The sequence below is a fragment of the Ambystoma mexicanum genome, unplaced genomic scaffold (genome assembly GCF_040938575.1).
Source record: "Ambystoma mexicanum isolate Mex_15411 unplaced genomic scaffold, UKY_AmexF1_1 Mex_scaf68, whole genome shotgun sequence".
Taxonomy (NCBI): Eukaryota; Metazoa; Chordata; class Amphibia; order Caudata; family Ambystomatidae; genus Ambystoma; species Ambystoma mexicanum.
Genome location: NW_027182486.1, coordinates 839,599 through 911,687, shown reverse-complemented (window position 1 = coordinate 911,687; position 72,089 = coordinate 839,599).

Here is a 72,089-nt window from a genome sequence, read left to right as displayed (position 1 = left end):
GATTGAATACATATGAAATTGTCCTATTCGCACCACACATCCAAATTATGAGTTGTAGCGCTTTGAATCCTGCAGAATTAATGCCACTGCCCAAGGAAGAAATAGGTGAGAATGAACCTCTCCATGATTGTTTAATGGTTACTGAGGAAGAAACAAAAGGAAGAATTGATTTAACAGATACCCCATAAAAAGAGCCAGATGGAGAACTGTTTTGTGACGGCTCCTGTTTCAAATTACATGATGGCACATCAACTGCTGCCTATGCTATTACGACTCAAAAAAGTATTGTAGAGAGTAAAAGAATCCCCTACAACTTCGCACAAGCAGCAGAGATAATAGAGTTAACCAGAGCTTGTGAAATTTCTGAAAATCTGAGTGTAAACATATATACTGGCAGCCAATACGCCTTTGGGGTGGTACATAACTTTGGCCGACTCTGAGCTGAAAGGGGTTTCTTGACATCACATGAAATCAGAATTCAACATGGGCCTTTGATTGTACGATTGCTGTCTGCACTTACGTGTCCGAAGCGCCTAGCCATAGTGAAATGCGAGGTGCATAAAAAAGTAGCATGTAAAGTAGGAGAGGGAAATGCATTTGCAGACAGGATTGCGAAGCAAGCTGCCACTGATTTGAATACCAAAATGTTGACCGTACAGTCAGAGGAAGTGCCCTGCATGATAGAGAATGGAATTGCTACTGTTAAAGAGATGCAGGCAGAAGCTACTGCTCATTAAATACAAGAATGGGCTGAAGGCATCTGCAGAATTAGATCTAGAAGGTTGCTGGGTGGACAAGAAGAGTAGAAATTGGATGCTGCCCAACTCTTTTATAACCGCTATGGTCACAATGGCCCACAGTCCCACACACATTTGTGCGAAAAAGATAGTCCAGCATTTAGCCACAGTATGGCAGAACACACACATAAAGAAAAATGCAGAAAGACTGGTACAGAATTGCATTACATGTCTGCAAAACAATGTGGGGAAGGGGACAGCGTCTCCAACAGGTAGTTTTGGCCCTCTCTATATGCCATTTGAGGTAATCCATTTTGATTTCATAGAGATGGAAAGGTGTCAAAATTTGAAATGCATTTTAGCGGTTGTGTGTGCATTCAGTAAGAGGGTGGAAGCATATCCATTAAAGGATTGTACGGAGATGAGCACTGCCAAAGTGATGTTGAAGGAATACTTCTCGCGGTTTGGCCTGACCCGGGTCATATGGTCAGACAATGGCCCGCATTTTGTGGGCGCAGTGGTACTACAGATTTGCGAAGGTCTACAGATTGACAAACGATTCCATTGCGCCACACATCCCATGAGTGCCGGTCTTATTGAGCGCCAAAACGGCATATTGAAAGCCAAAATCAGCAAAATCTGTGCGGGGAACAAGTTGCGCTGGATAGACGCATTGCCGCTAGCGTTGCTGTGCATGCGCACATCTGTGCAGGAAAGGACTGGGCTCTCCCCGTACGAGATCCTGATGGGAAGGCCGGTGAATGTTTGGTGTGCACCGCAGCCGAGGTGATTGAGGGAAGTTGAGTATCCTGTGCTCAGTACCTATTGGAACCTGTTAATACAGAAATTGCGTTTGATTCATCAGCATGTGCAGGAGGCTCTTCCCATCAGATCTACTGGTCCGGGGCATTCACTGGAACATTTTGAAAGAAAATCATCGCTTGCACCTAGGTGGCGTGGACCCTATCAAATCCTTCTGGCAACACAGACTGCAATCCGTGTGGATGGGAGAAAGGCGTGGATACATGCAACGCATGCTAAGAAGGCCCCATCGCCACTGAAAAAAGTGCCTGATGGAGACGACCAAAGAGAGACAGCGGCCCCAGAAACGAAAGAAATTGTTGCCAGCTCTTTGCCACAAAATATGTCAGATCCTGAAACGAAGCCTGAAAAGATTGCTATAAAGGAAAAAGGGCAAAAAATGCCCCAATGTTGTCCAGCATAACCTGCATCAATGCTGGCTGACACGAGGCCTGTATCATCACTTTGGCGCCCATCATCTTTCATTGCACCGCAGGCTAACACTGAGTCTCGAAGTGCACCACCGGCACTATTCATCGATCACACAGTACCAGGAGCAAGGCGGTATAATTTACGGCCTCGGAAGAAGGAATGATCAAATCTTCATTTTTATTGATCTTTGTTGCCTCTGTTTCCCAATACGGATGAAGTGGGAATTGGAGGCCTAGGGGAGAGCGGCGTGAGGGTTGTGCAAATCGGACAGCTCAAGAACGCGGCTCCCTAGTGCTAAAAAAAAGAAAATCCATGTGTAGATCACCCCTCACGGATAAGAGGGGCTCATATGGTACAAAGGCAATTGATAACTGCTCTGGAGTTCTTTGAGCAATGTGCAGAAGCCCAGAAAACTTACCCAACATATAGCAATCTAGGCTGCTGAGAACTGGCAGACAATCTGTTTACATTGCCAAACTTATTAACATTCGAACAAGTGCAACAAGAAGAGATATTCACGATGAGCATTGTTGGAGAAGAAGGACCGCGAGAGAAAGAAGAAAATGCCTACTCCAGCTTTTGCCCCCTCCTGCACCACTGCTGATAATGAGTTAACTGTAGAGACTGGAAGGTTACAAAAAAATATTGCCGAAAAAATTGTATGCTGATCCTAACAATAGTCATGTGTGTTATGAGTATATTAGCCCCGATAATGACAGTACTGGTATTATGGTACTTAGAAGAAATACAAACATTAGAAGTGTTCTTGCCTGTTAGAAATATTTCCACCACTGAAAGCCCGGTCCATGTGATTACTTACACTTTGTCCCCAATGGAAGAGAGACACAGGGAAGGATATGGAAATAACACATTACTGCTTATAATGAACATGACACACTCAATTTTGAGAAAAAATTATTGTTGGGTGTGTGCTCACTTGCCACATCATGGTGGTAAGGGAATAGATTGGTATGTGCAGCCACTGCCATTAAGTTCTGCATGCTACGCGTCTTTAAGTGCATTGTATTATGGGAAATGGAACAAAAGTGAAACGCGTCAATTAGATTGAACAAAGATGAATGAATTTGAGGAAATAATTATGAAACCTGTAGGTTGCTCCATATTTCATAAAGCATGATTGATAACGCCAGTGGCTATGCCACGAGATAGATTATTTGTGCCATATAAATCTTCTGTAATCACGTTTCATATGAACCTAGAAGGAAATTAAAGATACAGTGCCCCCCTCCTATACAGTAAACTACAGTCCTCACTCTGTTCCCTTTTGCTTAAAGAAGGAGGGCTCCTATTCAGTGGGGACATTCACTAAATGTATGAATATAGCGTTCCTTGACAGAAAGGAAGACCAGTGTATGTAGGTGACCCTGTCTATTTCATATGTGGAGAAAAAGCTTATCCCTGGTTACCTAGAAACTGGGGAGATACTTGTTATTTGGGGCTTCTGTTCCCGGGTGTGTTTCTTTCAAAAACAGCAGATATAGCCAAATTGTCCAGATCAAGGCCACAGCGAGATGAGGAAGGAGGATTGATCGTGGAAGACATAGCAAAATCATTTATACCATTTTAGGGCCAAGCAATAAACTCTTATAACAGAAGGCAACTGTCCAGGATATTAGAGAAAACAATAAATGGAAAAACAGATATATTATACAACATGACGTTAGAGGAAAAAGGGATTAGATTGATGACACTCCAAAATAGGATGGCTCTTAATGTAATTTTGGTTGATCGTGGGGGAGTTTGTAAAATCATGGGATCAGCATGTTGCGTATTCGTAAGTGACTCCTCCCCTACGATTTTCGAAGCGATAAGAAAGTTGCTCGTTTTGAGCTCTGACCTCCACCCCCCAGTAGGGAGTTGGGAATTGAACATAAGCTCCTGGTTTTGGGAGGTATTACGCTCATGGGGATGGAAATTAGTTGCAATCCTAGTAGCAGTGCTTGGGATATTTATGACATGTTGTTGTTGCATACGCTGCATACCTATAATCTGCACTGAAATAAGTGAGGAGTGCGTACAGATAGTAACAAAAGAAAACACTACCAAGTCGGATACTCAAATGAATCATGAAATGAAGACAGTAAAATAATTCATGTCAATCAATATTGATGATAACGAGGAGGAAACTAGTAGTATGCAAAGTTCGGAATCAGATACTTGGTCGGAAGGGGATGCAATGTATGGATGAGGCGTTTGGCATACGGCCAAAAGGAGGGTTTGTCAGTCCAGAAAAAATACTCTTCAATAACAGAGGCAATGTATTTTGTTGGCCGAAGACCAACCACCTCATATGTCAGTATTAGTAAATGCAGACTCACAAACATGACCAAAGTGCGGCCATTTTGATGGGATTAGAATTCGCCATTTTGTCTGATTTTCGCTTCTTGCTTCCTGTTCAAACTGTTTTGCTGTAAGCTTATTCTATTCCGCTATTTCATTGTTACTCATGCATAGAGCAAGGCCACGAGATACATGTTGAAACACAATGCGGGCAATCCCGACAGCAATGCCCGGTCCCCTCCCTCACAAGTCCTTGGAAGTGAGCAACAAGGCATTTAATCATTACGCAGGTGCCAGTTAGTCTCGCAGATGTGGCAGAAATGGTAGAAAACAAACAATTAATGGCTTGAATTATGCTCTATTTTACGGCCCCCATTCACTGAGCCCTGTAGAGCCCTGTAGAGCCCTGGAGAGCAAGTTGACCCCTAGGACAGGAATAGAACATAGAAGATAGCGAGGCCTGGAATGTGTCTCTCCCCTGCACGCAGCTTGCTTGAAAGAACAGGAACGGGGTGTTCTCTAAAACAAAGAATCATGTCTGTGAGTCCGCAAAATTGCAAACTGTTGCTAAATGAATGTTCAAAGGTGTCATATTCGTCACAATTGTCAATCATCGAATCCATTCCAAAAGAAATACATTATGAGCGGTTTTGAATATGTCATTACTGATAGCAAGATGTTCGCTTTGTATATGTATAACTGTTGTAAAAATTCTCACTCTCTTGCGTCCCTCGGGTTCTGGAGACACACGTTGCGGGGCGTGAGACCCAGTTGGCCAACTGAGACTATTTGCTTTGCAATAAACCCTAGCTTGTGGGAATAAACCCTCGTGTCTGGCGTATCAGTTTGTGTGTGGTGATTGTGCCTTGTTTCCATACGCGAGGGTCCCCTAGGGGCCCCATCACTCTCTCAGACCGCAAAGTTTGGTAAAGATTCATTAATAAATAGAGAAGTTATTAAGAAAACACTTTAGGGACAGGGATGTGAAGGTGAGAACTCAACGCAGCAAAACCCCTGAAATTCAGCTAAAGTCAGCTTACCTTCGAGCCTTCTGTTGCGCAGCCTGTGACCACAATGATGACATCACAGATGACATCACTGGTGACATCACTAACTGCATCATCTAAAGCACCATCTATGACATTGTGGATGGCATCATTGGTGTCATCACTGGTGACATATATGGCATCAATGATTATTTAAAAATGGCATCAGACCTAAGATCACTCACGGTATTTGCCCATATTTAGACTACACTTAGGTTTCTACATATGTGATATGTGATAAAGCCACCAAAGGGCGATGTTGACACCATCAGGCCTTTAAAACCGGCCTACTGAGCCAGTCTGTGGCAAAGCCTGCGAAGACAAAGGGCGCAGTGTTGAGCGCCGCATGTCCGCCGGTTACCCTGCCCGATCGATGCTCGCCACGACTACACCATGCTATCATATGCTAAAACATTGACGCCATTGGGCCTTTAAAAACGGCTTACTAAACACTATGTGGCAAAGCCCACGAAGGCCAAGGGCGCAGTGTTGAGCGCCGCAGGTCTGCAGGTTACACTGCCCTATCAACGCTCCTAACGACTACGTCACGAATCATATGCCATGACGTTGATGCCATCAGGACTTTAAAACTGGCCTATTGAACCCTCTGTGGGAAAGCCTGCCAAGGCGATGGCCAGTGGCGCGTGTTGAGCGCTGCAGGTCCGCAGGTTACACTGCCGATCGACGCTCACCACGACTATGCCACACTATCCTATGCCAAAACGTTGATGCCATCAGGCTTTTTAAACCGGCCTACTAAACACTCTGTGGCAAAGCCCGCGAAGGCCAAGGGCGCAGTGTTGAGCGCCACAGGTCTGCAGGTTACATTGCTCGATCAACGCTCGCTACGGCTTTTACACGAATCATACGCCATGACGTTGATGCCATCAGGCCTTTAAAACTGCCCTACTGACCCCTCTGTGGGAAAGCCTGCGAAGGCCAAGGGCGGATGTTGAGATTTGCAGGTCCGTAGGTTACACTGCCCGATCGACGCTCGCCAAGACTACGCCACACTATCCTATGCCAAAATGTTGATGCCATCAGGCCTTTAAAACCAGCCAACTGAACCCTATGTGGCAAAGCCTGCGAAGGCCAAGGGTGTGTTGTTGAGTGCTGCAGATCGTCTGCAGTTTACGCTACCCGATCGGCGCTCACTATGACTACGCCACGTTATCGTAGACCATGATGTTGACACCATCAGGCCTTTAAAACTGGCCTACTGAACCCTCTGTGGTAAAGCCTGTGAAGGTCAAGAGTGCAGTATTGAGTGCCGCAGGTATTTGGCGACAAAGGGGTGCGGCGCAGAATGCAAGTACGCAACGCAGTCGTCAACCGGAGAGTGAGTATGTGACATATTTGTCGACCATCAGCGACCGAAAGTTAAGGAAGGTGCAGGAAGTAGGTGCAGCCACTTCTGCTCCCTACTAAAATATCCGCCCTTTGCACGTACTTCCCATAATCCTGTTGACATGACTTACTCTGACTTCCGCAAACCTTAGGCTCACCCCTAGCGGTTGGACATACTTTGTGTTTATGTGCATCTCCTGTTCTTCTACTGTGTTACTGATGATCTGTGTTGCTGTTGGTCTAGGTCCCCTCTAGTGTGTTACTGTTGATCTGTGAATCTGTGACTTATTGGCTCTCTCCATCCCCTAGGTCCCTGTCCCCTGTGGTTACTGTTGTACTGTTGTGTGCCACCTGTCTGTTCCCTGTTGCGACCCCTAGTGTGACCCCTCCCATCACCCCCCTCTCTGTTGTACTTCCTGTGTTTCGGCATGGGGCTGTGCGTCTCTCCTTTCTCTTCTCACTCCCTCCTCCTCCTCATCTCCTCGCATCCTCCATGGTACTTTCTGTTTCTCCCATCTTCTCTAACTGCTACTCTATCTCCTATCCCTCTCACTAAGTCTGGAAGGAAGAAGTTCAAGAGGGACATCCTGGTATCCAAACCAGGCCTCCCTATCACTGATACCTACATCAGTGCTTCCTCCAGACAGACTCTCATATGGTCTCTGCTGTCTCTCATATCTCTTCCTCTCCAATTAACGGTGGCACACGGTCCTCCAAGGTCATCATTAATGTCTATCTGAATGGCAACGTCTTGGTCCAGGGCCCTCAGCGCCATCTCTGCCTGTTTGGTAGGTGTCTCCCACATCTTATCAACTTCCTTTCTTCTCCTGCTACTCCTAATAGCACCTCTCTGGCTCCACTGCCACTCCTTGCTTCCTCCTCTGCCCACTCTCAGGCCCCTCTTCCACTATCTACATGCCACCTGGGCAGAGCAGATTGCCATCTTCCTCTCAGAGTGGGCTGATCCCTCCTCTTCTCTCCTTGCCTCTACCTCTCAACTTTTCCTCCCTGGAGACCTCAACATCCACCTGGGTGCTTCTAACCCAGCCCCTGGTCTTTTCTGCAAACTCTACAACATGCTCTCTCTCTCTACTCTGCCCTCTGGTCCGACTCACTCTGCCGGACATACTTTGGATGTTCTCGTCTCCTCAGACATCCTCCTTGCGAACCCTCTCACCACTCATCTCTCTTGGACTGACCCCTTCTCTACTCTCACCTGAAACCCTCTATACCTCAGGCAAAGCCCCCCCACTGCCCAAGCACTGTCACTTATCTTTTTGGTCATTCAGCCCATGAAGCATGTTTCAGTGGATGCCTTTGCCTCTACCTTCTCTGCTCCTCCCACTCCTGCGGCTGAATCACATTCTGACACATCCCCCTCTAATCTGCATCTTTCTATCTCCAACACTCTGGACATCCTTGCCCCTGTCATGAGAATCCGGCTGCAGCCTACCTCCAAGTGCAAGTCTTGGTGTGACTCCGACCTTGTCGTCCTGAAACGCAAGTGCAGGGTGATTGAGAGGAAGTGGAGGGCCTCAGGCGAATCCTCTGACAAACTAGCCTGCCGCCTGCTCCAAAGGTAATACAGACTCTCTGTCCTGTCCAAGAAGGGAGCCAACATTCAAGCCTGCATCTCTGTGGCCTCTAACAACACAGCCAAACTCTTTAAAATCTGCAACGAACTGGCCAATCCTTCTGCAGTCTCTACCACTCCTGTTCCCTCCCAGTCCCTCTTTATGGCTCTGGCCTCTCACTTCACCACTAAACCTCAGGACATTCTGTCCTCTATCTCCTCTTCCTCTCTCGGCCCCCCTTTGGCCAACTCTCCCACTCTTCCTCCTTTCTCCTTGTTCTCTCTGACTACACCTGATGAGGTTTCTAGACATCTGATCTATGAAAGTGTTGTCCAAACAGGTGCTCCCCTGCTCCTCCACAACCATCAAGGACCATATTGACACCCTTGCTCCAGCCTTGGCCAATTTCTGTAATCACTCTTTTACCACTGGAACCTTCCCCTCTCTCCTCGTGCAACCCCTTCTCAAGTAGCCTTCTGCCGATCCTACCTGTCCGGTAAACTATCGCCTGATCTCTATCACCCCTTTCATGGGCAAACTCCTGGTAAACGCTATCAGAGCCGCCCTAATCCTCCCTCAAAACCACCACATCTCTGAATCCAGAACTAACCTACAGTGGCTACCTGTCAAGCAGAAAATCTCAATGAAAGCACTTGCCCTCACGCACAAATGCTTGGCTAACAAGGCCCCCCTTTACCTCTGCAGTCGGCTGTCCCGCCACTTGTCTACCCGACCTCTAAGAACTGCCCAGACCCATTGTCCATCGGTCCCTAGGTTCAAACTCCAAAAAGCGGGGGCACAAGTTTCCCTATCTTAGCTTCCAAGTTGTGGAATGCCCTCCCTGTTACTATCAGATCTGAAGACTCATTTAACACATTCATGTCCAAAACGAAATCATGTCTCTTCAACCAGTACTAATACATGCTCTGCACACTTTAGTCTTACATACACTGGCCCATTGATCCTGCCTATTATATATTGTACATTCCTGTCGTTATGTCTCATGTCAAAATTTGTTTTGTAATTTATGTATATAGAAATGCTCGCTTATTTTCCTTGTTTATAGTTTTATATATGTATATATGCTCTGTATGTAACCTTGCACAAGTTGCGCCCTGTTGCCTCCGGTCCTGATGGTGCGCGTTACAAATAAAACAAATACAAATACAAAATACGAATTAAGCTGGCCATCACCCAGCTTACTCTCCACACTTAGGGGGTAATTCATAGAATTCAGCGCACAAGTGGCGCACGCGGCTGGTGCACAGTGTGCGCGTGCGAATCCCTGCGCCAGCCGCGTGCGCTAAAATACATTTCCACGCACAGCGTATTCATGGATTCCAGCCACCAAAACCAGCCGTGGCGCACAGTGGCGCAGCGACCCTGCAGCAGCGCCAGTTACGCCTCCAAGAACGCCTCTCGCGCAGGGAAAAGCCATCAAAATCCCCAACCCAGCGCAAAGGGCAGCAGCAAACGCAGAGCTGGGAGCGTGTATTCCAGGGGTGTGCGGGTGTTTCCATACGCGATTGGCCTGGGTACGTGTATTTCAGGGGTGCGCGAGAAAGTCAACACGCGATTGGCCTGGGTACGTGGATTTCAGGGGTGCGCGAGAAAGTCTACACGCGATTGGCCTGGGTACATGGATTTCAGGGGTACGCGAGAAAGTCTACAAGCGATTGGCCTGGGTACGTGGATTCTAGGGGTGCGCGAGAAAGTGTCCACGTGATTGGCCTCGGTACGTGGATTCCAGGGGTGCGCGAGAAAGTCTCCACACGATTGGCCTGGGTACGTGGATTTCAGGGGTGCGCGAGAAAGTCTAGACGCGATTGGCCTGGGTACGTGGATTTCAGGGGTGCGCGAGAAAGTCTACACGCGATTGGCCTGGGTACGTGGATTTCAGGGGTGCGCGAGAAAGTCTACACGCGATTGGCCTGGGTACGTGGTTTTCAGGGGTGCGCGGGTAGTTCCACACGCGATCGGGCCTGGGGGAGCGGGGTGCGTGGATTTCAGGGGCTCGCGGGTGGTTCCACACGCGAAAGGGCCTGTGCGAGTGGGGTAGTGTATTACGTGGGTGTGCGGGAAGTTCAAGACGTGAATTGGCAGTGTGGGTCCTCCCAGGTCTCCACTCTACCCCCTCCACGACCTCTGAAGGCAGCCCACACCACAGGGGACTACCCTGCACCCCTGGTCATGTCCCGCAGGCAGCCCATCCACCATGGCCATGCCCCCCAGCCAAGCCACATGTCCCCTTGCACCCCCACCCCCCAGCACTGTGGGGCACCTGCCAGCAGGCCCCCACCCATGTCCAACTCATGTCTCCCACCACCCCCACCCCCCAGCAGTGCAGGGGCAGCCTCCACCAGGCCCCCACCCATGTCTCCCACCACCCCCACCCCCCAGTCACCAGGGGCAGCCTCCAAAAGGCCCCCACCCATGTCTCCCACCACCCCCACCCCCCAGTCACCAGGGGCAGCCTTCACCAGGCCCCCACCCATGTCTCCCAACACCCCCACCCCCCAGTCACCAGGGGCAGCCTCCACCAGGCCCCCACCCATGTCTCCCACCACCCCCGCCCCCCAGTCACCAGGGGCAGCCTCCACCAGGCCCCCACCCATGTCTCCCACCACCCCCACCCCCCAGTCACCAGGGGCAGCCTCCACAAGGCCCCCACCCATGTCTCCCACCACCCCCACCCCCCAGTCACCAGGGGCAGCCTCCACCAGGCCCCCACCCATGTCTCCCACCACCCCCGCCCCCCAGTCACCAGGGGCAGCCTCCGCCAGGCCCCCACCCATGTCTCCCACCACCCCCACCCCCAGTCACCAGGGGCAGCCTCCACAAGGCCCCCACCCATGTCTCCCACCACCCCCACCCCACCAGTCACCAGGGGCAGCCTCCACAAGGCCCCCACCCATGTCTCCCACCACCCCCACCCCCCAGTCACCAGGGGCAGCCTCCACCAGGCCCCCACCCATGTCTCCCACCACCCCCACCCCCCCAGTCACCAGGGGCAGCCTCCACCAGGCCCCCACCGATGTCTCCCACCACCCCCACCCCCCAGTCACCAGGGGCAGCCTCCACCAGGCCCCCACCCATGTCTCCCACCACCCCCACCCCCCAGTCACCAGGGGCAGCCTCCACAAGGCCCCAACCCATGTCTCCCAGCACCCCCACCCCCCCAGTCACCAGGGGCAGCCTCCACAAGGCCCCCACCCATGTCTCCCACCACCCCCACCCCCCTGCACTGTGGGGCACCTGCCAGCAGGCCCCCACCCATGTCCAACTCATGTCTCCCACCAGCCCCACCCCCCAGCAGTGCAGGGGCAGCCTCCACAAGGACCCCACCCATGTCTCCCACCACCCCCACCACCCAGCACTGTGGGGCACCTGCCAGCAGGCCCCCACCCATGTCCAACCCATGTCTCCCACCCCCCCGACCCCCCAGCAGTGCAGGGGCAGCCTCCACCAGGCCCCCACCCATGTCTCCCACCACCCCCACCCCCCCAGTCACCAGGGGCAGCCTCCACAAGGCCCCCACCCATGTCTCCCACCACCCCCACCCCCCAGTCACCAGGGGCAGCCTCCACCAGGCCCCCACCCATGTCTCCCACCACCCCCACCCCCCCAGTCACCAGGTGCAGCCTCCACCAAGCCCCCACCCATGTCTCCCACCACCCCCACCCCCCCAGTCACCAGGGGCAGCCTCCACCAGGCCCCCACCCATGTCCAACCCATGTCTCCCAGCACCCCCACCCCCCAGTCACCAGGGGCAGCCTCCACCAGGCCACCATCCATGTCTCCCACCACCCCCACCCCCAGTCACCAGGGGCAGCCTCCACAAGGCCCCCACCCATGTCTCCCAGCACCCCCACCCCCCCAGTCACCAGGGGCAGCCTCCACAAGGCCCCCACCCATGTCTCCCACCACCCCCACCCCCCAGCACTGTGGGGCACCTGCCAGCAGGCCCCCACCCATGTCCAACTCATGTCTCCCACCACCCCCACCCCCCAGTCACCAGGGGCAGCCTCCACCAGGCCCCCACCCATGTCTCCCACCACCCCCACCCCCCAGTCACCAGGGGCAGCCTCCACCAGGCCCCCACCCATGTCTCCCAGCACCCCCACCCCCCCAGTCACCAGGGGCAGCCTCCACAAGGCCCCCACCCATGTCTCCCACCACCCCCACCCCCCAGCACTGTGGGGCACCTGCCAGCAGGCCCCCACCCATGTCCAACTCATGTCTCCCACCACCCCCACCCCCCAGCAGTGCAGGGGCAGCCTCCACCAGGCCCCCACCCATGTCTCCCACCACCCCCACCCCCCAGTCACTAGGGGCAGCCTCCACAAGGCCCCCACCCATGTCTCCCACCACCCCCACCCCCCAGCACTGTGGGGCACCTGCCAGCAGGCCCCCACCCATGTCCAACTCATGTCTCCCACCACCCCCACCCCCCAGCAGTGCAGGGGCAGCTTCCACCAGGCCCCCACCCATGTCTCCCACCACCCCCACCCCCCAGTCACCAGGGGCAGCCTCCACAAGGCCCCCACCCATGTCTCCCACCACCCCCACCCCCCAGCACTGTGGGGCACCTGCCAGCAGGCCCCCACCCATGTCCAACCCATGTCTCCCACCACCCCCACCCCCCAGCAGTGCAGGGGCAGCCTCCACCAGGCCCCCACCCATGTCTCCCACCACCTCTACCCCCCCAGTCACCAGGGGCAGCCTCCACAAGGCCCCCACCCATGTTTATCACCACCCCCACCCCCCAGTCACCAGGGGCAGCCTCCACCAGGCCCCCACCCATGTCTCCCACCACCCCCACCCCCCCAGTCACCAGGGGCAGCCTCCACCAGGCCCCCACCCATGTCTTCCACCACCCCCACCCCCCAGTCACCAGGGGCAGCCTCCACAAGGCCCCCACCCATGTCTCCCACCACCCCCACCCCCCAGTCACCAGGGGCAGCCTCCACCAGGCCCCCACCCATGTCTCCCACCACCCCCACCCCCCCAGTCACCAGGGGCAGCCTCCACCAGGCCCCCACCCATGTCTCCCACCACCCCCACCCCCCAGCACTGTGGGGCACCTGCCAGCAGGCCCCCACCCATGTCCAACCCATGTCTCCCACCACCCCCACCCCCCAGCAGTGCAGGGGCAGCCTCCACCAGGCCCCCAGCCATGTCTCCCACCACCCCCACCCCCCAGCCACCAGGGGCAGCCCCCACCAGGCCCCATGTGCGCCTCAGTGGCGGCCTCCTCCTCCTCTGTGGAAACCACCAACCTGGATGGCTCCTCGCCGTCTACCGCCGTAGCAGGCCCCTGTGGGGGCTCACCCACCCCTTCCGCTGCAGCCGTGGGGGCATCCCCGCCGCCTTGCTCCAGAGCGCCGTCTCCACCCTCTCCTTCACTAGCCGCTGCGTGGAGGGAGACATAGAACACAAGCATCAGGGTACTGTACAATGGTGCCCTAGACAGGAAGCAATAGCAGTTGAGTGCCACTGTCAAAGTACACTTCCATCATGTCACACCACAACACATGTGTCAGTCCAGGCAAAACACACACAGTGACAGTCATGCTGCGTGCCATGGACATTTCTATGCATGTCCAATGGACTCACGAATCATACAATGTAATGGGACTCACATGCATCATGGGTCATGCCTATAACATGCACACACTTCACCTCAGTCACATCCATCTGGCCCCGTACACCCCAATCACAGTGCATACAGGGATGACTAGGCTGCATCAGTGAATCAGTACATTGTCACAGACATGTATCATGCATCCATGGCACTCACAAGTCACAGACACGCAGGTCAGGCACACAGACATGGATACCACATATGTATCTGGCATCAGCACCCATCCCTCGCCCTCACCCATGTCCAGGAACAGAGACTGCCATGCTGTCATGTGTGCAATCTGCACAGGGCTCCCCATGTCGCATTCAAACACATGCAACAACCATGCGGTTCACACATTACAGGTTGCACATGCATTACCATGATGTCCCTGCACACATACATGCGTACATGGCCTATGTCACACATGCAGGCAAGTATCAGACAACCAGCACACTGCAACATGCCCTGTCTCACACAGCAATGCTTGGCAACTTACCGCTCAACTCCAGACGGGTCTCCCTCTCAAGGACCTGGCCGTGGAGCGCTGGGTGTGGGTGTTCCAGGACCCTCAACTGGATGGAACTCATGCGGCCCCGGCCCCCCTCCACGAGGCGCCGGGCCTTCATGAGGGTCCTGGACCTCAAGTCCTCCCAGCGCTTCTTGACCTTCTGGATGGTGCGGGTTGCCACCCCCTCCGCGTTGATGGCAACCACACAGTCGGCCCAGATCCTCTCCCGTCCTTCCCTGTTGGCGCGGGATAATCCGAAGAGGGCATCATACTGCCCCAGGACTTGCTCCACCAGGACACCAACTTCGGTGGCAGTGAAGCTGGTGCCCCTCTGCCCCTCTGGCCGGGGGTTGCCACTGGTGTCAGATGTGGATGTGCCCGACATGGCAACCCCAGAGGCAGGAGTGGGTGGGCAACTGGGTCCTGGGGCTGGGCTGTGGAGCGATGTTATTTGAGTCGGGAGTCTTCTGTACCAGCAGGGGTGGACACAGCAACTGGACCCCTGCAGATGGCTGATGTGCAGGCACCAAATGGCAGGGCACGGTGGCAGCAGGCAGGCAGGCAGGCAGCAGCAGATGGCACGTGGGAGGCTGCTTGGGGCACTGGGGGCCAGTGAATTGGCCTTCTGGGCAGGAGCGTGGTCTTCCGTGTGTTTTCGCGTGGCCAGCTTGATACGGAGTGATTAGGCACGTGAAAAATCTGCACGCAGCGTGTAAATCGACGAAAGGCCCTTAGCGCGTAAGCGCGTCTGCACGCATACGCATTTTCATTGGACAGAAGGCCCCTCGAGCGCAAGCGCCCCTGTGACGTGACGCATACAGATGTGCATGGGCATTACAGCGCGCGTGAAAAAATGCACGTCCGCGTGTAATGCGCGTAAGCGCGCGTGAAAAACTGCACGTCCGCGTGTAATAGGAGGAAAGGGCCCATGCATAAGCGTGCCCGCGTGAAAAACTGCACTTCCACGTGTAATGCGCGTAAGCGCGCGTGAAAAACTGCACATCCGCGTGTAATGCGCGTAATCAAACGTGAAAAAGTGCACGTCCGCATGTGACGTGACGCGCGCATGCGTTTCCCTCAGCACGGGTTAAAGGTGAGCGGGCCCAGCAGTTCGCTGTACGTGCCTTTCGTGGAGACCGACGTGTGTTGCTGCTTCCAGTTGTTTCGCGCGCCATCTACTTCACAGCTCTCAAGGACGTATCTCTTCTTTTGGCGGGGGTATTGGCTACGAGTGTTTTTCTGCATCGCGCTAGTCAGACGGTGAGTCGCAAACGCTCCTTTTCCCACTGCGGGTGCCCCTGTGTATCGCACCCATTTTCGATGTCATCGTAGCCTGCGTGTCCCACGTGTACGCGTTATTCGTGTTACTGGGTGCCACCGCGTACTGCGGGAGGTTTAATCCATGCACGTAGGCTGCAGGGTTGCGTGCACCGTTTTACTGCAGTTTTGGGGTGCCTGAGCGTTGCGTGACCCGTCAACACATCACCGGGGTCACATACAGCCTTGCAGGTGCAGGGGGGCTGTTAACATCTTGCTTCCCACCCCCTTCACCCCAATTGCCCAGGTCAATTGTGCTGTACACCTCCCATTGGCACCACTCCATCTGTGCCAGCACTATTACATCTGTGCCATGGTAGGGAGGCCACCAAAGGTGAGGGGCGCCTCAGCTGGGCGTACTCCTCGTGGCGGGCGTGGTCAGGGACGTGGCCATGGTGACCAGGGAGTAGGGGGACTCCAGGGTGTCCAGGGCAGCCACAGAGGGGGAAGAGGCAGGGGTGCGCCACTTGAGCACAATGTTGTGCCATGTGTTGGTGCAGCCATGCCACCACCCCCTGTGGTTCCGGGGGATGCAGCTGCTGCATCTGGCACTGGCACCCGTATGACCCGGCAGTCCGTTCCATCGACTGCCACGGGCCCAAGGGTAGCGGTAGCTGCAGGTGCAGCTGTGGACACCGCCACCCAGGCTCAGGGTCTGCCAGCGCAGGCTGCGTTGGCACTTGAAGAGCCCTTGGTAGATCTCCAACAGGCCAGGGGGGAAACCATTGGGGCAGGCCGGGCTGCTCAGACCAAGACACGTGTCCCTGGGGAAGTCATGTCATCTGCTGCCCCGAACAGCCGGGTTTTGGCAAGTGCAGGGGCAGATGCACCCAACAGCACCCCGGTTGTGAGTCTGCCAACCAGGACCGTTGCGGTCAATGACCCTGCCACAGCTGATGTTGCTGCGCAGGGTCCATTAGTGGGCACCCAGCTGCCACTGACACAAGTCAGGCCTTTGGTCATCCCTCCACCTGCCACTCCCTCGGCTCAATCCACCCAACCCACTGGCCATACTGGTCAGGGCGGCATTAGCCAGCCAGGGTCTGTGCCACAGTCCAAGAGGAGGAAGGTTGCACCTGCAGCACAGGCTGGGACCCCACACACAGCCACGACCTCCTGCACGTCGAGGAAGAAGCCTTTCTGTAAGCAGGAACTGGACTTCCTCGTGGACTACGTGCGGGGACACAGCCGTGACATGGTAGTGGGTGCCAATAGTCAGACTACGGCTGCCCAACGTGACACCCACTGGAAGCATGTTGCGGAACATGTCAGTTCATTCGGCCATGAGGTGCGCATGGCGCAGGAGTGCAAAAAGCGCTGGAATGACATCAAGCGCAGCACTAAGGCTAAGCGTGCCTCAAATTACAACTTGACTCTGGTGACTGGCGGTGGGCCTGCACCAGAGGAGGAAGAACTCACTCTGCATGAGGCTCTCGTTGCGGAGTTCATACCACCAGAATTGGTCGAAGGTGTGGGAGAGATGCTGGACTTTGATGCCCAGTCCAGTGAGTGTTGATGCGTAGTTGTTGAGGACGTGTGTGTTTCACTTGTGGGATGTGTTGTGCATGATTGCTGCTACATGTGACGTGTACATGGTTCTGATGTGTAAGTAATGCAATGCCACCGTCATGCATGTCTCCTCTGCCTGCATGCGGGACTCCATGTGGCCATGCTCCCTTGCCCCTCCTCCGCCACTCTGCACCCCAGTTCCACCTTTGCACTGGTCTGCTACATTCTTGCCAATGTGTAGTTTCTTGTTCATGTGTCCTGTGTAGATGCTAACTTCCAGCTTAGAAAGTGCCAGACATATGCCGTGTGGTACAGCCTTAGTACTCGATGCAGGGTATCCCACTTGTACTGTGCATGGGTCAGATGTCCCGCAGGGACATGAGTGCCCATTCATGCTCCATGTGCATTGCACGCATGCCCCTATGTGTCCTTGACTGGATGATCACTGTAATATGAGTCCTTGGTTACATACATTGCCTGCCATATTATCGGCCTCCCCATGTCAACTGTGGCTCAGTCCTGCGTTGCACACATAATTAGGCTCTGACAATCTGTGTGGCTCACAGGCCTCAGCCTGTTCAATGGCCAATGACTCTGTCCAACTCTTGTCGTGTCTTCTTCACACGTGGCCGGCCTCCGGATCTTCCATCATGTGTCCTGCCCACTGTCCCAGCATCATTTGCAGTGTTGTAATTTAAATCACATTAAGCTGTTGATGCCAGTCAACACTGCTTGTCAATACACAGGTGTATGGTCAGCCTTTTGATACCATGCTAGGCATCCCTGCTTTGGTACTGGGGTGGAGGGGTGCTTGCCTTCTAGACATGGTACACATTGAATACACAATGCACGTGATGTCTGATTTTGACATTGCACTGCCTTCACATTTCCTGGCACACACCATGGAGTGCTTGTACATGTAGGTAGTGAGTGGCGTACACATTTTCTGCACTGCATAGACCCACTTCCATGCAAACTGCCACCTTTCAACAGGTCTGATCACAGAAGCTATTCTAAGTAGACCCAGCATGCATGCCAGGTCATATGTTGTGTGTCACATGTCTGCCGGATGCCTTTGCTGTCGGTGTGTGTGTGTGTGTTGTGTGCTTCTGACATGTGTAGTGACCTTTTCCTCTCTATTTTTCAGGTGATGACACAATGGATGCAGAGGATGGTGTTGTCATGCCAGACACAGGGTTGGTAAGACCACATCAACCCGGCACTAGTGTGGGTCGTGGGGTGGTAGGCCACGAAAACCCCCAAGTGCTGCAGTCCATCCTGTCTCTGGCTGCCTATGAGTCCAGCCTTGATGACGACTCTGACGTCCATGTTGAGTTGGATGAGCATCAAGTCCATGTGTCAGGGGTGAGTGATTCTGATGTGGACACTCCTCTGTCTGCGACACCTGCACTGAGGGATCAGACAGTCTTGGTTCCTCCGCCCATGGTGGATCGGGACGCAGGGTCACCCTCCACACCAGTCACTGATGTGCCTGGGACATCACATCGACGGGGGCATGTAGTCGTGCAGCCGCAGGCGGTGCCAACACAGCGAGGACCCCCGGTCCTTGGGTCCCGCAGGGGTCAAGCCCGGCAACGCGGTCGCCGCGCGCAATCGCTGTATACTGAGTGGGAGCAAGACATGACTGCCAATTCCAAACGGCAGGGGGCAGCAATGGAGAACATCGCTGACAGCATGGAGCGTGTGGCCCGATCTGTGCTCCCCTCTGCTAGGCAGGTGCTTCTCCAGCAGCAGGCGGCACGGTCCACGGCCCGCTCGCTCAGGCTGGGCATGGTGGCCTCAGACAGGGCACGCCAGGCTGAAATGTCGTCTCTGCGTCAAGCAATTGCTGCTCACGCAGAGGCGCACATGGATGCCCTGAGGGAGGAGTATGCCTCCCTCAGATCCACTCTGGGTGTCCTTATGATGTCCCAGAGGCAGCAGGCAGAGGAGAGGTTTGCACAGCTTGAGCGCACCATCTCGGCTGAGCTACAGGCTTGCTGGGAGGTGCAGCGGTTGTCCAGCCAGGCCTTGCAGGAGGAACTCCGTGTTACACGTGCTACCTTGCAAGAGGAAGCACGTGTATCACGAGAGGTTCTGCATGCAGACCTATGTAACATTGCCACACAGAACCAGGCTCACCTGTCCGGCAGACTTGCTGCCGACGAGGGGCAAGCTGCGGCTAGGCATGGCCAGGCTACTGTGCCACGTCCTCCTTTACAGGATGAGCCAGACTCGGACGACCATCTATCTCCCACATAGGTCGTGCTGTGAAGGCGTTGAGCCCATGGAGGTATTTTTTTTTGGCTCAGCATCATCGCATGTGGATGTTGAGCAGCACTCTGTACCTCCCCCCTCCTGGGTGCCTCCCCTCCCCCCCGGGTCTTATGTGGCCATTTTTGATTTTTCTTTTAGTTTAGTTAGTTAAGTTTCTGTTTGATAGTTAGTTTAAATAGGTAATGTAGGTTTTCCATAGTTAGTGTAATTAGTTAATAGTTGAGTTAGTTTAAAATTTGTAGTCTATTGTGCTTTCATGTGACAGTGCGGTGCCTTGTGGTTTTTGAAGGCATCCACTGTCTGTTCCAGCTGGGCCCTTCATGGTTGTCTTGTGTATGTGTTTGCTGCTTGGGTTCCTTGACTCACATATGCCACTCCTGCCTCCCTTATCCATGGGCTCGCAAGGATGGTTCGGTTTTACAGAATTTTACACAAGGGCTTTGGACTGTCATATCTGTGGCATGTCTGGTGCTTTGTGACTTGTGTTGACACCCCTAGTGGGGATGATTTAGGTGTAATTGTCCACTGTTCAGCTTTTGCTAGATGGGGTGTGTCATGATTAATGTGGACATTGATTGCTATGCATTGTGTATTATGTTTCATATCTTTCCTGTACACATGCTTGTTGCAATTCATGCTGTAGATAGTGTTCCACACTTTGGAGGTCAAAGACGGACTGATGGTGTGATTTGTGATGTGACTCTCTGACATGGTCAAGTAATGAGATGCCTGATGAGACACACACAGATCACTTTGATGCATTAATCATGTGTTTCATGCACTTTCTGCAGGGGGATGAGGCACCAGAGCACCTTTGCCAGCAGACATGGGCCATTGGACGACGGAATTCCTGACCCGTTTGTTGGTGCCCACATGCACATGTGTGCACGAGCAGAGCCACAGTGGTTGCAGACCCACATCCTAGAACTGCTGACATGTTCCAAGGAACTCCAGGCAAGGTGAGCATCACAGGGGGGGCACGAGACAGCAAAGCTTGCACCAGGCGAGTTGCACATGCAGGCTTAGTCACAGCACTGAGGGTGAGCTTAGACAAATATTGGTGTTGAAGCACACAATGCAGCTCAGATGTGTTTGTGGACTGATGGCTGTTGATAGTAGGGTTGTCTGGGACACATGCGGGGGCAGTGGCACATACCCTGCGGTACACCAAGGTTCATTGAGGCACTTGTATCAACCATGTAGCCTTCCGAGACATGGAAAGGGGCAGCTCACAGGGACATACAGCAAGGGACATACTCGGGTGCAGTGCATGTCTATTCCACGTACTTCATGATAAATGCACTGGCAACTTTGTTTTGGTCATGGTGGTACGCAACTTGCTCTGTAGTCATGGCTTGCCATATGGGTCTGTCTGCTTACCCAGGGAACATTGCATGTTGTGTGAATTGTGACACATTGGTGTTCCATTTGCCACGCACCCACCAGCGGCTGACTTACTGCATTGACTGTGAATGACCCGTCACAGGGGTGATGTTATATATAGGTACGAAGCATGGAGCACAGATTGTCTGTTTGTAGAGTAGTTTGTTGCTATGGGGCATGTTTTGTGTTGTGTTTTTGTGTAATTGGCACATACAGGTTGTTGACTGTATCTCTCTTTGCAGCATTGCAGTGCTCCTGTAACCGGACCTGAGAGTGCGCAGGCAGGAGGCCAGCACTCAAAACCAGAGCTAAGTGTCTTGTTGTTTTTCTTACAAACTGCCCTGCATAGGCTTGCTGGGGAGTGTACTGATGCATGGATGTATGTGTGGTCCTATTTGGTATGTTTTTTACCCTAATCACCCGTGATCCTATGCAATTTTGAAACCTGTACCCTCTACCCGGTGTTCCTGCTTCCCGTGCCTATCCAAGCAACGTTCCCTGACCCTCTTTCCCCACTGGGGTTGCAGATGCCTGTGTAAGCCCCGAACTTGCAGGTGCCAAAACCCTAGAGGGGGTGGTTGGTTCGTACCACTCCTGAGCCTGGACTACAGAAGGCCATGACAATGATGTCCAAGTTTGTTTGGATTGTGCATGTGTTCATGCAGGTTGTACATTTTCGTGCATTCCCTAGTTTCATGTGTCATTCCTCCTCCCCTCACCTGCCACTCATTCCAGTCATCCAGTGTGTCTACACCTGTCCCGACTGCATATCCCTGAACCTCATTCCCCACCAGGATCTCAGGGGCCTGTGTGAGTTTGACCTTGCAGGCACCCGGGACATGGTGTGGGTGGTTGTTTCATGAGACTCCGGCGCCTGTACAGGGGACCTGTGACAGTACACATCCATTCATGGTGCATCATCCTATGTCATGTACCACACATGTCTCACATCCTGTGGTGACATTGTTTTGCTGTGCTACCTTGGTTGTTGCATCATTGTGGTAGTACTTGGCCTTTGAGACGTACTGCTACGTCAAGTCATCTACTGGAGGGTGTTTGGGTTCCTTTTCATGCCTTGGATTATGTGATTTTGGAAATGAGTGTGGATTCTGAGGGTTCAGGCATCTCTTTATACACAAGGTGGGAGATGGACACGAAGGGTAAAGGTGATCCTGTGGCCAGGTGGGAATGAGGGTTGGAGGCTCCATGACCCAGGTGCAGTTGTTCAGTGGGTCATGGTCATTTGCGAGGGAGGGGGGGGGTTGTTGTTGATAGTTGCGTTGCCCTGCAGTGTGATGGGAACTCTGACATTGTAATGTTGTTGTCCTATGTACATGTTGTGTTCTGCTGATCAATGCCTGTTCATGTGTTGTGTTTTCCTTTCAGGTGCGAGGGGATAGTTGTGGTTTGACATGCTGGGGTGTACACATGGTGGATGTTCACATGTGATGTGTAGGGAACACTGATGGTCACTTGAGTGCACATGCATATGTGGAGTGCATGTCCTTGCAGAACCACACACTTGCACTCGGATGCACTCCATGTACTCCCACCCTTGCATATCCACGTGTACACTGTTTGCCTTCTGGTGCCCACTGTGTCCCGGCAGCACATGTTCTGTGACCGATTATGGTTCCAGTACATGCCTAATTTGATGTTTGATGTAGTCTGTCACTTAGATGTGATGCTCAGGGTGTGCATCACACGCAATGGCTGTTCACTGTGCTGTGCGCTGAGCAGTGTGATGCAGGAGTAGGACACTGCACACATGAGCTGCAGTGTTGATTTTGCAATGCATAATGTGCATATAGACAGGCATTCATTGTGATGTTACGTCTACGACTGTTGTAATGCATTTGGAATCGACTTATTTTGGGTGGGACATTTTGTTGGTCTGTCATTTCATCTGATTCCGGGTCAGGCATCATTGTCCAATGCCACTGTACATTTAGGACATGGCAATGTGTACCTTATCGTTACTGGGTCGGTGTATGGGTATTGCTTGCCATGTCATGTTGATGTTTTGGGAGGGTTTGACTGACATGACAGTGATGGCCATGGCCTGTTTTGCAGGTGTGTGTGATGCACACCTTGCATGTCCAGGTCATCCGCTTCTCAGAGCAACTAGCTGGGGGTAGGTTTCTCTCCGCAGCAGGGCCCTCCCCCTCGAACAGACTTCCTGCCTGACTTGAACTTGAGGGGAACCATCTCCAGTTCTGGAAGCACCTCAAGACCTTCCTCTTTGCTTCTGCTTACTCTCTGCCTCTCCCTTGCAGAATTCTTCACTGGAACTGCACAGGAGCTGCAACTGGGACACTCTCACCAACCTCGGTCCCTGGGCCAGCCACTATCCACTTGCACTGCCACCCTGGCAACCCCTGCACTGCAGTACTGTCTCTCTATCCCTACAGCCCTCCCTTCACAGCACTTGTCTGCACTTACCTTTGCAGTTGCCACCAGGCGACCTATGTATTATTTTTTTGGCCTACTTCCCCTGTACTGGACTCCCCCCCACCCTTCCCCTTGCACTTTTCCCTTCCCCCTACCCCTGCACTTGCACAATCTCAATGACACCTGGCCTAGTAGTACCGTTCTCTGTGTTCCCTTGTTCCCCCCCTGCCTCATTGCGCCTTGGAATACTTGTGTATGGCTCATGTCATGTCACATGTCATATGTGTGCATTTTGGTTGCACAGGATAGCTTGTGTTTAAGTAGCTAGGGATGCAGACGATGTGGCACTTCCATGGCAACTATCTCAGGGTGGTAGGGTTGTGACAGTTGACTGTCACTTTGTCATCATCGATTGTCACCTGGTATGTGCCAGGCCTGTGTGCACTCCGCAGGGGTGGGAGTTTAGGTGAAAAATGTGGCCACAAGCTGGGTCTGGGCTTCCTCGCCACGTGCCCTGTCCCCTCCCATGGGCAGCGCCTGTGCCTGTGGTTGGGGATGTGGGGGCACCATCATGTCCACCGGGACGCCCTGCCGTGTTGCAACATTGTGCAGGACACATGCTGCCACAATGATCCTGCACACAACTGGTGGTGCATAGAGTAGTTGCCCACCAGAGCGGTCAAGGGAGAGGAAACGTGACTTGAGCACTCCGAATGTGCGCTCCACTATGGCCCTGGTTGCAATATGGGCAGCGTTGTATCTTACCTGGGGTGGTGTGGTGGGGTTCCGGATTGGCGTCATCATGTGGTTGCTCAGAGGGTAGGCACTGTCCCCTGGGGAGGTGATAATTATTGAGATTATTAGGGTTGGTATATTTGTCTGTGTGTGACTTGCATGCATGTGCAAGGGCATTTGTACTGACCTAGGAGCCATGTGTCGCCATGCTGCCCAGCTTCCAGGGCCCGGCTCAGGGCGGACATTCTGTATATGAAACTGTCATGGGTGGAGCCAGGGTAGTTTGCATAGACAGAGGTGATGATTCCCTTTGCATCGCATGCCACCTTTACATTGATGGAATGCCAGTGCTTGCGGTTTCGGTAGATGTGCTCAGTGGCCCTAGGTGGATGTAGGGCCACATGGGTGCAATCTATGGCACCGAGCACTTTGGGGAAGTGTGCCACCCTGAACAAAATCCAGGACAACGGCCTGCCTTTCTGCGGGTGTTCTGGGCATGTATATGTGCCTGCGGACTGAGGGGCGCGCTGTCATGATTGCCAGTACCTGGTGTAGGCAGTGTGACTGCGTGGGCCTGTGAGACCCCCCCCACTATGGCAGTGGTCCGCTGAAACGACCCAGTGGCCAAAAAATGCAAGACATTGAGCAGCTTCTCCAAGGGGCTCAATGCTTGGGAGCAAAGGGTGGGGGATGTGAGGTCATCTTCCCACTCCCTGACTAGGTCTAGGATGATATGGGGTGGAAACCTATACCTGCCGTAGACCTGGTCGTCAGGCATCCCAAAAAGGCTTGTCCGTGGTGCAAAAATGCGTGCCCTGGCTATTCTACTCCTCCTGCGGTGTCCCACGATCAGTGCAGCAACAAATGGGGCATTCATCGTCGCTGTATATACGCGTTTGTTGTTTGCGCGCACTTTTATGCTGTGTGCGGGTGCGGGACGCCTCCGTGTGGGCGGACTCGTTGGTTTCCCGTATTCGGGTGTCATCGCGTGTGATCGGAGGGGAGCGAGCGTACACGCGATTGGCCTGGGTACGTGTGTTTCGGGGTGCGCGGGTAGTTCCACACGCGATTGGCCTGGGTATGTGTGTTTCGGGGTGCGCGGGTAGTTCCACACGCGATTGTCCTGGGTACGTGTGTTTCGGGGTGCGTGGGTAGTTCCACACGCGATTGGCCTGGGTACGTGTGTTTCGGGGTGCGCGGGTAGTTCCACACGCCATTGGCCTGGGTACGTGTGTTCCGGGGTGCCGTGAACTTTCACACGCGATTGGTTGAAATCCACGTGTGTTCTGTCATCACGTGCAATGAGGGATACTCCCTCGCACATCACGTCACAGACGCGCTCACGCGCTGAGGGCCTTTGGTCCAATGAAAATGTGTATGCGTGCAGATGCGCTTACGCGCTAAGGGCCTTTCCTCGAATTACACGCTGACGTGCAGAATTTTCACGTGCCAAATCACTCCGTATCAAGCTGGCCATGCGTAAGCACACGGAAGACCACGCTCCTGCCCAGAAGGCCGAACTACTGCCCCCCAGAGCCCCGAGCACGCTCCCACCTGCCATCTGCTGCTGCCTGACTGCCTGCTGCCCACGTGCCCTGCCATTTGCTGCCTGCACATCAGCCAGGGGTGCTGTTGGTGTGACCACCCCTGCTGGAACCAAAGACTCCCGACTGGGATTCCATCGCTCCACAGCCCAGCCCCAGGACCCAGTTGCCCACCCACTCCTGCCTCTGGGGTTGTCATGTCGGGGCAAACTCCATCTGTGACCACTGACAACCCCCGGCCAGAGAGGCAGAGGGGCACCAGCTTCAGTGCCACCGAAGTTGGTGTCCTGGTGGAGCAAGTCCTGGGGCAGTATGATGCCCTCTTCGGAAGTTCCCGCGCCGACAAGGAAGGACGGACTCGGATCTGGACTGACATCGTGACTGCCATCAACGCGGAGGGGGTGGCAGTCCGCGACTTCCAACATGTCAAGAAGCGCTGGGAGGACTTCAGGTCCAGGACCCTGAACAAGGCCCGGCGTCTCTTGAAGGCAGCGGATGCCAAGGGGCGCCGGGGCCACTTGTCGGAAGAACAGATGAGGGGCCTGGAACGCATATCCCCAGCGCTCCACGTCCAGGTCCTTGAGAGGCAGACCCGTCTGGAGTCGAGCGGTGAGTGTACATGCATCCTGATTGTGAGCAGTGCGTGTGGTGATTGTTCAGTAGTGTGCAGGTTGCACATCTGTTTGTATGGGGTCGAGTATGGGTGCGGGTGTACAGGGCCGTGGGGCTGACACATGCGAGGGCTGTAATGTGTGAGACATGGATGGTGCCTGTGTGTGTGGGCTTCTATGCCAAATGCAGTTGTGTGGGCACACAAGTTTGTATGAATGTGCATGTGAGTAGACATGTCCGTGATGTCACGCATGTATGTTGTTTTCAGCTGCATGTATCAGCGCTGTGTACATGTGCATGTGTGTGTATTTGACAAGGGTGCAACAGTGATGCAACATGGATGCGTGTGACAGCGGTATGTGGAAGCCTGATGGGCAGATGTGACATGGATGCCCGTCTGAACACTGCGACACTTGCCAGAGGTGTACACATGCATGCAAGTGTGGTGGTGTGTGTACATGTGTGGTGCACTTCCTGTGTTGCATGTGATGTCTGGCTCACCTTTGGCTGCTCATGCTGTTGTATGTGTATGGATGGTGTTGGCAGTTGCGATATGGCTGTGGTATGGCTCGTGTGTGCGAGTTGTAATGACATGTGTGTTGGGGATCGTGATGACATGTCTGAGGTTTGCCAATGCCACTCATGTACAACTGTCATGTGTGTATGTGTCCATTGTACAGTGCCCTGATGCGTGTGTTTTGTTTCTCCCTGTCTGCAGCGTCAACTGATGAAGAGGGCGGAGAAGGTGCTGTGGAGCACAGCGGCGGGGATCCCACCGCCAGCCGGAGACGCAAGGCCCGGCTCCCCTCCCATGTTGTCATCTCGTCGGGGAGTGAGGAGTCCGGTGCCGCGTCCCAGGCCGCAGCTGCCGGGGGGAGGTCCAAGAGGCGGAAGTTTCAGTTGGACTCCTCGGCAGCAGAAGGGGCAGCTGGGACCCCACAGGGCCCAACGGGGGAAGATGGCACAGAGTCATCCAGGTTGGTGGGGGTTTGGTGGAGGAGGAGGCCGTGCAAGCACCAGAGACGGGGTCTGGGGGTGGGGATCCCACTGGTGCTAGTGGTGCAGTGCAGGACCAGGGACAGGAGGCAGCACAGGCCGCCGCGGAGGTGCCTGTGTGCAATCCTGTCCCTGATCCTGTCCCTGCATCATCTTGCACCAGCAGGGATGCCTATGTCCAGACCAGTTTTCAGGCAGGGGATGAGCTGACGTCAACTGGCCTTCCTCTGCCTGCGGACGTAGCTATCCAGGCCCGGGTTGAGCCTGTCCTGGCTGGTGTGGCGTTGCGTCAACGGGCCATGCGAGGTGACCTGCAGTCTTTTCATGAAGAGACTGCACGTCATCTCGAATGGCTCGTTGACCACGTCAGCCTGCTGGGACAGGTCACCCAGGCCGGATTCCTCCGTCTGATGGGGCTTGCCACGACCCCCTCCTCAGCTGGACCCCCTACGCGCCAGTCGTACTCTGTGCCATCTTCCCACCCATCAGTCACCTGGGTGCCCTGTGGAGCTGCCTCTGACGGTGCGGCCAGGCTGGTGGAGGAGGCATCCCTGCCACAGTCAGAGTCGGACGTCCAGCAGGGGTGGCCACGTCAACGACTGCACCCCAGCCGGCGGAGGATGTGCAGGCAGCAGGAGGCAGTGCAGGGGCAGAGGCACAGCAGCAGCAGCACCATGGTGGGAGCCATGAAGGCTCGGGGCCTTCGACATCGGAGGGGCAGGCATCGGCCGGAGGGCAGGAGGACCCAGGACAAAAAGTGTCTTCCGTGTGGCAGCGGTTGGGCCACGCCATAGATGCGGAGCGGCAGCGGGCGGAAGAGGCACGGCTCTCAATGGTCAGGGCGGAGAACTCCATGCAGAGGGCCCTGAGGCGGGCCGAGTGCCTCGAGGCAATCCGCAGGGGTTTGGAGGTGGACACATCGATGGCCCTGCGGACCCTCGGGGCCATGGAGGAGGACCGCCTCCGGGACATTGAGGAGGAGTTCGATGATGCCCTGGCCCGGGACATCCAGAAGTGAGCCGTGGAACTAGCCCGCTGCCCTTGTACATAGTTATGTAGGTAGTGTTAGGTTTCATTTTTGTTTTTATTTCATTTGGACCTTTTGGACATTGGCCACATTTTTGTATATAGTTTTTTTTATTAGTTAGTGTAGTTAGATAGGTTTCCTTTATTTTGTTGGGATAATGGACCCTGGCTTCTTGCATTGTACATAGTTGTGGACTTGTACATACTTTCTTTTTTAACATTCTCCATGGATCAATGGCTTTTTTTTTTCCCATTGGATTTTGTTTTGTGGACATTGACTTTGTACAACATTACTTTGGATTTCAATATTTTTTTTGTTTATATTTTGAACGGACATGCTTCTTTTCATTTTTTTACATTCACATTTCTGTTTCTTCATTTTTGATTCTATTCATGTTTCCTTTAATACATTATTTTTTTGTTGAACTTCAATGTGTGGTATCTCATTGTTTTCATGCATTTCATGTTATGTGTTTTGAGATTCTCTGACACCCATTGGGTGTATGTGAGGGACATGTGTTTGTTTCGGAACTTGCAATTGGTGTTCTGTGATGTAATTGCAAATTATGAGTGGGTGGATGCAATACTCGGGTGGGTGTTTTGCATTTGGGGGCTGACCATAGAGACCAGGGATCTGGATTGTGATGACATGTTGGGTGGGGAACATAAGTTGGACATGGGTGGGGGCCTGGTGGAGGGTGCCCCTGCACTGCTGGGGGGTGGGGGTGGTGGGAGACATGGGTTGGACATGGGTGGGGGCCTGCTGGCAGGTGCCCCACAGTGCTGGGGGGTGGGGGTGGTGGGAGACATGGGTGGGGGCCTTGTGGAGGCTGCCCCTGGTGACTGGGGGGGTGGGGGTGCTGGGAGACATGGGTGGGGGCCTGGTGGAGGCTGCCCCTGGTGACTGGGGGTGTGGGGGTGCTGGGAGACATGGGTGGGGGCCTGGTGGAGGGTGCCCCTGCACTGCTGGGGGGTGGGGGTGGTGGGAGACATGGGTTGGACATGGGTGGGGGCCTGCTGGCAGGTGCCCCACAGTGCTGGGGGGTGGGGGTGGTGGGGAACATGAGTTGGACATGGGTGGGGGCCTGCTGGCAGGTGCCCCACAGTGCTGGGGGGTGGGGGTGGTGGGAGACATGAGTTGGACATGGGTGGGGGCCTGCTGGCAGGTGCCCCACAGTGCTGGGGGGTGGGGGTGGTGGGAGACATGAGTTGGACATGGGTGGGGGCCTGGTGGAGGCTGCCCCTGGTGACTGGGGGGTGGGGGTGGTGGGAGACATGGGTGGGGGCCTGGTGGAGGCTGCCCCTGCACTGCTGGGGGGTGGGGGTGGTGGGAGACATGGGTGGGGGCCTGGTGGAGGCTGCCCCTGCACTGCTGGGGGGTGGGGGTGGTGGGAGACATGGGTTGGACATGGGTGGGGGCCTGCTGGCAGGTGCCCCACAGTGCTGGGGGGTGGGGGTGGTGGGAGACATGGGTGGGGGCCTTGTGGAGGCTGCCCCTGGTGACTGGGGGGGTGGGGGTGGTGGGAGACATGGGTGGGGGCCTGGTGGAGGCTGCCCCTGGTGACTGGGGGGGTGGGGGTGCTGGGAGACATGGGTGGGGGCCTGGTGGAGGGTGCCCCTGCACTGCTGGGGGGTGGGGGTGGTGGGAGACATGGGTTGGACATGGGTGGGGGCCTGCTGGCAGGTGCCCCACAGTGCTGGGGGGTGGGGGTGGTGGGAGACATGGGTTGGACATGGGTGGGGGCCTGCTGGCAGGTGCCCCACAGTGCTGGGGGGTGGGGGTGGTGGGGAACATGAGTTGGACATGGGTGGGGGCCTGGTGGCAGGTGTCCCACAGTGCTGGGGGGTGGGGGTGCTGGGAGACATGGGTGGGGGCCTTGTGGAGGCTGCCCCTGGTGGTTGGGGGGTGGGGGTGGTGGGAGACATGAGTTGGACATGGGTGGGGGCCTTGTGGAGGCTGCCCCTGGTGACTGGGGGGGTGGGGGTGGTGGGAGACATGGGTGGGGGCCTGGTGGAGGCTGCCCCTGGTGGCTGGGGGGTGGGGGTGGTGGGAGACATGAGTTGGACATGGGTGGGGGCCTGCTGGCAGGTGCCCCACAGTGCTGGGGGGGTGGGGGTGCTGGGAGACATGGGTGGGGGCCTTGTGGAGGCTGCCCCTGGTGTCTGGGGGGTGGGGGTGGTGGGAGACATGAGTTGGACATGGGTGGGGGCCTTGTGGAGGCTGCCCCTGGTGACTGGGGGGGTGGGGTGGTGGGAGACATGGGTGGGGGCCTGGTGGAGGCTGCCCCTGGTGGCTGGGGGGTGGGGGTGGTGGGAGACATGAGTTGGACATGGGTGGGGGCCTGCTGGCAGGTGCCCCACAGTGCTGGGGGGTGGGGGTGGTGGGAGACATGAGTTGGACATGGGTGGGGGCCTGCTGGCAGGTGCCCCACAGTGCTGGGGGGTGGGGGTGCTGGGAGACATGAGTTGGACATGGGTGGGGGCCTGCTGGCAGGTGCCCCTGGTGGCTGGGGGCTGGGGGTGGTGGGAGACATGAGTTGGACATGGGTGGGGGCCTTGTGGAGGCTGCCCCTGGTGACTGGGGGGGTGGGGGTGCTGGGAGACATGGGTGGGGGCCTGGTGGAGGCTGCCCCTGCACTACTGGGGGGTGGGGGTGGTGGGAGACATGGGTGGGGGCCTGGTGGAGGGTGCCCCTGGTGGCTGGGGGGTGGGGGTGCTGGGAGACATGAGTTGGACATGGGTGTGGGCCTGCTGGCAGGTGCCCCACAGTGCTGGGGGGTGGGGGTGGTGGGAGACATGGGTTGGACATGGGTGGGGGCCTGCTGGCAGGTGCCCCACAGTGCTGGGGGGTGGCGGTGCTGGGGAACATGAGTTGGACATGGGTGGGGGCCTGGTGGAGGCTGCCCCTGGTGACTGGGGGGGTGGGGGTGGTGGGAGACATGGGTGGGGGCCTGCTGGCAGGTGCCCCACAGTGCTGGGGGGTGGGGGTGGTGGGAGACATGGGTGGGGGCCTGGTGGAGGCTGCCCCTGGTGGCTGGGGTGCAGGGGGACATGCGTTGGTGGGCTGTAGTGCTAGTTGATATGTGGGTTGGCTGGTGGGCATGGCCATGGTGGATGGGGTGCCTGCAGGACATGTGCTGGGTAGGCCCCTGTGGTGTGAGCCACCTGCAGGGGCCGTGGAGGGTGTAGAGGGTACACCTGGGAGGACCCACACATGCAATTCACGTGTGCTGCTCCCCGCGCACCCCTGTAATACACATACCCTGATAATATCGCGTGTGTAACTTCCCGCGCACCCCCGAAATACACGTACCCCGCTCAATCGCATATTTGACTTCCCGCGCACCCCCGAAATACACGTACCCCGCTCATTCGCGTGTGTAACATCCCGCGCACCCCCAGAATACACGTACCTCGCTCAATCGCATATTTGACTTCCCGCGCACCCCTGAAATACACGTACCCCGCTCAATCGCGTGTGTGACTTCCCGCGCACCCCCGGAATACACGTACCTCGCTCAATCGCATATTTGACTTCCCGCGCACCCCCGAAATACACGTACACCGCTCAATCGCGTGTGTAACTTCCCGCGCACCCCCAGAATACACGTACCTCGCTCAATCGCATGTGTAACTTCCCGCGCGCCCCCGAAATACACGTACCCGCTCATTCGCATATTTGACTTCCCGCGCACCCCCGAAATACACGTACCCCGCTCATTCGCGTGTGTAACTTCCCGCGCACCCCCGGAATACACGTACCTCGCTCAATCGCATATTTGACTTCCCGCGCACCCCCGAAATACACGTACCCCGCTCAATCGCGTGTGTAACTTCCCGCGCACCCCCGGAATACACGTACCTCGCTCAATCGCGTGTGTAACTTCCCGTGCACCCCCGGAATACACGTACCTCGCTCAATCGCGTATTTGACTTCCTGCGCAACCCCGAAATACACGTACCCCGCTCAATCGCGTATTTAACTTCCCGCGGCGCCACTTTTTTGATGCGCTGGGACTCTACCGCCTGCCTTCGTGTGGCGGCCGTGTTTCAGCTTGTGCGTTGCTTTGGCTGTGCGTGGCTTTGCCCTATTCCATTCCATGAATACGTGTGGTTCGAGTGCGTGTGGGCGTTCCCTCTGCTTCCATGCAGTACATCCCCAGTTACGCCCTTATTTTCGCGTGTTGTTCCCCATTCTGCACGTTACGCCCCATGTTCCGCCCACTTTCTGGTGTGTGCGCTGATGTTGTGCGCTTTCACTGTGCGCGTCGCGCACGCCATTCGCGATGTTGCAGTGACTTGTGCGCCATGCACGGGTTTGGCGCACATCCCGCGGTGAACACACGCAGGGACTTCCATGAATCGCACGCGTGCGTGTGCGCCTGTTTTTTTCCGCTTGCCCATGCTTGCGCATGCTTTCGCCTAGATTTTCGGCGCACGTTTGTTCCATGAATCGGCCCCTTAATCTATTGGCTGTCTCCATGACCATCAGTCTGGCTTCAGAGCTGCCAGAGGGACGGAAACTGCTCTCCTGAACACCTGTGATGATCTGCTCTCCAACCTTAACTCCAGCATTCCTTCTACCCTCATCCTCCTTGATCTTTCCTCTGCTTTTGACATGATCAACCACACCTTCTTGATCAATCAACTCTGTGGGAACCTGTGCATCACAGATCAGGCCCTGGAGTGGTTGATGTCCTTCCTCTTGGACTGCCCCTCCCAGGTCCAACTTGGGTCATTTCTCTCTGCCACCTCTCCTTTGGTGTTCCACGGGGCTCTATCCTCTTATACTGGCTTTTAAACCTTTACTTGACCCCTTTGGCCCAGTCGATCTCTATCTTCTCCTCTAACTGTCAGTGTTATGTGGATGACACTCAGCTTTCCTTCAGGCTCCCCTCAGCCTTCTCTCCTCTCTCGCTCATTCCTGACTGTCTATCCACGATTAGGATTGGTGCTCTTCCAACGATCTATGCCTTAATGGCAGTAAGACGGAGATCCTTCTCATTGGGACTCCTGCTCCTGCTTTCTCTCTCTCACATTGACCGCCCTCCTTGGACCCTCTTCCTTCACCTTCATGTGAGGCTAAAGACCTTGGTGACATCTTCGCCTCCACTCTCTCTTTCTCTCCTCACATCTCGGACGTCGCCAAGAAGTACCACTACCAGCTGCACCTCCTCAAAGGTACTGTTCCCTTTCTCACCTTCCCCCAGAAGCTCACTGGGCCTCATTACGAGGTGGGCGGAATGGGTTAAACGGCGCTGATAATGGTGCCGGTGCCAGTAAGCTCATGTTGCCCTATTACGATGTTCCCTTGCGGGACCCGCTCAGAACGTCTGGTCAGACCAGATGTCCTTAGCGGGTCCTGCAAGGGAACCAGGGAGATAATAACGGGCCCGTTATTAATGGGCCCATTATTAGCTCTCTGCCGATTCCCATTGAGTCCTATGGGGGCTCAAATGGGAATGGGGATGGGTTTTTTGAATGAGGAATTACCGGGTCCTCCAAGGTTGGAATGGCCCGGTAATTCCTCATTCAAGGAACCCGGACCCGAGTTTGGAGGCAGCCATGCCCTAATTAAGGGCATGGCTGCCTCCAAACTCGTAATGAGGCCCCCTGTCTCCAGAGCCTTGGTTCTCTCTAAGCGGGACTACTGCACCAACCTCTTTCTCAATCGGCCTTCCTCTACTCTCAACCCCCTGCAACTAATCCAGAACAGGACTGCGCGACTTATCCTTGGCCTCAAGCCAAGGGACCGTATCTCTCCAGCCTTGAAATCTCTTCACTGGCTCCTGGTGGCTGCAAGGATCAAGTTCAAGACCCTTTGTATTGTCCACAAGGCTTTCTGAGGCCGGGCCCACACTACATCCAACGCGCTCTCCCAAAATACCTTCCTTCTCAAACCCTTTGCTCAGCTACCTCCAACTCTCTAAGGGTCAGACGCTACTCGTCAAGGGAGGATAGATCAGGGGCAACGTGCTCGCCTTGGAAGAAAGACGACGTTGAGCAACACAGGTTCAATCCCTGGGTCTGCGCTTAGAAACCTCTGGATATTAAGCGTGTTATAAATAACCAATTACAATCACTCCAGGCAGAGAGTGGGGGTAGATCTCTCTCCTCTGGAATGGCCTGCCTGGCCCTCTCAAACTTAAGCCAGACCACCTGAAGTTCCAGAAGCAGCTAAAACGTTCCTCTTCTTCTCTGCTTTGTCTTTCTCCTTCCCCTGCTGACCTTCCTGACCACCTGTCTACTGCACCGACTGGTTGTTGGCAACCTTCAAAGTGTCCCTGGGCACTAAGCTCTTTCCTGATCAGTCACTCCCTGCACTGCCTCCGGGCCTACCACACACTTAGGGGCTGTAACTGTAACCTCTACAGTCCCTGCCTCCTTACACTTACCCAGAGCTGTGCTACCATGGCCAAACTTACTCAGAGCAATGCTGCCCTGTTTCACATTCCCTCTCCCTGGCACTTCCTGTGCCCCCTTTTCCCCTTGCACTTCTCGTTCTCGCACTTGCACGATATGAATGACACAAGGCCTAGTAAGATTGTTTGTCTTGTCCTCCATCTGTCTCCCCTCACTTGTCTTGTCATGCCTAGAAACACTTGTGTACAGGTGCAATATAAATGACTTATCATATCATCTACCTTTTAGTGTTTCTAATGAATGCTTATATGACTACTTGAAGCACTCCTCGTGTCTTTGTCTTGCTTCCTTGTGTGTGCATGTCTGATTAAATCTAATGTTTACCTGTGCATTAATTATCATTGACATCATCCTACTTGAACTAAATTCTAAATGTGTGTTTGTGTATGTGTGTCTTGCTGGCTACTGTCTATCATGCATTGGAGGGAGATGGTGGGAGTGTCAGTGTATCATGCATGATGTCTAAACCCCCAGTGTTTGGTGTGGTTTCAGAATTGAGTTTTAAGAGGGGCGCTGTTGCGCGCACACCAGATCAGACAAAACTGCAATTATCCGTGGATAAGTGCACACCCTCCTATTGTTAATTCATGCAATTCATGCGTAAAAACGCTGCATAATCCCTTCCAAAACAACAACCCTATTTGAGAGGTGTATGTTTTAGACACAAGACAGCATGTCAGAATTCATTTGTTTTGTTTATTTAATCATATTCTAATCATAAAAAACATTTACAAGAGAACATATCAAATACATTAATAACACATCCATTCAAAACCAATTGTCACAGCACACATTTTATCACACCAACAAAAAAAGCTCACATCTCACATATCATTCCTCACATACTCTTTCATCCCCATACATACAAAAAACACCACTCGTGCAATAAACGCAATCCTGATAATTCTGTTCTGTGACTCAGAACATCCCATCCATTGGGGTTAATATCTTAGTTGCTCAAAAGTGCCTAGTTAACAATATTTTAAAAGTAAAACACTGAGTAGATGTTCCGAAGTGGTTACTCATGAACACATTTCAATTCCCACATTTTATCTGTGTAGACCCAAGTTACAGCCAACTCTGGGAAGAGTAGGCTCTATGGTGTTGTCGACTCAGGTTTCGGGCAACCAGAGCGGTCTGTACAGTTACCGTCTGGTGCACCTCATCAGGACATATACATTACAAACAAAAAACAATTCTTAAAAGAGAATTCAAGTTCATGTGAATTGGCTGTTGTTCAATTTTCAAGAGTTAGTTTCTTTCATTTCACAAGGTGTCAAATAGCAGTTAACCGAGTATGTTTCCTGAAAGCCACTTCTACCGATGGAAGAGGGAAAAAGAAAAAAGAAAGAAACAGAGAGAGAGAAAACAAAGTTTAAAATCCTTCTCTATAGTTTCCTTCATGCTTTCCTTTACATTTATCTTAGCTATTATGAATCTAGACATGCTGCTTTGTCATAGAAAAACCCATAATTACTCTGGGCATGTCCCAATGTCGGGTTAATCTACCCGTGATTTTATCAGGTGAGGCAAAAGTGCTCTCCCTGAGATTTCTGGAAGGGAAATGGCATTGACTCCCATAGGACGTCGCCCAAACCCCCACCCCTCTCCCATAAGGAAGATACAGCAAACAACCTTCAGTTAGAGTCAAGAGAGATAAGAAATAAGAAATAAAGGAATAAGGAAACAACGAATGAGAACATTAAAAAAAATCAAAACCACACACCAGCGTTTCGCACTCTTGACCCGACCCATGAATGGCTCAGGGAAAAAAGAGTTGTGGGTAAAATAACTATTGTCCAATTTGACAGTCATGAGATACAAGAAGGCACACTATATTGAATAACCAAAAACCATGTTTTCTGCAGCAAAATGTGGTGGCTTCAAATCTAGTCTCTTCGTGTAGTGTTGGCAGGACCCAGCCAAGGCTAAAGTTCCTTCTTGGTTGCGATGTTGTTATATCTGCAATTACAGATATATATGCATCCTATCAGGACATTGTGGTCTGAGTTATTACAAATAACATGGTTATGGTCCCGGCAATTGTGCCTATAGCACATCCATGTGTCACGGAACCCACATTCTAAATGCAACTACATAATGATTTAGCTTTTTCCACCAAGGTGTTGTTTTCTCCCTGCCGGATATACTACAGGCCAGTTAGTTCAGGGGGTTGGGGCCATCAAAGCATGATCCCTGTATTCTCCACCAAAGAAACACTGGATGTGATCAGTGTCTGCAAACACTGAAAATTAAAAAGGGAGACGAAAGAAGGAAAGCCAATTAACCCTAGGGATTAGCACAGCCAAACAATGCAAAATTGTTGCTACATAATGCTACGGACACGTTGGGAGGGCAGAAACAGGGGCACATCCCAGCTCAGATGTCAGTCTGTCTAGTTAGTTGGACCATGTAGGTACCAGCCCATTGTTGGAGTGCTGGACCAATTAGAGCATTATAAACAGCCCCGCTGGCCGCGGGAGACCGCCAGGGGGAGCGGGGCCCCCAGGGACGCAGCAAACTGGTTGCTGCCCCCTTGGGGGGAGAGCCGCCACCGCAGCGGCCACGGCACACAGTCAGGGTCGTAGGCAATTGGACTCACCCCACAAGGCCGGACAGCACATGGCATGTTTGCCAGTGATACTCACTTGGTTTGGAACAAACAACAAAATAGCGAGGACGATTCCCAATGCAACTGTGCAATTGTATAAAAGCAACGGGAAGGGAGGGCGCCGGCCCGTCATGCCAGGGCTTGACCTATAGCACATTTAGAACAGCCCCGCCGGCCGGGTGTGCCACCGCGAAGCACGAGGACCCCAGGGACACAGCAAACCGGTTGTGCCCCCCGGGGCCCCCGATCAGCGTGGCGGGCACGGCACACAGTCGGGGCTGTGCAAGGAAAAACTCTCACATCCTGGGATACAATCCACTGCAGCACACTCGCCACCCGTGCAGACCCTATTTACATGCAGCCCATTAGCTGGCCGGAGAGCAATATCAACCCACTCTTACCTCGTAAACTTGCTTGTGTGTTGACAAGCCGTCTGAAATTCGAGTTCCTCTGTGTTCCACTGCTGTTAAACACCGCGTCTGGCGTCAAGTCGCCATTTACGCGTATTCAAGGTGAAACCACGCCTCCAGGCGTCATGATGTATTAAACTCCCCCTGGGGGCGGGAAACTTTCCTAGTTACAATATGAACAAGCGTCGCCACTACAGCACGGACCTGGCCTTCCCTCTGTGGTCCATTTTGTGATGTAAGCCAAGGACAGCGTCCAGATTTGCAGGGGGGGAGTTCAAGGGACAAGTGTCAGTTGTGTAAGAAACACAATGCTGATACCCTTGTCTTAATCCGAGCTCTCAACACCAGCGAACAGGGAGGTAGAGAGCTTTACCTATTTCCTCTGTTAACCACCGTATATATGGAGTATAAACAAGTGCATCTCTAACAAAGACAATGCTGTGAGAGCACACGGGCCACCCCAGAGAGAAAAGGATCTAGTAATAGACGAGTGATATGTGTATTTGCATGTGCAGCCTTTACTCAAAACAAGCCAAATGAACTAAATGGCTAAAGAAAGTCTTCCATATATTCAAAAATTGATCACTCTCGCAACCCCTAGGGGAAAACAAGAAATTCAGGTCCCGATCAAAGCATAACCTTCTGCATAAATCTGCCAATAAACATATCGATCTAATTAGGTCGACAGTGCAATTCAGACAGCATCTCAAGATATGAATATCCAAAATGTTCAATGGTTATAGGTCCTTTGTGGGTACTAAGGCACACTGCCATTAACGTTGCAGCAAAAAGGACCATTGGATATCGTCATTGAGGCCGATTTCATGGGTCCTCAATCTATAGATCCAATTTTGCTTCAGCTTGATTAACCTACATTGCATAGAATGTTGGCTGTTGTCTGGTGCCAGCTGATCTATTATTATCCAATGTATGTCATCCTCCGTTTGATTTTCTGCAATGTAGTTTTGAAGCAACGGCGCAGTACTGCATTTAGTACGAATACATGATCTGTGTTCACCTATTCAAATAGATGCCTTCCTTGTCGTCATACCTACATATAGTAGTTTGCATGGACACCATATAGCATAGATGACATTGCTAGAGGAACAATTAGTAAATTGTCGGATTGCCAATTGAAATGACCATGTTTAAACCTAGTGGTTTTTGAGGTCAGATGGCACACACTGCATTTACCACAAGGGTAGTGACCCATGATGTGTTATTTACTGTGGCTCCAGGCAGCTCTGAGGCTGTTCTGTGTAAAGTTGGTCTCAATCGTTTGCAATCTGGATTGTAGCAGGTGGTCCCGAAGGTTCTTAGATCGTTTTAATGCAAACAAAGGTAACCCACTCATGCATCCCTTGCTCGTAACCAAGTTCCAGTGTTTCTTGATTAACTTTTTTATCTGCACTCTTTGCAGTGAAAAATTGGTCACACATACTAACCGATCTGTGTCCTTTTTTCTTCTCCCTGGGCCTCAGAAGGTGTTCTCTTGGAGTCCAGCGGGCTCATTTGGCTGATCGCTTGATTAGTCTGCGTGGGTAGCCCCTCTCCAGGAGTCTTGCTCCCAAGAGATTAGCATGTTGTTCATAGTCCGCTAAATTAGTACAATTCCGTCGGAGATGGAGAAACTGGCCGTATGGTAAGTTATCCTTTTGGGAATGGGGATGTTGGCTGGAATATTCAAGAAAAGTATTCCGATCAGTGTCCTTTCTGTATAGTGATGTAAAAATACAGCCTTGCTTTTGGGCAATAATCAGGTCCAAGAATGGTCATTCTTTTGGATCACAGTGACCTGTGAAGGTAAGGTTGGGTTTGCACTCATTTAACCACAATAGGAAAGCCTTCAGTTGTTCTTCTTCACCTGTCCAAATGAAGAATATATCATCGATATATCGCTTCCAATGGTAGACATATTGCCCAAAGGGATTGTTATTGTATATGAATAGATCTTCAAGCAATGCCATATAAATATTGGCCAAGCTCGGGCCAAACACTGCCCCATGGCGGTGCCATGTTTCTGGATGTAAATGGCATCTAGAAATTGAAAAAAGTTGTTACATAAGGCAATCTCTAGTAGCTTCAATATAAACTGTGTTGGAATCCCATGGGGTGTAGGTCGTCCCTGCAACCTCTGTTAAATGCTTGCCAATGTTTCATCCTGGGGGATGCTTGTATATAGAGCAGTTATGTCCAAAGTGACCAAGAGATTGTGGTCCCCAGCCAAGATAAATCCTTCGTAGTGATTGATCGTCGCCATGGTGTCCTTTAAAAAGGAAGGAGAATCTTCAGCCAATGCATGGATAGCCTTTTCAATATATATCCCTATTGGAGCCACACAGTGAAATAATTGGTCTTCCTGGAGGGTTGACACTATCTTTGTGCATCTTAGGCCGTGCATATATAGTTGGTACACAGCATTCCCTCGGGGTTAGAAAACATGGCTCCTCAGATGTAAGAAAGCCTTCCTCTATGCCCTGAGTGCACAGATCTTGTAGGGTGACCATGAGTCTATCAGTTGGATCCACTCATATTTTTTCATAGTGACTGATGTTACTGATTAAGGAGTTTACCATCTTTTCATACCTTTCTCTATCCATCACAACTATTCCTCCCCCCTTGTCAGCGGATTTAATCACTATGTTTTTGTGTGGCTGCCTGAGGAGTGAGTTCCTCTCCGGCTAAAATCCTTAACCAGCAAAGATCCTGCTCTGGAGCCACCCGGGAGACCCAAACGGTGTGTACCTGACCCTAGAATACGGGCGCTCCTCCTGTGAAAATCCCGTACGAGGACTGACAACATTTGGATGAAAGGTCTATTTTGCAAGATTCGGCTAGTGAGGTGGGAGCGCGAGGCCGGGAGGAAGTACCGCACTGCAGCCACTGGATCCAGCTCGCTGGGAAATGCCTTAAGGCCACAGGGTGGGCGGAGACTGCGCGTCCACCTGGAGACGATGCGCAGGCTTTCCCACAATATACACAGCAGTTACCCCGAATCACAGTGAACAATGGAGGTGATATCCCTGCTGCGGGACTGCCTCTCTGCTAAACCCAGCGGCTGCGACTAACCACCACCAACACAGCCGAACTAGCGGCTGCAACATATGCATGCTTTGTGAGTGGCCCATAAGCATACAAACCATACAACCTTAGCCTGGAGACTGTAGAGAACGTACTACTCTACCCACGCTAATATCTCCGATACTAGAAGGCGTCAAGCCCTCTTGAAATTGGACCCAGACTCGAGGGCCTGCTAACTACATTTTCCTCTGCAGCACAGAGGCTGGTGGAAGAGGCGGCACCCCGCCCGTTCCTGCAGCCGTGGCTGATCACCGGGCCCTGTGGAGGAGTACGACAGGACCATTTGAAAAGGCATCCTGCGGCATGTTGGCAGATTTGAGCCTGCGCCCTGAACTACAGAGCCGGTACAGAAAGGACATATCCCACGCCCGAACCACACCGGCAGCTGGTGATTGGAGCGTGCAAAATATCCAGTAAGCTGAGCGGGCCTTGGGGGGATGTAGGCATTCCATGAACGGTCTGTGGAAAGAAGCGCCCAGAGGGACCTATTCACTTAGATACTTTAACTACGTGGTGCAAACTACTCAAGCACAGTACCGGGCCAGGGGGCAGGCTCTGTATGGGACCCTGAACTGTCCCAATATATTGAAGTGGTGTGCGCGAATGTAGGAATAGCCGCTAGCTGTACTGGAGACTGCGTGGTTGGCATCCAACGGAACAGTCAAAGGAGAGAGGGTACCGAACACCAATACATGGTACGCGATCCGTGGAAAGAATCACGCCACAGACTAGATGCATGTGCTCGGGTAGAGTGCCTGAGGAAACTGCTTGATCAAACACCCCAATAATAGCTCCCTGCTGGTCGCTCACTGACAACCCAAGTGTCATTAACGGACATGGCTGCGTGCCTGCACTGACACCAAGTGAACCAACTTGGAAAAACGCATATGTGACTTGCGAGCCGCCTCAACAAAAGACAGCTTGCGACCGTCAACACGGAAGCAGTAGGCTCACGGCCTAATACCCCACCAAGGGACACTTGCCTGCAGAGACTGAGGGCCGCTCGAGGAAAAGACATTGGCAATCTGGTGCATATACTTGGGGCCAGAGGCTGAAGTGAAGCCATTTGATGACGCACACTAGAAAGTAGGTACTGGATCAGCCACGATAACAAGACTGCCGGATCGCCTATCAAAACGCACTGCTGGGACAATAAGACAGCGGGAGTCTGGGTGCGAACGGCAGGATAATAAACTCCCAGCTATACTTACGTGAGAGGACACAATACATTCAAGCAATACAATACTGCACAGACAAGCGGACGAACACCTGTTAATGGTGCAACAATATCTATGCAAATACCTGAGAATGAGCTCTTCTGGGATACAAAACCCCATACATTAGATCCTGAACCGTCCATTGGCGAGAAATTGCTGACCTAGTGCTTAACCGGGGTCATACACGGATATTCAAACCCTATCATTTACTTCTCCTGCAGACTGGCCCCGTCCTGATACAGGGCTGCCACTAAGACTAAGTACATGTAAAGTGCCTTATTACACCACTGCCTTGAGAACTGTCAGTGTTGTAGCGGCCAGGTACATTGCAGCTGGCTGAATAGCCATGCCCATTACCCGCAGTGACCTACTCTCGCTGTGAAGGCTTTTTGTGTACCAGCCACGTCGGAGATTGATCGACATCTACACCCCAATCCCTCGGCGATGACAAAAGGAGCTGGCTCCAAAAAGAAGAAGACCGGGCCTATGGACTCCTTCACAAGCAGCCAATCCCCAGTTGCCATGCCTCCACCACCGGATGAACCCCTGACAACATCATTCAAAAATTCCAGATATGAGCAGCTCCTCACCACGGTACAGAGTGGTTTTATGTCAGTCAATGTGAAATTGGATGACATTGTGGCCACTATAGGCTCTTTGAAAGCCTGCGTTGAGAAGGAAAGCGCGCGAGTGACAGAGGCTGAATCAAGGATCAGCAGTAATGAAGACTCCATTGGACAAAATACTTGCAAAATTACTCTACTGAAAGGCGAGATGGGCAAGCTACGTGGGAAATGCAACCACTTGCAATCCAGGTCCCGATGTAACAATATCCGCATTGTCGGGGTGGCAGAATCCTTTTGCAAGAGCCCCATAGAGATACCTGGTGAATTGTTATTGAAATCATTGTATGGAGACAACGCCTTTTTGGACCAATTTTTGGTGGAAAGGGCCCATCACACGCAGGCCCCAGCACCCAAGGCTGGAGCCCCTCCCTGCATCATAGTCACCAGACTGCTGAACTATCGAGACAGAGACAAAGCTCTCCGCTTGGCAAGAGAATGCGACAGCATTCACATCTATCCGGATTTTGCGGTGGGAGTACAGGCCCAGAGAACATCATACAACCAGGGTAAAAAACAACTCTGCCTGCGACAGGTCCCGTACGCACTGATTTTCCCGGCGAAGCTGCGAATACAACACAGAGGTTGTGCGCCCTTTTTTGAACATCCAACAGCAGCCATGGAAAACATAGAAGCTACAATCCCGCTGCCCCATAGAGACAAAGGCCAGACCAAAAAGGACTTCCACACCCTGTGGGAGACAGAAGAGACACAGCTGATTAGTCACACCGACCACAATATCCTTTTATAATTGCATACGTGAAAATGTGGTACCTGGGTGGCACCGACAGACACTTGTTTTTGAAGTTGGATGAGTGTCGTTCACCCGTGGCAGTTGTGATCCGTGACATTCACACCTCCGGAGAGTTCCAGAAGTTGTATAACGAGTATCATCAGGTTGGGGTTGATGGTGCGGGTGGGGGTTGAAATTGTACCCTTGGCACTAAGCCAAGACATTTTGGGGATGTTAAAAGTTTAAAAGCAGAGAGTCATATCAGCAGAGGTATGGTTGGGTAGATTGGTGCGTGCCGCGACACAGATAGTGGTCATGTGACATGTGACACGTATGACACATTCTGACAAGGGTTTGAATGTTAAATTACTCTCCTGGAATATACGGTGGCTTAATAATCCGGTCAAGGCCAGGAAGGTTGCGGCGTATATATCGAGGCACAATCCGCAGATACTGCTGCTAGAAGAGACACACGCACTCAAAAATGTAAATTCCACTTTTCACTCATGCTGGGCCCTCTCGGATATTATACAGAGTACTCAGCCCAATCCAGGGGGGTCCTTACCTTGATTCATCCGTCATTAGGGTTCCAATATGAATATAGCAGGGTGGATGCCCAAGGTAGATTTGCATTGGTGTGGGGGAGGGTGGTTGGCCGATCAATCTTGTTAGTCACCACGGATGGGTCGAAATTTGATGATCCGGAATTCTATCGGACGATTCTAGGTATGCTTGATGCACCAGGAGATGCATTAGTACTAGGGGGAGGAGACTTTACTACAATACTAGATACGCCACTTGATCGATCCTCTGTTAACCCCAGCGGTCTCACAAAGGCTGCGGTCACCTTGAAGCAGATAATGGCTCAAGCATCCCTCATAGACGTGTGGCGCACTCTCCACCCACTTGCTAGCCGATATACATACTACTCAAAGGTCCATGATTCAGAGTCCTGTATACATTACTGGCTTATTAGCTCGTCCCTCGCAGATGCGATATCCGCTAGCGAGATACACTCCTGGACTCTTTCAGACCACCTCCGATATCTCTTACCCTGAATCTGCGAGGCATCTCGCCACGTGCTAGACGCTGGAGGATGCCCTCTGCCATACCTAGAGACCCACATGTATGTGAGTTGCTCCACACTGAGATAAACAAATTCTTTGACTTGAATGAGGGCTCAGTTAGTGCACATTCCACGCTCTGGGAAACATTTAAGGTGTGGGTGCAAGGTATTATTATGGCAAAGACCACTGGGTTGCTGACAACAGTCAGGAGAGAGCTGGGAATAGCAGAGGCCAAATGAGCAATGCTTGAGGTTGACTAAAGCGCTGCACAGTGCTCCAGATAAGATTTCGAGGTGAGAGTATGTTACTCTCTATTTTTATAATTAGAGCGTAAATGCAATTTCAAGAGAGTAAAAATTAGTTTTTTGCTTAATAAGAGAGTAAAAAGTACAACATCTAATAGGTGCATAAAGTTAAACCTATAGGAAAATGTTAGAAACAAAATAATATTGTGCAGCAGTGGGTCGTGCTCTTTGATTCAATAAAGTACCTGATAGAGGGGACCTTATTCCTCATGGCTGTGCTTGGTGTCCAGGAAGCGCTTTGCTGTGTCTTACAGTGTTCATGAATATAAAGGGAATGTGGTTTATTTTGTCTTGTTGGGAGTCAAGTGCATGACTGCGGTCTCCTAGCGCTGGTGTCCTGCTGCTCATGATTGCATGCTGTGAGAATGTAGTTGACTAAATGAATGACGCCTCAGTAAATGTTGGATGGGTGATGATGCATGAGTGTTCTGAAATTGCTAGTTATGACCCCGAGCTCGTAAGCCTGAGGATGGCTGGCGGGTGTGCTCCCGATTACATGTAACCTGAAAAGTAACTGGTACTTGTGACATTATGTACAATACAGCCAAGTCTTTCTTACCCGCAAGCTCTCTGCCTCTTCATGCTGCATCTGAGCAGGATGCCCCAAGCTTACAGAACACACTGCTTGGCCAGGAACAGATGCATGTTGTAATACGATAATGTTACATATAACATCATGATCACAGGGCACGTCCTAAAGAATAAGTACCTGACTAATTAGACTATGGAATGCACAAAACTACACAGTTATGCCATTGAACATAAGTCCGAGAAAGGCACTGGAAGCCCATTTAAATATATGTACGTGGTGATTCATAGAGTTTCATACAGCTTGCTGTTAAATAGGATTAGTTTAAATCTGCAGTTCAACTGAACAAATGTTTTTTTTCACCCATTGAACAAGCGGCCATCATGGAAATGCAATAGGCAGCTCTGAAATGCTTTTTATTTGTCTTCTGTTTTTGTTTTCTTAAATGCTGAGTAATCAACTGGTGGCTACTTGGGATTTAGATTCTGGGTCATAGATGCAGCTGTGCAGGAACAGTAACAATTGCATTGAATTAGACCTGGTTGGGGTTCCGAGTCCCCTCATTAAAGATAGTGAGAGTCTCTGGCCACTCTCATCTACTCCTAATGTGTAAGCTGTCCACCTGAAAGAACAGTCAGTGGGGCCACAGTAAAATACACAATGGATCTGCAGGTTGGCTAGAATCTATGTTCTAGGTGCATTTTATTTTGGTGCCAGGCACACAGCCGGGTGACAGAAAAGGCCATGAAGGCAAAGCCTGACCATCTGGTGGGAGCTGTGAAAAGATACATATGGAGAATGCACTGTGACTGTGAGCAGATGACACTTTGGAAGCATGGAAGTACAGAGGGGGATTAATGAACCTTTAAAGTGATATGCTTGTGTGGTTTGGATTTATGTGGCAAGATACAAAACCCCAAGCCATTAACAGTAAATGGGAACAGACATGGGATGGAGGTGAAGTGGAACACAAAGGTATGTTTTAGATGGGGCTTGTTGTGTAGAACATATGTTAATGCAGACATACGATATATGTTCCTTTGAAGCAAGCAGTGGAATAGAGAGTTGGGAAGGATTGCAGACTTTCGGAGGTGCATCGTGCATGTCAGCCACCTGCAAGCTGTGTGTACAGTTTTTCCTGTTTGCTGGAGCTGCTAGCTGGTCTTGTACTAGCCCTTGTATGTTGGTACGAAGGCATGCATCGCAATCTGCCTAACCCCTAGGGGCAGATCCCCAGCGGCCGCTGGAACAAAGAACAAAAATACCTTTTGCGGGTTACTGGGGAGAAATTACCAAAACACTGTGACCAAAACACTATGCAACCCCATTAGCCTTGGGTGGGTGGGTAAGGGGAGAAGTTGGTGGCAAGAACGGTTGAGGGGGAAGAACAGTGTTCTGCCTGCAAGGCTTGTATCCATGGCTGTCAAAGTTTCAGATGTGTGACGCTTCGAGTGAACAGTTCTCGGTTTCAACAATCAAAATGCCTTCCGACTACTTCCCACCTCTGGTCCTTAAGTTTATCTCTTCCTCAAAGCATGCTATAGAAAACAGCTGTAGTGCCAACTAGCTGAAGTGCCTTGCTATCGCCCTCCAGTCTCACAGTGCAACCCATCATGTTCCTTACCCATAATGCTGCTTTCCAACAATGCTGCTCTGAAACACTTGTGTACGAGCGCGATACAAATAAAACATCAATATCAATATCCAACCGTCCCCTCATACACAGTATCCTAATCCCCTTTTTATCAGAGTAAACCTTTCTGACTTCCCCAAGATGTAGCTCTCAAGTGACAACTTATCCTGACGGTCCTAGCCCCAACCTTGTTTAGACAGACAGCTGGTTTCCTGCTGTGGTCTTATAAATGATTCATCCAGTCTAAGTCTCAAGGTGAGCCTGGCAATCCATGTGTTACTGCCTTGCACCCGACAGGCTGAGAGCAATGCGTATATGGCTGCTCTTATCCCCCCTGGAAAGTTATCTGTTCAGCTCTCCTCTGTCTCACCCTTCCTTCTCTTATGGGGTCCTGCCAACCCCTCTCTCTGCTACAGTTGCTCACCATCTTCCCCTTCTCTGTACCCCTCCATTCTTAAGATGGCTACTTTGCTTATTCCAGTTTCCCCTTCCGATCAGTACTTGTTCACAGCTCCTGCCCAGCCTTCTCTTTTCTAGCGCGGCGCCACATTCCATTTTTCACAGTGCTTTGTCTCATAGGTCAAAACCAACCCTCATTTTCATTCTAAAAATAAATTGCTGTGACCCTTTAAAAAAAAAGTGGGTTTTCTAAAGGAATTATAAGTAAGGCTTGTAATAAAATGATAGCAACTTGTACTAAGAAACATTCAAAACTCTGCTCCATTCTGTTCCACATTGGTGCTTCCTTCCAGTGCCCTCACACTTTAACCAGAGGCCTGCTCTCCTTTCAGCGGACACGTTCTGCACTTAGACATTATCCGTTTGAGATGATAGTACACAATATTAATGCTGGATGGGAAGTATTAATCAATATTCAATAAGTTATAAGCCCAAATAATATGGTGACAGAAAAGTAAAATGTGTAAGTAAGCCAATGGCTTGTCCTTTAATGACGATTTTATAACTACTGCCTAGCTAGTCAAGTCTGTGTGTGTGTGTGGTTAGCTGTGGATGGATACTCACTTTTCTGAGAATGTCACTACTGCACCAGGTGGCTCTAGGGCACGTCTACACAGCAGTACCATTTGGACATGTACATCTTAGAGTTTGCAGGCAATCGTTGTGTGGCAAAGGGGTATGTGATGGCTTCCTGACATTTGTGCCTTTAGCTGGGACTCATTTGCCTTTACTTCCTTGAGGGGCTTGTGCCCCACATTTGAATCTAGTGCAGCCAAAAGGAAAACGAGTCAACAGCTCAAAGCTCCCTCCTAAAGTACTTTTAAATCTGAACAGAATGGGCTCCCCGCTGGAAGCTCCACTTTTAATTTTGAGTGTAAATCACACATAAAACACATTTGCAGTCTACAGACAATGCTCTAACTGCAGAACAGTATATGCCATTAATGGAGAAGCACTGCCGGCTTGCTACACACGTAGAACTGAGCTGGGCAACCTGTACTTGCCTGCTCAGTACTTGGAAAAGAAATGGCACCACCCATCGCTGCTGTCAACAACAAAAGGAACCAATCTTGGCTTCAGGGTTTAAGACGAGGGTACACAAAGTCCACCCATTTTTTCAGAGGTTGGACCCTCTTTGAATTTATATGACTTAAAGCCAACCTTCAGGGATCAAACTGCAGTATTCAGGTTTGTAGGCCGAACACTTCACAACTGCACTATATAACCCGAATAACCTGCTAAAAAATAACAAAAAACTAAAAGTGAAATGTCCCATTTCGGTACTGCAAGTTCTAGGGGAAACATTTGAATTGGTTCTTGGAATTTAAAACATGCACACCTTTTAATGTTTTTAAAAACAGTATTAGAAGAAAATATCCTTCCTTGGTTTTGTGTGGGCGTTGATTTTATGAAAGGCACATGCCATTCGTTCTGCACAATTTTGATGGTTATGCAAAGCTAATTTAATGAACTGTGCATATTTCACCTTAATATGCTCCTTTCTGGCAAGGCCACCTCTCATTGCGTTTGTTGATGAGTCCCCCCACTTTTATTTTTAGGACTTGACCCCTGCTTGGCATACCCTCTTATTTTGCCTGCCAGGTCTGACTCTTGAAATTGGCCCGACTTTTGCAAAAATGTACTTTACTGTAGGGGCCCACTGCAGAGGCACAGGTTTTTGTAACTAAGCGTTGTGTGCAGTGTAGCTGGCATTTTGGTACATTTCTGTTAAGGTCACATTAAGAAGGTCTTGTTCATGGCCATGCCACGTTCTCTGCAGCCTGCCTGAATCATCACTCACAAATATGACACTGCAAAGTCTTCACACAAGGTTTGTATTTGCTGAAGTGTTTCAGCGCCATCTACTGGAGAAAAGTGGCTGGGAATTCACAAGCAACTGCTGTGATTAGCTAGCGTAAATCGTATGCAAGAAAAAAATGAATTATGATGTTTCAGCAAGATTTTACTGTGTTAAAAAGTCCCCATACGCATCTTATCTGGAGGGCTGGCGCTACACATAGTAAAGAAGCCCTCTTTGCAATACACGACACACTGGGTGAATTTAATAAATTGGCTGATAGAGAAGTCCTATATATGGCGACCCCTGCTCGTGCCCACAGATATGACGAAAGCAACAAAGCAGGTAGATTCTGGCCAACATGCTTAAAGCAGAGGGATACTGTAGCCCGATAGCCATCATACAAACTAAACAGGGGGAGACAATAAACAGGACCACAAACAGGGAAGAAGACATAAATGCTACATGTGCGGAATTTTACAGATCCCTATACTCTAACCGAGGTGTTAAATCCAGAGAGTAAATAACCAATTACTTACGGGAACTCGAGCTCCCAACCCTAAATCTGGAAGCACGTACTGCACTAGACTCACTTATCATGATTGAAGAAATCACTGCAGCTATAAAGGCATTAACATCAGGTAAGGCCCCGGGTTTGGATGGCCTTGGCGTTGAACTGTACAAGGAATTCCAAGATAGGATAGCCCCTATTCTACTGAAGGTGTGGGATGAGGCAATAGAACGTGACACACTCCCCGCGTCCATGCGTGAAGCTGTGATCACAGTACTCCTTAAGCCCAGACGCCCTATGCATGATATGTCCTCATATAGACCTCTCTCCTTGAATCTTTGCCAAAGTCCTTGCGACCAGACTTTTACCACAGATGCCCATATTGGTACACCCCAACCAGGCGGGCTTCATCACCACCCGTTCCACCGCCCTTAACCTGCAACGGCTTTTGGGGTGATGGCTCAAATTGACCTGAAAGCTAATGCAGCAGTCACAGCTCTCGATTCCGAGATGGTTCCTACTCTGTGTCGTGGGCCTATCTTTTCTCAGTGCTGGAGCATTTCGGCCAGGGACAATATTTCCTTAAGTGTGTCAGACTGCTCTACACTAATCCAGAGGCCAGGGTCCTTACCAACCACGCTTTATCTTCCCTCTTCTCCCTAGGCAGAGCCACCAGACAGGGCTGCCCTTTCTCCCCCATTCTTTTTGCCCTAACGATGGAACCTATGGTGGAATTTGTCTGGAAAATTCATGCACACAGAGGTCTCAGAATGACAGGCCCCCCCGCCGGTCATATCTTTATATGCTGATGACACTCTACTTTATGTCCAAGACCCGAAATCCAATCTTGGACCTATGATGGCCGATAGATATTCATTTACCAAATACTCAGGATATAAAATTAATGTCTCTAAATCAGAGTTGTTTCCGCTGACCCCATCCACAACCAACCTATCCAACATTACTGGGTTCAAATGGTCTCCTTTATGAGTTTGCTATCTGGGAGTTGTGGTACCTAGCAATAAAAATAGACTATATACAGACAACTACGAAGATATCCTTCAGACATTAATGACTAAACTGTACTTATGGGCTAAACTCCCTATATCTCTATATGGTCGGGTGGCACTTCTGAAAATGGTAGTCCTCTCCAAGCTGCTATATTTTTTCGGTAATATTCCAATTTGGCCTGGCAAAACCTTTTTTACGAATCTTCAGTCACTTGCTACTTTGTTTGTGTTGGGTGGGTTGTATGGGGTGGGAAGACTGCAAGGATGAAGTGCACCAAGATGGTGGAGCCATTCCCGAGCGGCAGAATCGCAGCCCCGGACTTTGAATTATACTATTTAGCATCCCAAGCCCAATTTGCAAAATATTGGTTTGACCCAGACGACACAGCCACACATATCCCTATTGAGAAATATTCAGCCTCCCCTACCGATGCTCGATCAATTATCTTTAGCCCCAAGCACAAAGACACTGTGAGTTCGATCCAGTGACTACTACCGTACATGCATGGTCCAAAATGTTTAGAAGGCTTGGAATTGAGAACCCATATGACCCAGAGATCCCACTCTGGAGCTATCCTAACATCACACCCACCTTTGATAAAACCATACAAATGGCTTGCGACCCGACCAAACTATTTAAAATGCGGGATTTGTTCCCGGGGGACTAATGTGGAACTAAGAGACTTCACGGATGCTGTGGAGACAGGTTGCTCAAGTGCTTCCAATACCACCGTATGAGAGCCGCGTTCGCTGCTAGGTGGCCAACATTCCCTATGGAGCCTGCCACCCACGAATGTGTAAGGGCTGTAACAGCAACTGAGGGGCGGAAGAAGGGGGCCTCGCTGTTATATAATCTGGTCCAGACACACTCAACCTCCTGTAACACTATAAAGGAAACATGGGAACGGGACTTGGGGACCAACTTAAGCGAGGAACAGTGGCTTAAATATTGTCAGCTCACCAGATCAGTCTCTTTAAACTCTGGGCTGCGTCTAATTCAATTTAAAATACTCAATCAGTTACACTACACCCCCTCCAGGCTGGCTAAATTTGTAGCGGGATGCACGGGAAATGCTTGAAATGTGACACACCAAACGCAGACGCTTATCATATGTACTGGGCGTGCCCCTCTGTGGCTGTATTTTGGGGCAAAGTCGCCAACATCATTGAGGAAATCACATCAATCCCTGCGTCCCCCTCGCCTCTGAAATATCTATTTGGGATATTGGTAAAACAGCCGAGACCACTCAGCGATTATTTTATACTTCTTGTGTAATTGCAAAACGTTGTATATTAAATCTGCCAATGCTCCCCGCCGGGAAAACTTTATCAAGGATCTTACAATGGTAAACGAATGTGAAGAACAATTTGTGTGAACAGTATCTGCTACTTGCCATCCCAAAGATATATGGGCTCCATTTAGGAGCTACCTCTGCAGTATGCTCTCAGACAATGGGCCTCATTACGACCCAGGCGGTAAATTACTGCCTGGGTCGTACCTTTACCACCATGGCGTAAACTACGTTTACGCCATGGTGGTTGGCGGACTTACCGCCCCATTCCGAGGTGAGTGGGGCGGTAAGTCCCCATTAACCCATTTACCCTTCCCCATTCCCATTTTTGCCCCATAGGGCATAATGGGAGTGGGGAAGGCGTTAATTACGCCACCGTAAATTACGGTGGCGTAATTAACAACAAGGTCCCTTAACGCCATGGATTTTAACACCTGCTAAAAGCAGGTGTTAAAACCTCCATGGCGCTAAGGGACCTCGGAATCAGGCGGTAAGGGTCGGCGCTGTTTACGCCGCCATAAACCCCTTACCGACTGGGTCCTAATGAGGCCCAATGACTTTACACCTGTATCAACGCCTTGACATCTTAAATGCTATGTAACAAGATGTTGGAAACTAAATGTAATGTTCAATGTGAAGGTACACTGTGCCTGTACTGACTCTGTTCTGTTGTGACTCTCTATTATAATATAAAGATTAAAAAAAAAATTGAGTTTATTGTTTTTCTTAGTTTATATTTCCTCTCGCATGTGGGACGTTGGACGTTCATCCCAACAAGAGAGCACAGGAAGCGCTATGATTTGAGTAGTACTGAGGCGACACCCTTGAATTAAGAAATGTGCAGGCCTTGGGAAAGGCTGATACATTGATTTCTCTGGTGCCAGCTCTGTTAGGTAAGAATTGATGCAGTCACACTGTGTGAGACTACACATCGCTTATCTGCATGGTATCAGTTAACCTACCTTTTGGTATAGGTCTGTACTACAAAAGTTGGTAGTGTGCCTGAGCAGCCAGGCCTATCTCAAGAGGGGTAAATATGAGCTGCAGAGCTGTACAAATGAAATTCGTGAATACAAGTAGACAAGTAACACTTACACTAGTTATTTATTTATTTAACATCAATTTTTTAATTAGCATTCTTTAAAAAGGCAATTCATGTAACACTGTCAATATACTTTGAAATTACTTTTCAGAATCAGAACAAGTTTAGTGGATACTCTTTGGATGTGCTTCTTACACAATTCCTACACCCTGAGGTGACTTCATTCACAAGGACAGTAATGTCATTTATATATCACACTAGTTACTTTGCAGATTCTGAGGTTGAGGAAAAGATAGGTTTAAGGAAGGAAAATGTTAAACAGGGTTTCAGTAAATGTGAGGACAATTACATCTTCCAATGAAATCTAGACAACACCTGAAAGGACAGCTAGCCAATCAGGACTGGTTGCATTCAGGCATTCCTAGAGACTAAGGACAGGAGAGTTTCGGGAACCTACCTCAGATCCTGCCCTTTCAGACACACTGGAGCCACAGGCTGGCTTCAGGGCTGAAGCCCACCAAAGGCAAGACAAACAAAGGGATCAAATCTGTTTCAACACACAGAGTAAAACCCATGAAAGGCATCACAAACAGAAAATGGCGCAAAAAGACATCAGGGGTCATTTTGACAAAATGGTCACCCATGGGTGCTGTACTGTAGCTGAGGGTTCAGCCTGCGGTAGAAAAGCACAATGATAGGAAACATTAAACCACTGTCACCAGCCATTTAAAGTAGTGAGGGTAACATAAAAATGTTACATGAGAATATAGGATAAGGGGCCACTAAGTAACCCCCCAGCACTCCACATAAGATGGTGTGTGCTGGACCTACAAAGAGAAAAGGTAACTAAAGTCAATTTCACTTTACTAGTCTTGTGAACTGTAGTTCACACAAGAAAAGCTATTTAAACCTTATGTGAAATCCAATTCTTAGCTGGAGGTAAATCAGGTGCCCCACCGGCAAACTTGTACTTTGCTGGTGCAGTAATGTGCCAGTAAATGAAATTACTGGCCGGTTATTACTGCCCCTGCAAAGTCATAATGATATTTCACATTGACTGGAAAGTGATATGTAAAGTCGTTACTAATGCAGATGCATCCCAGAGAGCTCTACTTGTATGATGAAAAGAAGGGAAACCGCTTCTTAGAAGAAGCTGATTTTACTGCATGTTAAGTAAATATTGACTCAACTACATATCTGCCAAATTATATATTGGATTTGTTTCCACAGAGAAATAGGGATTGAGAAAGAAGAAAGCCTGAGAAGGAAGATTACAAAGCTTATAAAATGTGAAGCCAATGAAGATCATCCATTTGTGCCGAAGCTTCCGACTCAAGTTGACTGTGTCCTGTCAACATTGTTCCTGGAATGTATGTGCACAGACGTGGATGACTACCGCAAGGCTATGAAAGATATGTCATCGCTGGTGAAAATAGGTGGACACCTTATGTTGGTGCTAATCCTGGGATGCACGTTCGTGATGTGCGGCACATACAAGTTGCCTGTCTTATGCCTAGACGAGGAATGTGTGAAAGCAGCTGTGACCGATGCAGGCTGTGTAAATAAAGAATCAAAAAATAATAAGAGAGTTAATCAAACCAAATATTTTGTTTTGGATCTTGATAGTGTGTTCTGCTTTGTTGCATGTAAGGAAAAGAATGTGCAATAACCACATACTTCGGCCATGTAAAAGACAAGTTGTAACACCTGCATGTTGATTCCTCAGTGTTCTCTGGTCATGTCGCCATGTGCATATCGCTTCAGGATCGTTACTCACTAGTCGCTGTGTCCATATCCTTCAGGATTGCTACTCACATGTCGCCATGTGCATATCGCTTCAGGATCGTTACTCAACACTGATTGTTTGATTGCAGATATTTGCATATTGATTTTTTAGAAGGTGGTTTAAAGCACTGCAAAGGGTTCGCTTTCGATGTATAACTCATAGTGCCCTTAAAAGACAAACTATAATAAAACTCTTCCCAATATGAGATCATATAATGACTGCATGTCATGATGTTTTCAATTATTTTTGTGAACATTTTGGTACTCATTTTGCACTGAACGCATTGTTAAATATGATCATAAAAGCAAGGCATATTTCTTTTACCTTCCCATTTTGCAGCCCTTGCCTTGTCCAGCTTTGATATGATATGATAGGTTATTTATAATGCGCTAAATACACAGAGGTTTCTAAGTGCAGACCTGGGGATCGAACCTATGTTGCTCTGTGTCGTCTTCCTTCCAAGGCGAGCACTTTGCCCCTGCACTATCCTCCTGAGCTTTCTCTAAGAGACGTGCCCAGTGGTGTTGATTTCTAGATATTTCTCACGTGGTTTATGGCCACCAGATGGGATGGGGCTGGCATGATCAGTGGTGTGTCCAGAAGTTGTATTTAGGAGGGTAGGGGCACTAACTGTTTCTGATAACATTAACAAGCCAAAGATATGTAGTATAGTGCAGCAGCCACCACTCTAAAGTTAAGGTGTCTGTCTAGTGCCATAGGAAAATAGAAAACTGATTTGCTAATAACTTTTGACTTGCAGGACGGATTTAGCTGATATTTTGCGAACAGAAAATGTGTGAATTATACGTTTTTTTGTTTTTTTTAAAGGTCTTCCACAACCTCACATGCACTCAACATGTGCTCCCCTTCTTTTTTCCAGGTCCCCTCACTCTCGGCAATACGTTGTTTCCCTAACTAATCCTCTCCCATTACCCGTTATCACTCATCGCTTTGTCTGACGCAAACCCAATCCTGAGCGTGTCTTGCAGCATTGCCGCTGTAATCTCGTGAGATTCCCACAGTCTTCCAATGACAAACCAAACGTTTTCTACCTGTAACTTGCTCCCCAACCCACCCCCAAACCCAATCTTCACCTGGTGTTTCTTTTCTACTCCCAACCTCTAGCCTGATGTGATTGCTATTGCAATTTCTATTGGTATTTATGTAGTGCCTAGGGCCAGCCCAAGTTAGCGCTGTGATTCAAAACAATCAGTGTTCCCATAGGAGTGACTACATAAACAGAAGAGATTTGAGTCTCTTTCTGAAGTCAAGAAAGTTATTAGACTCTGTGAGGTTGTGGGGGAGTACATTTCAAAGTTTGATGGCATCCTTTTTCCTCCACTAAACAGCAGTTTGAGTTCTTTTATTTGCAGCTTCTCTCAGTAATATCGCGGGAATCACTCAAATCGAGCAACAACAAAAAATGCTGTTTTTCATTTCTGAAAAGCCTCTAAGCCTCTCTGCTGTAAAGCACCAACGGCAATATATATAAAGGTTTTCAGGAACACAGGGGCACCCCATGTCTCTGTAAAATATGTTTAAAACTACTGGTTGGATTTGCCACAAACAGTCAAGGAAATTAAGTCAATGCTTTGTTCCCAAATTGTTTTTTATTTGGTCCAAATCTGCCCAGCAGTTTTCACACTACGGCTGTTCATAAACTGCACTTTGACTACCTCGTCCTCCTCACGGTGGATTTTTTCATGGCAAATCTCTTTTCTCGCGTGTGCATATAAAGCTCCTTATTGCCCAACTCTCAGGCACTACGTGGCACACCATACACACATTGCATTTATGTTGCATCAATAGTTTTGCCATTTATGTTGCTGCGCATGTGTGATTCAAAAATGTATCAACTTAAATACAAAGTAACACTAAAGGTAACACATATCCCTTTCTCATTAACTACACTAGATACATATAAAATTACAGAATTGCATCAATATCGCCAATCCCATAGTCACCAATGTGGCACAAGCCACGTGAACCCCTCTTTCTCATTTGAGCCTTTATTGACCATCCCAACATCCCCCGCCCCTTTAGTTAATACTTTCACTAATACACACATTTCTCATTCCTTTAAACTATCTTCTCAGGGAAATAAAACCCTACAACATCCCTCACATTGGTCCCAATATGGGCATACTGCTAAACTGAACCAATCAATTCGTCCCACACCATTTCCGCAATCAACCCGCTGCTCTCACAATCATCCCCCTTTTGTGGAGGACACAAGACAGCGTCAGTCTGAGTACCCATGTTATAGGAAATGTTAGTGGGTCTAGCTTTGGACAGGGTCACAGTCATCATGGCAGCTGCTTTTGGTATGTGGGAAGAACAACATCATAAGAGCATTTGACAGGAGCAAAAGATAATAAGGAACAGGGTAAAAATTGGTATCGAAATTTGGACAGCTAGGCTCATCCAAGACGGCACCCAAGGAAAAAGAGAGTCCAACCAAAGTCATTTGTCATTCCTGCTTTGTTCTCCTTGACCACCCTAAGCGTGTGCAAAGCAGCAATTGTCTGAGTTAGAATTCCATTCTCCGAATCATTTGGAGGATCAAATGTGCAGCAAGAACTCCCAATCTTCTGTCACAACCCCCCTCCATAGCTGGTAGGAGGTCGAGGATGTATCTGTTCTGCAAGACGAAGAAACTCAGGGACATAGTTCTTCTTTAATTGCACTAAAATCTGACTCAAAGGAGTTTATAAATAACACATGTTCATAGCGAGTCACCTGGAGCCACTTTGCACTTGCAATAGCTTGGACATCAGGGGCCAGGAAGGAGGAAAACATTTCGATCCGGCTGATCGGACGATACTACTCAGGAATGTCCATCAGAGCTTTTTAAGATGTCGCCGAAATATAGTTGGACCGCATGGTCCATTGTATTGGTTCCTCTTCTTTACGATCAGGCAAAGTCACTGAGTTGTCCATGCATGATGACAAAGGGGACGCAAGGGCCACAGGGGACAAAGGCGGCACAGATGTGTCTTTGGGCATCGAGCAGGCAAGTACTAAATGTTTCTCAGGAATAACAAGGACATGCACATGTAGTGTAAAGAGACTGCACACACCTCGCCAGGCGGGAGGCAATTGTCTGTAACTGAATACTCTGCAAGACGAAAACACATCAATAAGTGCAGCTGCACCTCAAGCCAGATCAGCGATGCGAAGCGTCTGACTGCAGTTCTCATTTGTGCCAACAGGCACCGTGCTATCACCCATAAAACACAGAGAAAAATGTGTGATTAACTGAAGCTTAAAAGGTTTCTCTGGCTCCTTGAGCCATGTCAAATGCTTCAGATATTTCTTCCGTACATTTCAGCACTCTTGATTTACTTATTGCACCCCTTCTTCTGAGAATTCCCTCATCCCTCTAGCTCTGCAACTGTTCACCCCTTGCTCCCATTGGTTGTTCGTTGTGATGGACTGTGTTAAATGTAACTGGAATGTTTGCATACAATACAAATTCTTCTGCTCCTTATGATATGTAATTGAACATTCTTCATGAACAGGTAAAATAGATGCTGTGGCTGATTGCCCTTGAAACTGCCCTAGGGCCCTGCACAAAGCTAGACGCACTAGGCACCGCGCCTGCACTAGTTCTATTTCATCAGGAATAAATATCTTAGGGACATGAGAAGCATGGTGGATACAAGAGCAGATGTAGCAAAATGCTACATATCTCTCTCTACACTTTGCTCATGTGGCTGCACGATACATTATCTGCTGCAAAACCACATGTATCTACTGTTGGATCTGATTTTACAACATCATTGTTGCTCATGAAGTCAGAGTCAACACTTCTTTGTGATTTCAATAGTATTTCGTCAACTCCTACAATACTAGACAAGTTAAAAGCATTCACATCCATACTGTCAACAAAACCTGAACACAATAACAGGGAGAACGAGAAAAACATATAATCAGCCATCCTAATATTCAATTTAAACCCAAATGTTCCCTTTATCCTTAGAAAATAAGAATCACTGGTCTTTGTTTGCTCCCCCCTTTCTACTGGAACAAACAGGGAATCCTTAGGGCATACTTAACTTTGAGCCTTCTCCTGTTCCTGTGCCAGTGGAGGGATGCCGGTATCCCTTTTTACATCACTGAGGTGGACCCAGCTCTTGCTGCCCTCCATCTTCACAGCAAACAGAGTTGAGAAAATCACACGGTGTGGCCTGTGGAAACACAGCTCATTCCGGTGTCGCCTAAAGTTGCAGACTTACACCAGATCCACAGGGATCCCTTTGTACATCTCTGAGGTGGACCCAGCTCTTGCTGCCCTTCATCTACACATCAAACAGAGTTGAGAAAAATCACACACAGCGGCCTGTGGAAACACAGCTCTTTTCAGTTTTGCATAAAGATGCAGACATACACCAGATCTACGGGGAGCAGCATTGGATTATTTGCAGCTTTCTCCTGTAGACTGTTGATGAGAAGATGCAAACTGTGTAGATATAAGTGTGACACTTTTGGTTAAAGCTCTAAGGTATTCCCTAAACTCCTCACAAAGAATCTCTACTGATTTATGTGCATCTGATACTATGCGTGCAGGAGAGAGCGCAGAGTGTGGCCTACGCCCAGTCACAATCTCGTATGGCCTGAGATTTTCATGATCGCCAAAAAGACTCATGGGTTGGGATTTTCTCCACAGTGTAGCACCTCTACTTTGGGTAGTCATATAGGGGCTAGATGGGTCCAGGCCTGGCGTGCTAGACAATCCTTGTGCTTGTCATTGCCCAAGCATTAGTAAGTCCATAGATATACAGGGTTTGGTGTTCCTCCAAGATGGCGGCATAATGAGCCTCTGGATGGTCGGCAGGGAGACTAGTGTTTGGGCGTGGAGGCCTACTTAAGCCCTGCTCGCACCTTTCCACGTGCTTCGCGTTGTTACTACTGACAGCGGCACAACGCTTACCGGCGCTCCAGTTCTCCGACCTGAAAAGGAAGATAGAAGACACATTAAAGACCTCCGAAATCACAAGAAATCCACAGAAAACAGAACTAAACTTACCCTGAAATATCCGCCGCAGTTTTCCTCACTGCAGGTTCCTTCCTTGAATTCCACGCTCACATTCTGCGATATGTTCCTGCAGCGCCGTGCCTTCCGCTGGGTGTGAAATCTGAATTCCGTGTTAACCTGAAAGACAATGTACAGACATTAACCTTAAGCAACTTTTGATCGCACATTTATAAAAGCCAATGCGCGCATGCTTACAGCAGTATACCACAAACTCCTCCATGCTTCAAGGACCCACGTGTGCTCCGGTCCTATGTCGCGCTATCCTAAGTAGCGCACTCAGACTCACCTCAGTTTCCTAAGCCTTCGCAGGTGCTCCGTTAGCCACGCTAGCTTCAGAATTGCCTTGTTTTCTCAGCCTGCAAGTAAGGAGATAGAAAACAGAGAATTAACCACAGCAGAGTCAATTAACCAAGAAAGGCTTCTCATCTAACAGCAACAAGACCCATGACTCAGCTAAGAATCCAATAAGGAACTAAACACACTCAGCAAGACAAGGCCGCTCCATTCTCCGCAGTTAAAGCAGGCCCATTCTCCAGCACTGAGACTGCAGCCACCTCACCAATGACTTGTGCTGCTGTTAGACAGCAGGACGGAGAGCCCCCTAATTATCAACCACAGGTGAGATTAAGGGTTTACTTAAGCCCCAGGAAGAAAACACTGAAGAGTGGGAAGGGGTAGGAGGTGCTAGCTCACCAGATATTTATTCCCCTCGTCCGGTCCCGCTTCCAGGGGGGAATCCTCCTGTTCACATTCCACAGCCTGTGGCCCCTGTTCAGGTGGTAGTCTCAGGGAACATTCCATTTGCCCCTCCAAAGCGATTCATGGGTGATTCCAAGTGGTTCACAGTGTTCATGAACCAATGCTGTTTGCATATTTTGTGTAGACCAGGGGTGTTTCCATCACACCAGTCAAAAGTGGCATATGTGTTATCCTACTTGGGAGGACACGCAGCAGACTGGTCCATTCCTCTGGTCAACAGGGATGATCCCCTATTGCGCAATTTTCAAGGTTTTCAACAAGAGCTAGAGAAAACGTTTTGCACGTCACACTCAGGGACAGGCTTTGGACAATGAGTTGTTATCCGTTCGACAAGGGAGTGAAGATTTGCTGGCCTACGTGGCCACCTTTAACCAGTTGGTGGCAGAAACTAGCTGGCCCGAAGAAAAGAGAACAACATTATCCTATCAAGGTCTTCGGGTGAATTGAAGGACATTCTGGCTCAAGTAGTGAATCCTCCCACAGGATGTGCAGAATATATAGATTTGACCATTCAATTGGACCACAGGTTGTAGGACCGTTAGGTGGATCGCTCTCGCTCTGAGAACAGGTCTTATTATTTCCGCCCGAAAGGAAATCCGACCCATCATACGTCTGAGGGTCAAACAGAGCCTATGCAGTTGGGAGGAATTCGAGGTCCCATTTTTAAAGAAGAAAGAGAGAAAAGACGGCAGCAGCAGTTATGCCTCTACTGTGGCACAGAAGAACATTTCCTTTGTGACTGCCCAGTAAAATCAGTGGGAGCTCTGGATAAGGGAGAGAAGGAAGGCCAGGTGGAAAACTCCAATGCCCGGCAAGCATAGAAGTTGGCTTGCCAAGCAAGAAAAAGGAATCTCAGATCTCTCACTTTGTTGTCCCCATCATCATGATTAGCCACCACCAACCCTCAAGAATGTATGCTCTAGATAGCAGTGCGGTAGGCAACTACATGGATCTCGGACTAGCCAGCAAGATTGGGATTGCAGCCTGCCCTAAGCCAGTGTCTGAGAACGTTACTGTAGTTGACGGCACTCAGCTGGTGTTGGGACCAGTGACATAGCACACTGAGGAATGCACCTTGCTTTGCCCGGACGGACATCGAGAAAAGATCTCATTTGACCTGATAAGTGCTCCGCAGTTCCAGCCTATTTTGGGAATCCCATGGTTAGAAGAACACAAACCACACATTGATTGGCGTACAAGGACCTTGACCTTCACAGAGGAGTGCAAGAACTTGTGTTATGGAGTTAAAGATGACTCTGGTAATTAAGTACAGGCCGTGCAGAGAATCGGCCCTGCTCTAGGGTTGGTGGGGAACCTGCCTCCCGAGTATCGAAATTTCCAGGACGTATTTGAAAAAAAAACAGGCCAACGCTCTTCCACCGCATCGGCCATACGATTGCCAGATCAACCTCCTTCCTGGATCTCAAGCTCCGTGCAGTAGGATATACACTCTGACAGAACAGGAGAACACTCACTTGAAAACGTATCTTGATCAGTATCTTGCTAATGGATTTATACAACGTTCAAAGTCACCTGCAGCCTCTCCCCTCTTCTTTGTGCCTAAGAAGGAGTGGCCCTTCGTACTTGTATAGACTATTGCGCTCTCAACCAGCTCACAGTAAAAAACAGATACCCACTTCCACTCATCCCAGTGTTGTTGGACTAAGTCAAGCATGTGCAAGTCTTTACCAAGTTAGACTTTCGGGGGCTTACCATCTGGTGCGGGTTAAGAAAGGTGATGAGTGGAAAACCGCCTTCCGCACCTGGTATAGACTGTACGAGTATCAAGTAATCCCCTTTGGGCTGTGTAATGCCCCTGCTGCTTTCCAGAATTTCATGAATGACGTAGTGGGAGAATTTTTGGATGTTTGCGCGGTGGTGTATATTGATGATATATTGATCTACTCAGCCACAGTCCAGGAGTACATCACCCATGGTGCGCAGTTCTCACCAAACTATGACAAGCAGATGTAAATGGCATAGCTCTCTTTCCTGCTCCTCTTGCGCTTCTTCCCGTCCTTCTTGGGTGGCTTGGAGAGCGCTTTCTTTTTAATTAGAGAAGTGCTCCTTCCACGTGACGGAAAATGAATTCCTGGGATTTTTTCTGTCGCCACAAGGTATTCAGATGGATAATGGGAAGGTGTAAGCGATCCTTATCTGGCTATCTCCTAGGTTAGTGAAAGGAGTTCGAAGTTTTCTTGGATTCGTCAACTTCTATCAGCGTTTTGTACCTGGTTCCTCCCAATTGGTGCATCCTATCACATTGTTGCTTCGAAAGCACAGGCAGTTCGACTGGACACCCGATGCAGAAGATGCGTTCAAGGCATTGAAGAGCAAATTCACTAAGGCTCCTGTGTTGTAACACCCACGACCTGATCTGCCATTTGTTGTGGAGACTGACACTTATAGTGTTGCTATGGGAGCAGTATTGTCACAGAAGAATCCAGATACCAGGCAGTTGCATCCGGTGGCCTTTTGGTCTAAGAAGTTTTCCGCAGAAGAATTAAACTATGCTATAACTGACAAGGAGTTACTGGCTATCAAGAATACACTCAAGGAAAGGAGAGATCACTTGTTAGGGGCTCGTCACACCATCACTGTCATTACTGACCACTGAAATGTGCAATATCTGCGTTCGGCTAAAGCACAGTCATCTCGGCAGCTCTGCTGGGCTTTTTTATTCACTGAGTATGATTTTGTCATCACTTTTTGCCCTGGGGTGCGTAACGGTACGGCGGACGACTTATCGCGCATTGGGGAAGGTGAAGATGCCTATGTTACCTCCGATCCAGTGAACATCATACCTGGAGAAAAGCTATAGACTCTCCCTTAGAAGATTTGAAGGAAAAGATTTGATTCAGTATGACAGCCACAGAATTGGAAGTCTGGGGGTCTAAAGGTCCTCGGGTCTCGATCCAAGATAACTTACCGTATTTCCAGGGACGCTTGTATTTGCTCACACGGGCACTGCAAGAACAAGTTTTAGCAGACTTCCATGGCTCTTTGGTGGAGGGTCATCCTGGAATAGCCAAGACCACTGCAAAAATTAAGCGGGTGTATTGGTGGCCAACATGGCGCAAGGATATCATCTTTTTTGTTCAGACATGTGGAATATGCGCCCAGAATAAGTCGTGGAAGCAAAGACCAGCTGGGTTGCTTCACCCTCTAGCAGTTCCCCCGGCACCTTCGCACACCATCTCTATGGATTGCATCACTGATTTGCCACCCTGTTCTGGTTTCAACACAATATTGTTGGTAGTGGACATGTTCTCCAAGATGGCGCACTTTGTGGCCCTGAAAGGATTTCTGTCGGCGTCAGCCTTGGTCAAGGTTTTTCTGGAACACGTTGTATGACTTCATGGTTTCCCTTCAGCAGTGGTGTCGGATAGGGACAGCCAATTTGTGTCTAGGTTTTGAAAAAAAATGTGTGAACTGGCCAAGATTAATATGCGTATATCCACTTGTTATCATCCCCAAACTGACAGACAAATGGAGCAGTCCCTCCGGTGCCGTCTGCATCCAACGGATCACACTTGACTGACAGACACTTGACTGCGGAGTACGCTTACAACAATTGAGGTACATGAGGGTTTGTAGCGCTATATAAATGCTAAATTATTATTATTATTATTATATCTACTGGTCTCAGCCCTTTTTACACCTTGTACGGTTGTCATCCACGGACCTCAGCTTTTGATCTGCCTGAAGCTGTGCAGATGCCTGCAGTTCAAACTCTACATGAACACATTGCTCAAGCAAAGCAAACAAAATGGCCTTGACACATCTGGCTGCAGCTAAAGGGAGTAAAAAAAAGATTTGCTGACAAGCAGCAAAGAGATGCTCCGAGATCTCAAGTTGGTGACAAGGTGTGGTTAGCTTCCAGACACAATGCTTTGAAGGGGACAAGAAAATTCCATCCTAGGTTTTTGGGTCCATTTCCCGTTGAGGCAGTCATCAACCCAGTAGCTATGAAATTGACTCTTCCATTCAACATATGAAGATATCCAGTGTTTCATGTTTCATTATTGAAGCCTGTCTAGAATTCAAAACTAGTCAGAAAGAAATTGTTTTAACTGGTGGATTGTAAAGGGTATAGCCCACAGGATAGAACCTTGGAACCCAGTTTGAACATTCATTTCCCCCCGGCTAATTAAAAGGTTACACCAGAATCATCCCACTAAACCAGGGCCGGGAGATCTACCCTTGTGAGGGGCCTTGAGGGGGGAAACTGTCATGATCACCAAAAAGACTCATGGGTTGGGATTTCCTCCATGCTGTAGCATCTCTGCTTTGGGTAGTCATGTAGGGGCTAAATGGGTCCAGGCCTAGTGTGCTAGATATTGCTTGTGCTTGTTATTGCCCAAGCATTAGTAAGTCCATTGAGATACAGGGTTTGGTGTTCCGCCAAGATGGTGGCATAGAGAGCCTCTGGCTGGTCGCAGGGAGACTTTTCTTGTGGGGATTTCTCAAATAAAACAGAACAATAGGCAAACAATAGTGCCAATTTTTATTTAAATGATGACATAACTTTGATAATCAAACTTTAAGAACACCATTTAGCCTTTCCACTATCCCATGGCCATGGGTGGTACACTGAACACAACCTGTGCTTAATCCCCAAGAGCAAAGTAATCTCTGTGAACAAGGTATTAACAAAGTTGGTCCCATTGTCAAACTTGAGGACCTCACAAATGACCCACTGTGGAAATACCTCCCTCACCAAATCCCTTTTGCTGGATTCCCCAAATGGCTGAGATCCTAGGCAAAACTCATTTATCGTCCTTATGGTGTTACCAGGATTAAATTCTCTGCAAGCTATTCAATTCCCTACAAATCTACTTACCTGTTCTTGGATTGCATGAACCATTCCTTCTGGAGGTCTGCTGCAAGGCGGGTAATGTATTTTCTCAAGAGCCACAAGAAGCAGCTCTACAAGCATTACTACCGTTCCTGAAAGCACCTGTATCCACAGCAAATCCGTGAGCGAGAGGGCACATACCCACTTTTCCCAGAGCTCCTTTTCATCCTTAGGTGCACTCTCCTGCATCGGTATAATTTTAAGCCAAGGGACCGCAGTGTACGGGGCTAGCAACTGTACCTGCCGGGACACGTTTTCCATATTCTGGGGATCTGTGAATGGTAAATATGTGGCTTCTTTGCTGCTATTTCTGCAGAATTGTTTCCAAGAACACATTTGACAATCCCTACCTCTGTGGACAGTGTTAGCGCTTTGATTAATCTAGATAACAGTGCAGCATGCTGGACAGGGGTCCTGTCAGACCTCCTAAACCCTTTTCTCTGCCACCCCGGCAAGTTTGAATAAACAGTGGAGGTTAAATTGTGACTGCCTTTCCCTTACTCATTTCCAGCGCCTCTATAGGTGTCACTAGCTCTGCTGTTTGTGCGGAGTAATGCAAAGGTATTCGTTTCCTCATTCTGAACTGGTATTCCCCATTCACAAGACCCACAACAGCTGCACCCGTATGCCTCTCACCAGTGTCCTAATTAATTGTCGAGGACCCATCATCAAAGAGTACCTCACCTCACTCCAAGTCATCCTCCTTAACATTCGTCATTTATTCCTCTTCTCCCTCATAAGTCGCGCACTCGTGGACAATGTCATCAGGTTTCACTGGCTCAGCTGCAAATGTCACTGGATTAACTAGATGACAATGAACGGGATATGTGGACGCATTTGATAGGATAACCTCATACCCAGATACTCTCTGGGTCGTCAAAGTCGACTTGGACTTTTCCAAGATCGAAAAATACACATGCCCCACATTCAATGTCACTGGGCAACCCATAGTAATTGTCAGGTTCTCGCCCAGTTTTGCGCAGACTCAGCACAAACACCTGCCTCCCTGTTGGGTCTTGGCACCTGGGATTAGCAAATACTATAAGCCTCCGCAACCTGATGGGGAAAGAGGGTTAGGGTCCACTGGTTGGATGGGTTAGGGGGTTTTGAGGGTAACCAGAAAGAGTATTAGGTAGAGGTTGTGGATGGGTAGGGGGTGTTATGGTAAACATGCTCCTCGGCTCCTGGAGCCCCTCCTGGGTTTGATGATCTTTGCCCTTGCATTCTCTTCATGCCTGACATACATTCATACAATAACCCTGGCATTGCCCAAAAGCTTTTGCCTGGAGCTTCAAACCAGAACACTGTAGGGTTTATACTCCTGGATGTGTACCAAAAGCACTGAAACTCAACTAAACCAGCATTGCTTCATGCTGGTCTAAAATGAGCTGCACCTAGCTTTTGCACGGTTCAAAATGACATTAACATTTCTTTAGTGAGTCTTTAGGTGTGTCCAAAATAAATTGCATTGTGGAAGTACTCAAAACATGTGCACTGTGAAACCTAGGCCTTTTTCCCCCATTAGGACTCTCAAACTTAGGTGTGCTTTTCTCCTGTTCTAAAAAAGCAGTGGGATAGTCTTAACCTGAGTGTCTGTCATCTTTTCTAATTGTTCTAACTGATCGCGCCTCTCTCTGTCTCATTTGCTAGCACCCTGCCCTTTGTCCTTCCTTAGTGTTCTTCCCTCTCCCTTCCCTTTCTCTCCTCTCCCTACCTACTCTATGGTGCTATGTCTCTCCTATGTTCTCTAATTGCTTCTCTATTGACTACCCTGCTCTCCTCACTAAATCTGGTAGGAAGAAGTTTAAAAAGGACATTCTGGTCTCCAACCCAGGCCTCCCTATCGCTGACACCTATACCAGTGCCTCCTCCAGGCAAACATTTACTGACATCCTCCTTGTCATTCCCTCACCAGACCTATGGACCCTACATATGGTCTCTGTGCTCTCTCCCTTCTCCTCCTCTCCCATTAATGGTGGCACCCAGTGGGATGCCCTCTGAGCCTCCTTCCACTCCTCTTAAGTCATCATTAATGTTTATGTAAATGGCACCGTCTGGGTCCAAGGCCCTCAGGCCAACCTTCTCCTCTTTGATAGATGCTTCCCGCGCCTCATCAAATTCCTTTCCTCTCCTGCTGTCCCCTATCCCCCTTCCACAGCTTCTGCGCCCCCCCTGCTGCCTCCTCCTTGGCTACCTTGCCCTCTCCCCCTTCCCTTTCTGCCCCCCCTAGGCTTCTTCTACACCTCCGCAGGGTGTACCTCTGATGTGTACCCCTCCCCAGAAGTCTTTCAAGGACGGCAACCTTCTCCATATTGCCACTCTTAACTCTCGCTCAGCTGTCAAATACTCCTCTGACATCTGCCGCGTTCAGGAGGAACTTGACCTCAATGTCCTCGGTCTCACCGAGACATGGTTCACGGCCAGCTCTGTCACAAGCTTCAACACTCTCCTCCCTGATGGCTACAAGATCCTCTCCGCACCCAGGTCCAACTGTTCTGGAGGGGGTGTAGCCCTGATCTTCCACCAGTGGATTCCTGCCTCCGTCATTCCTACACAGGCCTTCTCCTTTTTCAAATGCCTCGTCTGCAGGTTTTCTCTCTCTCCTAGCCATTCCCTTACAGTGGCTACTATCTATCGGCCACCTGGTCAGACCTCCCCTTTCCTCTCTGAGTGGGCAGACCTCTCCTCTTCCCTCCTATTCTCGACCACTAAACGCCTCCTTCTCGGGGACTTCAAAATCCACCTGATGCTTCATGTCCTTCCGCTGGACTCTTTCGCAACCTTTGTGAATCTCTCTCACTCTCTATTCTCCCCTCTTGTCCGACGCACTCTGCAGGCCCCACTCTGGATGTTTTGATCCCCGCAGACCTTCCCCTTTCCATCCCTCTCACCACTCCTCTCTCCTCGAGTGATCACTTTCTTCTTTCCTCCCAGCTCACCCTCTCTACCCCTCAGGCCAAGGCAACTCCATCGCTGCCTCCCACCTTCTCGGTCATCTGACACATGAAGCGCGTGTCAGCTGAGGCTTTTGCCGCCACCTTCTCTCGTCTCCATACCCCTTTGGCTGACTGACACCCTGACACAGCCCTCTCCATGCTACACTCTGCTATCTCTGATACTCTCGATGTTCTTGCCCCTGTCATGAGTATCCACCTGAAGCCCAAAGCTAAGTGTAACTTCTGGTACAACTCAGACCTCGTCACCCTTAAACGCAAGTGTAGGGTGGCTGAGAGGAAATGGCGCATTTCATGTACATCCTCTGATAAACTGGCCTGCTGCCTGCGCCAATGGCAATACCGGCTCTCTTTCCTCACCAAGAAGAGAGCTCACATCCAAGCCTGCGTCTCTGCAGCATCTAACAACTCGGCCGAACTCTTTAAAATCTGCAAGGAACTGGCCAATCCTGCCACAGTCTCTACCTCTCCTATCCCTTCCCAGGCCCTCTGCATGACACTGGCTTCACATTTCATCTCTAAAATTCCAGACATCATGTCCTCTCTCTCCTCCTCTCCCCTTCCTCCCTCTATTCCCTGCTCTTCCTCTGGCCCTTCTTTGGCCACCTCTCCTCCCTCCTTCTCTGCCTTTCCCTGTTCTCCCCTGATGAGGTTTCTAGACAAGTCTGATCTATGAAAGTCTTGTCAAAGCAGGTTCATCCCTGTTCCTCCAAAACCATCAAGGACCACATTGACTCCCTGGCTCCTGCCCTGGCGGACTTCTGCAACCAGTCCTTCACCACTGGAGTCTTTCCTTCTCCCCTGAAGCACTCCCTTGTCCACCCTCTTCTTAAGAAACCCTCTGCCGACCCGTCCTGCCAGGCTAATTTTCACCCAATCTCTATCACTCCATTCCTGGGCAAACTCTTGGATAAGATGGCCATCTCCCAGCTCAATCTTCACACTGAATATGTTGGTTGTCTCCATGATCATCAGTCTGGCTTCAGAGCTGCCAGAAGCATGGAAACTGCTCTTCTGAACAGCCGCAAAGACCTGCTCTCCAACCTTGATTCCAACACCCCCTGTGTCCTTATCTTACTGGATATCTCCTCTGCCTTTGACATGGTCAACCATGCCATCTTGCTCAACCGTCTCCGTGATAACCTGGGGATCACCGGTCAGGCCCTGGCGTGGCTGTTGTCTTTCCTCTCTGATCGACCCTCCCAGGTTCAACTTGGGTCCTTCCTCTCCTCAATTTTTATCTCTACCTGTGGTGTTCCCCAGGGGTCTAACCTCTCTCCCTGTCTCTTCAACCAATACCTGGCACTTCTCTCCCACTGCATTTCTGGGCTCTGCCCCAACTTCCAGTGCTATGTGGATGACACTCAGCTCATTTTCAGGCTACCCTAAGCCACCTCCTCTCCCGCTCTCATCTCTGACTGTCTGTCCGCCATCGAGGAGTGGTGTGCCGCCAATGATCTGTGCCTTAATGCCAGTAAGAACGAGATTCTCCTCATCAGCACACTGCTCCCTCCTTTCCTGTCACTCTCTGGCCGGCCTCTCTTGGCCCTCTCCCTGCTCCCACCTTCTTCTCTCCTCACATCTCTGAGGTCTCTAAGAAATCACACTACCAGCTGTACCTCCTCAGGGGTATTCTTCCTTTCCTCTTCTTCCCTCAGAAGCTCACTGGCTCCAGAGCTCTGGTTCTTTCTAGGTTCGACTACTGCAACAGCCTCTTTCTAAATCTGCCTGCTTCTACTCCCCGCCCTCAGCAACTCATCCAGAACAGGACTGCGAGACTTGTACTTGGCCTCAAGCCCAGGGATCGTATCTCTCCAGGACTGAAATATCTGCACTGGCTCCCAGTGGCTGCAAGGAATAAGTTCAAAACCCTCTGCATTGTCCACAAGGCTTTCTGTGGCCTGGGGCCTCGATACCTGCAACTTTCTCTTCCCAAATATCTTCCTTCTCGAGCTCTTCGCTCATCCACCTCCAACTCACTCAGGTTCAGTCGCTTCTCCAAGCAACAAGCTGGTGGTAGGTCTCTTTCTGGGGCCTCCCTCTGGAACAGCCTCCCTGCCTCCCTGAAACTTGAGGAGAACCATCCCCGGTTCCGGAAACACCTCAAAACCTTTCTCTTTGCTTCTGCTCTTTCTCCTCCTCTCGCCTGTTCACTTCCTGGCTGGAACGTAAACATGACTGGTTACCTGGCCGCCCTCTGATCTCGGGCCCAGGTCCCCTCCCCCTCCAGTCACACACCAGCACTGCCGTTCTGGCAACCCTCTCTCTTGGGGACTGTTTTTCTGCATCCCTACAGTCCCACTACCAGCACTTACACTGTTGTCTGCACTTACCCTTGCACTTGCCACCTGCTTTCTGTACTTACTTATTGTTATTTATTCTTTTATCCCATGTACTGCACTGTCCTCTCACCCTCGCACTTCCCCCTTTCCACCTTCCCATGCACTTGCGTGATCTGAATCACAACTGGCCCTAGTAGGATCGTTGTCTATCTTCCCTCTGTTCCCCGACCCTTGCCTCGTCGCGCCTTGAAACACTTGTGTATATGCGCATTATAAATGCCATATCATATCATACAATGGCTGCATTGTACAAAACGTTGATGTCACAAATAACAGCTACTTAGCTGCGGATTTCTTTCCCCACTGCAGCATGGGAGCGAGTTCGTGCCGGCCAGGGATTGTCCTGAGGGTTCCACTAGAAAATACCAAAGAAATAATGAGGATGCGCAGCGGAAGCTGTGCGTAATGCAACTGTGGAAACTACGTTCATTTTACAGGTTCATGCGGTCACTCGGTTGTTCAGCACTGCGCCCTTTCCAAGCCGGCTGCTGTCACCCTGGTCTTATATTGTTCCTCAATGAGTTTGCACTGTTTACAATGTTCTCAACCTTTCCCCGAATGCATGAGCATGCATGCAAAATCATGCAGGTTAAGTGTCTCCCTGTTCAGCACACTCTGCGACCTGCTGCGGAGTATGCCTCAATTCAAAAGCATGCGCGCATAGTTAATAGCCACAAATAGCCTGTGGGTCAGACCGTCCTCTTATCTGATTAGGTGAGCGGGGCCTGCGGTTTGTCAGGTGGGTGAAAGCCCCGCTTTGGTTTGCCTGCAGGAGCTCCTCTCACACACGTCCGATCCAACACAGGCCTGCTGGGTAATGTAGTTCTTGGGCCCTTCTTGGTTTCCTAAGGCTTTCCATGCAATAAAGACAGAGAAGCCTTCTGGAATAGCTAATCTTGGACCTTTTCCATTGTGATATGTCAGCATTTGAGTTGCCCTTACTGCCGTACTTCCAGCAACATGTCCAGCAACATGATTGGTGCTGACAGTACTCCCCCTCCCTCTCACAGGCCCAGGTTTAGCAGGGTGATCCCGGTGAAATTTGCAAAGGAGTCGAGGAGCATGTATGTTTTGTGTGGGCTCCCAAGAGCTATCTTCTGGACCATATCTCACCCAATCAATTAGGTACCACAACTTCCTTTGTCGTAACCATGAATGCAAGATTGCTTTGACTTCGTACTCTGGGACACCTTCTACTAGGATGGGTAGGGGTTTCTTTTGCCTGATGGATGCAGGGGCTGGTTTAAGTAATGCAACATGGAAAGCAGGATGTACTTGCATCTGCTTGGGCAGGGTCAGACGTACTGCTACTGGGTTTATCACTGCTTCGATTGGGAAAGGCCCTATGAAACGAGGTTGACATTTTCATGGTCCCTGCAAACGAAGGTTACACATAGCTAGCCACACCTTATCGCCCACTTGGTACTCAGGGCTCGATCTCCATTT